This window comes from Corvus kubaryi, unplaced genomic scaffold, assembly GCF_017639235.1.
Source record: "Corvus kubaryi isolate FWS band 111438036 unplaced genomic scaffold, C.kubaryi_AGA036_p1.0 136, whole genome shotgun sequence".
NCBI lineage: Eukaryota > Metazoa > Chordata > Aves > Passeriformes > Corvidae > Corvus > Corvus kubaryi.
In genome coordinates, this window is record NW_024580670.1 from 9,851,143 (window position 1) to 9,922,817 (window position 71,675).

Genomic DNA, 71,675 nt, shown 5'->3' on the forward strand with positions numbered 1-71,675 from the left:
TTAGGAAGCCCAGTGCCAAGTAAACCTGAGTAAATAGGCACAAAAGCAGCAGAGATAAACTTTGGCACTTAGGCAGTTGGACCGTGCAAATGAAATCTTAGGCAATAGATAAACACTGGGCACCAAATTAAAAAAAAAAAAAATCACATGCACCCATGCTTTTGGTTGTTCAAATGGAAATCCAGTGCATTCTCTGTGAGGAAGCAAGAGCTGCTTGTGAAGGGGTGCTCTGTTCTAACAAGTTGCCTTCTTTTTTTTTTCTGTGCTTTTCTTTCCTACGTGGCCTCTGCACTCTAAAGGGTTGGGATTTATCCTCTGTATTTGTAGCATCTGTGTACAAAACATCAAATGTGAGAATCTTGGCCTACAGTAGGTAGGGACGTGCATCTAATACAGACAGAGGGAACCTGGAGCATAATCTGACGTGTTTGAAGGTGTGTTTAGGATGGATTTGCTTTTTTCTGACTGTTGTGGCTTGGTAACCTGTCATGCTACATCCAGTACAGATAGGAAGTATGCGTAAGGATCTTGCATCAGAAACTGAGAAGCACTGTGTAATATATTTGAAGTGTTTTGAGGAAGGAAGTCATAGCTTTATTCCTAAATAGTTCTTGTGGAAATTTTTTTTTGCTATAGAAATTCATTCAGTTGTGAATGCATAGATAATATAAGTCCTTGTTTCTGTTTCCCAGCATTGCTTCATTTGTGTGATTTTCCTCTTATGGTTACATGCCCCAATTTTAAATCTAAAATCAATCAGAGGTTATTTTAATGTATAATAAAGATGATAAAATGATCCTTGGCAATATGTGACAATCTTGTGAAATGAGCAGATGATAAGTTGCATTTTTATTGTGTGGATGCAAAACCTAGAGCTGCATATTTCAGTCCTGTTTTAATGTGTTCTTATTTTATATATATATTTTATAGATAATATCTTGGGTCTCTGTCTGCCATCATTGAGCTACTGATTCTTGGAGAGAGAATAGTATATTCAAATAGGTTTGAGTAATTGTGTTTATAGAGTCATTTCATAATGGGTTTATGTTATCAGGTGCTTTTGTCAAGTCATAGATGCTGCTATGTCAAGTCAAAAGTAGTCACTGGGGGGATAAAGCAAGCTTTCATTCTGAAATAATTACTCTTTAATTCTGTGCCTTTAGTTGATCTTTGTCCTGTAAAAGCTGATGTGCTGAGTGTGATTAAATGTTTACAAAAGTTTAGCTAAAAGAAACTTAACAATACGTGAAGCACTTGTATTAGAATGTTTCCAATACAAATTACTTAGCCCAAACAGTTGCATGTAGATAGAATTCCAGTTGAATCTTCTCTGTTTAGTTTTTAGAATAAAAAGACATGGCTTTAGCAGTATTCACCCTACAGATTTACCACTGCTCCCCAAATACTCCCTTGTACCATATTGCTGTGTAATACTTCAGATTTTCAGTTTTAACCATTCTTCAGTTTTTGCACACCCTTGTCCTTCTGGTGCAGTGGTGAAACAAGCTGTGCTTTTGAAAGCTGGATAGGACTGTTATCAGCTGGCTGCAATTCCTGCATGATGCAGGCCACAAATTCATATATAACTTGTGATAACGTGCTTGTTAGGAAGGGATTGTTTCTGCAGTCCACTTAAACTTGAATCAGTGGTGCATGTATCATAGACCCTGATGTGGATAAAGATTGCCTCTAAAACCTGTCTCTTTTAGATGATTCTTTAACATAAAATATATTCTAAAATGTAAAAAAGTACTGAAAAGTAGTTAAAATTAGACAAAATTGCGTTTTCAGAATTAAAAGTTACTCAGTAATTTTTTCTGCTGTTGTCTGCAGTACAGCCTGAGGGCATTGCAGAGATCTGACTTCAACTTGTGTGTAGTAACTTTCCTAGAGGTACGACCTTGCTTCAGGTGCAAAAAGAATCTTTTTGTTTTCCTTCCTCCCTGCAAAGGGAGTGATGAACAAAATGGTGGCTAGAAGGAGACGCTTATCTTGCAGGCCATTGTAGGGATCATTAGATCTGGGGATCTAGCAGGGCTGTTTTGGAAACAAGATCTATATCCTATGCAGTTCTGACTGAGAGTGTCCTTGTTGAACCTGACAGCAATGTCCCCTGTTTATCTGAGGCACTTATCTGATCACACGTCAATGAACCTACTTTCTTAGGAAAGTAAAAAAAGGAATTTATATGCTTCTAGACTCTTGTCTTACCTCATTAAAATTCTATCAGTGTTAGTGTGGGACAGTGTAGAGAAGCTACCAGCAGTTTGTCATTTATTCTTAGTCAGCGCTCTTCACTGGACATGATTTCATTTTGTTGAATAGCAGCCTGTCTGCAGTTGTTTTTCAACTGCTTTTAACCCCTCTGGAGCTAATGTTTTGTTGGTGATGGTGGAACTCAGGGAAGACACGCCCAACAAGAAGAGTAGAGAAGTGCAGCAATGATTATAGCACCAATGTGTTTGTTTTTTAAAATGGCTTATTACAAATTGATACTGATGATCTGTGAGCAGACAGCTCAGGAAGGCCAAAACAAAGAGCACAGGAGGATTTGTAGTGATTCCACAGTGCAAATTAACCCAGATGACATAATGATGTGAAGGGTAGGTGGACACAGGATTTGTTGTACCAGATCTGAATGGCAGGTCCAGTTGATTCATTTCTCAATGTTACAGGTTCCTTACACCTCCTAAGAAAGTTAAAGCATCCCCTCACAATGCACTCATTCCCTTCATAGGATGCTGTATGGGACATGGATGTTTGATTCCTAAATCTGTGGTTCCTGAACTTTTTCCTATTGAGTGTTGTTGCCTCCACCCTGTTTCTTTTGCTTTCTATTTTGTCCCCTTCTCATGCATCCCCTAAGACTTGCTTCCTTTTCCCCTACAGCCCATAACATTCCTCCTTACAGGTGTTGGCTCTGTTCCCTTACTTGGCTCAAGGAGCCATCTCTTCATTCTCCTTGCCCTCTCCTAAAGAACACAAACTGGTGAACTAGGTTGGATCCAGCTGATAGTGTTTGTGATTTTTCTCATAAAGGCCATGTTACAAAAGAATTGGAGTTAATGTTTTCAGAGCTAGACTTCTGATTTTTCAAATGCAGAAGAGCCAGAGAATGTGGGCTACCAGAACTGTGTCCTGTACATTGTCCCTAGTACCAATATACAGAGACAGACTCCTGGATCAGGATTCTCTTTGAAGACTCAGACCTGTGCATATGAAAGTGGGATATCAGAATGTTTCTCATCCCTAAGCCACAAGACAAAAGAATGATATTATTTATTATGTTGATATTGTGTGAAGAGTGAGGACTGCATCATAGAGGTAGAGCTTTCTCAGTAGAAGTACAGAGGTAAGGTGAGAACACACAGGTCCCTGAAGAGTACATGCAATTACAGTGAGAGTTGCAAGGGTGAGTCTCTGTAATAACTGGCCTGATTTTAGGTATGGAGACTGCCACTAGCAAACTTCTGTCTGTCTAAATTCTGAACACACCTGTCATGCAGTTCTGTTTCCTTGACTTGCATCCCACAAGTCAGCTCTGTGTAAAGGAGCAGCTTTAGGACCTGTTAAGTATTTTTTTAGATCTCATTAGATCTCAGACCAGTAAAAGTTCATGTGTGTATTTCTTAGGAGAATTAAGCACCTGTGATACCCACGTGAGAAATTTTGCAGGATTGTGGTTTGAATAGTTACTGAATTAACATGCAATTTACAAGAATTAACTGTACCTATTTGTGTTTCCCATCTGTGCATATTCTCATACCAAATATATGGTTTTTGGTAAGTTGCTTAGGGGAAAAATAATGTATCATTGTTGAGTTATTAGCAAAATGCTCGCCTCCATTTGCCTGGCACTGTGCTAACTCTTACCAAAGCAAGACCCTCAAGTTTGGAATATTTGTGGTTTATTAACTAAAAAAGAATTCATGTGCAGGTGGTTTGAGGCTTGCATGGTTTAAAATTTTAAAAATAGATCCCAAACCTCATATCAATAGAAGTATCTATATTTAATTGATGTTTTAATTAAAAAATAAAAAATGCTACAACACATAACAACACACTGCTTTTCCAGGTCTGGTGGACTGGAGAGAGCCCATCATGTGAATTATATCAATTCAAAAAAAGCTTACATCAAGCAGCATGGAAAAATTATGAGACATGGTAGATGCTACAGAGAAAACTTAGTCTTTATAGCATGAGCCCCTCTCAGAAGAGCAGTGTACAAAGTCTGTGTAGGTACATTTCCTTCTTCACTGCCTGCTGGGAGCAGAAGCTGGAGAAGCATTATTAGCAATATGTCAGTATATTGGAGTTAGGGCTCAGCACTCAATGACCATTTAATGAACTGTTCGGTGCTGTAAGGATCCACATTGCCAGAATGTGGATTGTATCCATTGCTCCTGGACACACAGGCTGCAGGGCTGTTAGCAAGAGCTGCAGTGACCTCCAGCAATCCAGAATTTGCTGCTTTTTGAAGAGTTGCATCTACTACTTCAAACTTTCACTTGCCCTGTTAGACATTTTTCACAGCTTTCCGGACTTCTTTTCTTGTGAGTAAAAGCTTTTATTTTACCTTTATTGAGGATTTCCCATTACATCATTGCTGCTCTTTGGTATGTGGTTGCTACTGCTTGTGAGCCACTTTGCCTATTTGGGTGCTGTAAAGTGTTTATATGGCCTTCCTAAAGACAGGCCCCAGTTTAAAGGTGCTAAAAGAAGCTTCCCAGCCACTTTGCATCGGGCAAATTCATCCTTTTTTCCATGCTGGTATTCTTTGTCTTACTGTGCCACCTAGACACACAGTCACAGGGAGGGTCACAAGGATATTGTACACAGGCCCAAAAAACCCAATTATTTTTTGGTACAGGAATACCATGCCTTCTATGGTAATTCTTTTATAATTTACTATGTATGACCTGCTTGCTGGTTCTGACAAATATGCAACAGCTTTTACTAGGAGGTCAGTTGTCATCTTGCACTGTTTCATGCTCATCTTCATTTCATGTACACTACACAAGAAAATAACTTTTTTCCTTTCCAAAGTCTCATAGTGATCCATTTAAACTCTCCCATCATCACTAGCTGTTCTAATGTGATTTGTGCAATTCATTGCTATTTAGATTCTTATTTCCAGACAGGCTACCGGATTGTAGCACTGCAGAACAAAGACTGCACAGGATAGCTCTGTGTGAGTTGAAACTTTTTTCTTTCATTTTTCTTTTCTGTGAATTCAGAGATGCCTGATTAGCAGAAGTTGTGATACCAATAGAAAGTCAAATTGCAGTCAATTTTAAAGAAAAGTATGTGTACATATCACATACTTTTGAGATACCTGAAATGTATGATGTATTGATTATCTTGTTTGCATACCACAGGGTTTCATTTGGTAGTGATTAATCACTATGTTAATTAATTACTTAATCATTTTCATAGGCCCCAAGAAAACACACCAGGATATCAATATTCTTGTTCCAACTTGTATTTCTACTAGAAGTAGCTAGTAATGCTTGTAAATGACTGTGTCAAAAAATAACTTTCATTCACATAAAAGAACTATGCAGATGTTTACGCTCCCCACAAAATCACCAGTCTGGCACAAAAAGTGGAATAGAAGTGTTTGCTTTAATATGGTGCTGACTATTAACCAACATGGAATATCCTCATTATCATTAAATAAGATCCCCTGCAGGTAAAATGGCCTCTGTTGAAAAGCATGTTCCGTAGTTTAATTCTAAACCTACACTTGAATTTAATTTCTTGTGAGAGGCCCTTTGAGATCAGACTGTAAATTCACATACAGGTCTTTATTGATATTTGAAAGAGAACTGGTTAATCTTTTTTGTTGTGAGACAATTTCTGGAGACAGTAAAGAAAGCAGTTGCTGTGCTCCTAATTTCATTAGGCTGACATTTCAAATTCTGCCAAATGCCTTGGTTAAAAAGTGTTTTATTGCATTAATTAAATTGCTTGTTGGAGATGCCACATTGTTGGATACCACTTTAGGTAACAACAAGTAAATAATGAAGTGAAAGAAGGAAAGCAATGGAGGAGGGGAAATTTCCTGAAAAGGAAGGAGGAAGAAACACTGTTTATACCCTGTTGGGAAAGAAATTGGGGTGGTTTTTTTTTTTAAAAGATCTGCCTGCCATCCAGTTCCAAATGAGCTAAAGATTTTTCTGCTGTTCAATCAATGTGAAATTAAAGGTAAAACAGCAGTAAATAGAATAAAAGAAGCTGAGTTTTTAGGTTGTCAGTGGTTAAGAGAACAAATTGATGGCCTAAGTTGTAGGCTGGGACTTCCATCATTCTGCATTAGTATTACGGTTTTCTAGGTAGCCCATTTACCAGTCAGTGCTAAATTAAAACATATCCTCTTCCCTAGGAGCATTAAAAATTAGACATTAAAAATGAGGAATTGAAATATGCAAAAGCAGCATGTGTGCTTGCTCTTTCTCTGTAACCCCCTGAAAGAATATAGATTGATTCATTGTAATTTCTGCTTTACTGGAAAAGAGAGTGCTCCAACCAGCTTCATTTTGTTGTGAGTCCTTAAACAGGGGACACAGGTCTCAAACTACAATTTCCTCAAAATTCTGTGTTAGGGAAGGCTTTAAGTAGCTACGTCTTGATTACTATAGGGTAAAATTGATTTAGAAAGAATGCTTTTGCAGGGCAGAACTAATTTTACCTGGAGTGCAGAGGTTACCACTCCTGTACTTTTGCAGAGGGAGAAATAATCCTCAGGCGCAATGGGAAGGAAGCAGAGCTTCAGCATCTTAGCCTGAAGTGTGACCAAGAGAAATAAAGCACAATGAAAGCACTAAGTGCAATCGAAGGCCCGTGGTCTTGAGCACAGTTGAAATAGCCAGGCTGCTCTCCCAGAACTACAGCTTACCTCATTTGATACATGCTCCAGCCCATCCATTTGCATCCTCTTTCTGCTTTGTAGCTTTTGTAGTGTCACAATCTCAACATTAGAGCAGCTGCTAGTTCCTCACGCTTTGGCTTTTTCTTATAATTAAGGCTTTTTTGTGGTTATTGCTGTGAAACCTTTGTGGTGTTACAGACTAAGTACTACAGCAAAGAGCTGGATTTGGAATGGAGTTTGAGCCAAGGTGGTTTCCTGCAGCAGAGCTCAGCACTAAGTGTTGATGACAGCAATGCACATCTGTAAAGGACACTGTCCCAAGATAAGCCACATATTTGTTTCTGGTCAGCAGTGGGATAATATTGTCTTCTAGAAAGCAGCCCATTATATTGGCCTAATTGCAGTCTGATGGTAAATCAGTCTGAGCTCTTTTATAGGCTTCTTTAATATTATGCCACTTGTAAAGCTGAAAGAAATTGCTGCCTTTTAGTGGTCACTTATAAAGAAAACTACACCCCAGTAATGAATGTATTATGAAAGCAGTTTATGCATATTAATATCAGACTCTGACCTGAAGTATGGAAATACTGATCCATATCTTTAGTTTTGCCTTGTAAAATGATTCTGGGTAGAATCAGGCTCAAGTGAAGAACTGACTTGTGATCTATACATGATGCACTAGATAATTTTGCATGATAAGACTGTGCATTTTTTAAAAAATGTAGTCATGTCCCGAGTTTCCTGTATAAGCACATGAAAGGAGGAATGGCAAGTCTGCTTTCCTCACTTCATCTAGGAGCATGTTGAATGGGAATGCATGAACTAACTACACCTTTCACTGCAGTGTTACTAAAAGGCAAAGTCCAGCACTGTAACTTCTGAAGCAGAAATTATTTGCATCCAGTTCGAAGAATATCTGATACTTGTTTTCCTAAATATGCCTTCCAGGGTTTCACCAGGCTGTTCATGTTCACAAGGAGTTTGCCAGTCCTAGAATCCTCCTGGCCTGCTATAAGATAGTCAGTACCTAAAGGGAAGGGAAGAAAAAAAAAAGGGAAAACCCTTAGTTGACAAATAGAATAAGAAAGAACCAAATGCAGAATTTCTCTGTTTCATATGGATCTGGCATACAGCACCTTTGCCAATTTCATCCAGCTTATGCACGTGCCATTTTATGTATATACATCCATGTGCATACTGTCACTGCTGGCTCCTGGGCACACAGCTTCTCTGGTGTCAGGACTGTGCTCAGGAATCACAACTACAAATTGATTTTGTTCCAGTGAGGTTCTGCACACAGATCTGCTGGGATGTGGCAGCTGCTGCTTATGCCTTTGCCCCCCTCCTGCCATTACCACCCTCCTTGAGAACTGTGAGCTGGAAAGCAAACGTACTTTGGTGGGGAAGAATCAAAGGATGCTGTCCCAGAAAGGCTGATCATGGCTGATGTTCATAAGCACTGTCTACATGGGAAGCAAAACCCCTGGTGAGTATTTTGTCCTTACCAGGATTGAGAATGGGACATGTACAGCCCCTGTTGGTCCAGGATTCTGGGTAAATGCTTCTATTGCTCCGAGCAATTTTCACTTTGCCTGATTTCAGGACCTTCTTCACTTTCACAACAACTTCTGCATGGGTCCCTTTGTCATGAGCAGATAGGATTCTTGCTTTTATTACTGCCAGAAAACATATCCAGGTAGAGACCAACAATGAATTTCTAAATGAATTTTGGTTTATGCTGTGAAAATGTAGAATTTTAACACCTTGAAAGAAGACACCAAAAAAACCCAAAGTGCAGTTGTACATGAAGTGCAGTGCTTGTCCACTTCACTGATGGATCTTTTAAATAAGTCTGGAGAAGAAAAATTGGATTTTTCTTTTGAAGTAGTTAACTCATGCTTTCACCATGTTTTGGCAACTATTTTTTAACGGGCTGATGTCAAACACTTGGAAATTCTAGGAAAGCACTTGTATGCATACATAAGGAAGGGTGAAAAACCCTGGTCAGCAGCTACCTGTCTGATTTCAAGTGCACTGATTCTATACTTTATATTTCCAGTTTGAAAACTTTAGTGTTTAGCTTTAACTCTGGCCTCTCAAAGATTCTGTCCTGTGAGAAGGAACTGTCTACAGGAAAGAAGTCAGGAAGTTTCCCATCAGGTGTGTCACATGACTAAAATTCCATGATTGCACAAAAAACCAGAAGAAGTATTTTTGTTTTGTCGTCCAACATCTGGTTGCCATGATAAATTTCTGTTCCTTTTAATTTAGTAGGATCCCATAACTTTTTGGCATGGCAGGTTCATGTAGATCAGCCCCTCAAGCAGGCTTTGTTGTGTCCTGGCACAAGCACATCAAACCTCTGGATCCCAGAGCTTTTCCTTTCTTGTTTCGTGTGATGGCATGAACCTGGTATTCATAAACAACAGTATTAAATGCATTCTTGGTAAATGACCTTGGCTATTTGAACCTGTATAATGACTGCAAAAGCAATGGTATTTTAGATGTGAGGTTTTTTTACCATTTTTCTTGATGTAAAGGCCAATTATTCCACTGAGTATTATTCTAGCATCCCTCCTGCTGTAAAGAGGAAAATGAACTGGGTGGGAAGGAGACACCACAGAGCCTTGCATGAAAAATGCTTTTAAGTTCTGATCAGAAGTTGGACATGTCACTAGACAAAAAAGGCAGAAGAAATCCTACCTCTCAGGACTTTACCAATCCTGTCATTTTTCATAACTATCAGCTAACAACATGCATAGAGGGAACATTGTGAAATTATCATACCTTGGGAGCATGTTACCCACTTACCATAGGCATATTTCATTTGGCAGAAGTCACTGACACTTCCAAGCACCTTTTCTTTGCACACACACTTTTCTAGCAGGGAAACCACAGAACACAGAAGGTTGGAGAAGAACCAGGACATGAGAGAGAAAAGAAGAGCAAATGATCATCGGTTATAAGGTTAGATATCTATAGCTCCCATAATCTATATGGACCTTAAGAATAAGTTTGAGAGTGAGCTCAGTTATTTGCAAATGTGTTTCTTCTTATATGATAAAATAATTACTCTGAAATCTGATCAGCACTGTCAAGTAAAATGCAGCCCACATGAGGTCTATTGTACAGTTAATAAACTGATCCTAATGAAGAGATTTGTAAGAATCAGATCCAGCTGGAAATCGTGTAAGTAATGAGACCTTTGTTTGATCCCATAACCTAAGAAATGCTGATCCTTCCTGGTGTTAAGGCAATATCCGTCTCAGAAAAGTCAAGCTATGCAGTAAATGGCACTGTTCCTTCTGCCAGGTCACTGGTGATGGTAAGTGCTGATCTTTACAGGGCAGGCAAGACTGAGAACTATTTAAATACTACAGACAAGCTGGAGATGAATGGGGCAGACCCAGTCAGGGTGGTGGGTTGAAAGAAGTGGCAATTAAACATTCCCAGACTCTGGGCTGTACCTGGGTGCCTCAGTGCAGAAAATCCCTGCTTGTGGTCATTCCATTTCCACTCCTCTTCGCTCTCGTTGGTCGGCGTTTGGACGAGGTCGGGGATTCGTCCCCCCATGGGGATGTTAAAGAAGGGCTCGCTGTCACAGTTGGGGGACACATAAACCACAGCACTTGGTTAGGGCATGACAGGGCTGGGAAGCAGCCGGCTTTGGCTGTACCCAGACTGATGAGCTTGCTTTCTTCACACTGGGAGTGCAAATATGAGCAAGACTTCATGCCAGATAGAGAGATCTATCTCTAGATCTGGTCTAGGTTTTTACTTAGGCCTCCCACTGCTGACTTAGCATTTTTTAAAGTACCTATAAATTGAGCCTTTTTTGCTTACATTTGTTTGTTTTTAGGGAATTATGTAACTTAGTGACCACTTTGTTGATGTCACTGGCACCTGAGGACAGCTGCAGGACTTGTAGAACTGCAATTGCTCAGCAAATCACAGGATTTCTGCACTGATTACCTGTCTGGGGTACAGATGCCTGGCCCTCTAGAAACAAGAGGGAGACTATTGTTCATTTGCCTGTGGAACAGATAAGAAGCAGGTTCTTCAGACTCTTCCATCTATTTCCAAAGCAAAGGTGTGTTTAAAGACCCTGCACATATTTCCATGGGGCTGTGGAAATGCCTATTATTACTGCAAAGAGTCATCTGTTCAAGATTGCCTTGGACAGTGCAGTGGACTTAAAGGTGTACCTGTAACCTAAGAAACCTTTTATGATTTACAGCCACCTTTTCAAATGATTCTGCACCCTCCAATTATTGTTCTTGCTGCAGTATTTGCTAGTCTTTGTTTCATTTCACAGAGTCCCATCTCAAAGGGAACCCAAAGCAGGGCTTCCTTACCCATTGAAACAGGTCCCAGTGTGCTGGTCGCAGTCTCTGGCGCAGTCACAGGGGCGGCAGCCGTTCTCTCCGAAGCCCCAGTAGCCCACGAGGCACCTATCGCAGCTGGGACCCGCCACTCCTGGTTTGCAGTAGCAGAATCCTGTCCGGGGGTGGCATCTCCAGCTGCTGCTGAACGTGGTGTTGACTGCACCCATGGGCTGGCAGGCACAGGCTGTGGAGACATGGCAAAGCACAATTCAAATTCTGTGCTGTGGGCTCAGCTGGTTAAGTGACATTTTTGCAAGGCTGATAAACTTGTACCCTCTTCCTCATGCTCTGTAGTTTTAAGTCAGAACTAGTAAACATTGCATTTCGGCCTACATTTACAATTTTTTTTTCTTTTTGTTAGACAAAGCAAAACAAGTACGACTGGGAGCATTTGTGCATGAAAGTCAGTTCTTCCCTACTACATAAATAGTGACCATACAGGGTTTTGAAGTGATACCAGGAAGCCTCCTCTGTGTGTTTATTTTTAAAGGGGCTTGAAGGTGATTCACTTCAAAAGTGTTTTGCAGAAAGTTTCACTAGCAAGGACAAGGTAAAGAATTATAGCTATTGCCTACATCGCCTTTCCTGTAAACACAGAGATCACAAAGCTACTGTTTCCTCTGGGGTAGATGCAATTTATACAGGTGGTTCAGATGACCTGAAATATATTTTCAATTTCTGCCTCCAAAGAGTGCACAAATTTCCTTCAGTTCCTTTCTAAAGTCCTAAACATCTCACCATGCAGTACTGTATGTGTGTAAAGAAGCTGATGAATTTTTTTTTTTACAAACACATGAGCAGATATTTTACAAGGAAGGCAAACAGGATGGGAGAAGACCCTAAAATCAAGTAGATGTATTCTACGTGTAGCTGAAGGTGAGCAAATAGGAGGAAAAGCCTCCAAATCTTTCTAATGCTGTTGCCAGTTTGACACCAGCCTGGCAACTCAAGGCAATTTGGCAGGAAAACAGATAGTTAAAACTCCTGTGAGCAACTCTTCCTGCACAGACAATAAATTGTCATAATCCCACACCACTGGTACACTCCTAATATGACAGCATCAGGGAGGGATACACAGAGAGGTGCAAACAGCACAGTTGACTCCTCTCCATCAGGGCAGAACCTGGCTGAGATGGTCAAACCTCATGCCAACAGCTCTACAGAAGTAAAGTACAAGCAGTAAACAAACCCCCTCATTTCTGATGTTCAGACAAGTTTGATCAAAATGAGAACTGAGCCGACCTCCAGGCCTTCATATTTCATCTCTTTTTTGTATTAAGAAAGCAGCATGCCCTGACTTTTACTTGTAACAGACTGAAAAGGTTATGCATCTCTACTTCATCCATCTGGAAGAGGGCAGAAATAAAAATCTTGTGGCTAAGGCCTGCTTTAACAGAGACTTTCAATTAAATGTTGGACACCCAAGGTGTTTAGATAGCTTGGATCAGAGGCTAGCCTTTTTGGATGCTCATTTGAACCAAACACGATCTCCAAAGCTTTTGAAGTTTGCCCATCATTGTTTCTGATCAAACTACTTTTCTTCATGAACTCACAGATAAGAGGCCAAATGAATACTCTGATCCAAGGGGAAAGGGGCAAATATATGACTTTAAAGTGTAGCAGGGACAGATTCACTTTCACCTGCAACCTCATATTTGAAACTCAGGAAAAGAAAATATCTTTTGAAAATAGTACAAGAAGAAGGGTGAGCAATTTTGTTTAAAGGGCATTTCTCTTATGATCTGCTTACCATATAGTTATTTTTTTATTCCCATGCCCTGTGTTCTTTATGCCAATAATTTTAATAATATTATTATACTTCTGTGGATGGATCTTGGCCCATTCAGGGACACTAGCACAACAGCCTAGGGACAGAAAAGCCACGTGCTGTCATGGGCAATGTGCTCGGCACAACGGGCGGGCTGGCAGAGGGCAGCAGCCTCTCCTGTTTGCCACAAAGCAGCCTCAACTTTGGGAGCAAACCCAGGGCTGGTGCTGTCAGTTCTAGACAGCAGGTATAACACTGAAGTGCTCATTAGCCCTGACAGGTTCAAAGGCAAGGTCTAATTTCTTGCTGCTAAACTTGATTTCGCCACCCACCCCATTTTTGCAGGGCTGACTGTATCACCCTGAAAAAGAGGCTCTTAGTTTGTCAGTCACTGAAAAAAATGGATGTCACAGATTTGGGGATAAGGAGGGGGAATACCCTTCCTTTACTGCAGACAGGTCTGAGACACAAGGAGTAAGAGTTTGCCAGCATTGGGGTTTACTTGAATCCAGGTTTGTTTTCACTGTAATATTACTGTATGTAGGATCTACCTGTGGAGTTTTTGTTTAAAATGCCTTAGATTTCTGCAACCTCTGGGTCTCTCTTTATCCCCCTTATTTCCAGTTTTCAGGTTTCATCAGTTAAAGTCATTTAACAGATGGGTAAATCACAAGACTACCTATCCCCAGCTGAGACTGGAACCTGATTCAGGAAGATGAGAGCTTCTCCCACCCTATCCCTAAGGGAAAATATTACAGCACAGTGACTGACAGCACTGGTGAAAGCTGATTAGGAAGCAGAAAAAAGAAGTGCCCTTTTTTTTTTTTTTTTTTCTTTTTTGAGGCTACAGTTCAGTAAAAATAATGTTCCCAGATGAACTGTGGGACATATTCTCCAGTTAGAAACTTGGACAGCTTCTGATGGATCAGAAAGCAAGCTGAATCAATACATGTACAACACTTTCAGATGAGTTATACAAGTGGCTTGCAAACGCTTTACTCAGTCTGTGTTTATTTAGCATTTCAGCTTGGGTGGGTACATTGTCTGGCTTCCAGAGTATTACGGCCAAAATCCCAGTTGTGCATCTAAGGTAACTGCTAAAATAAGAGCCCACATGTCACATGCTGAAGGGGCAGCTGTGGATGACTGGGTTTTTATCTGTTTAACAGTACCATGGATTTGCAAATAAACCTCACAATTAACGAAACATAAAAGCAAGTTTCCCAAACCTCACCCTTTAACATTTTCCAATATTTGACAACCCTTTCCCAATGATTTTTGCTTCTTTTCTCTTGGCAAACCCTCATTTTCTCTCCATCCACCTCCCTGTCTAACAAAACAGCAGCCAATGTGACAATGGCCTTGTTTGTCAAAGGCGTCATCAATTATGTTAGGGACGGTGTGCAGACAGTCCTGGCTCAGAGCTGGGCAGTTTATTTGGGTTCTCCCCTTGACAGCAGTGTAGTGAAAAACAGCATTTTACTTTAGAGTTGGCTATGGGCCACAGAGTATAACGAAGCATCCTCTTGCCTTTTAGTCTCACTCCCATACTAAGTTTGTTTTGTCAGACACTACTGTAAAAGGGAGGAGACAAGAAATAATGAAAAATGAATAATTCATACTGCAATCTCCACTCAAGTCCGTAATAAATCTGTCTGCCCTCAGCACAGCTGTCTCCCCCATGTAATTAGACACAGATGTAAAATATAATACTGGTTGTAACAATATGGTCCCAACTTACAGGAAAATACCAAATGCTCCAAGTCAATGGCCTTTGAGGTATATTGCCTTGAACTTTTGTCTAATAATACTGCATAAGAGATAGCTGTGAGCAGACTGGCTATTTGATAAAAAAGCACAGGCAAAATGAAAACTCGAAGTCTTTTGAGTCTGAAATATGTACATGTGCATCTTGGGAGTATATGATCAATCCAGTGTGATTTTTAAAGCATGTCAGGTGTGGGGATTGACACTGCCAATGATGTTTCTTAAATGAAGGAAATAAGATAGACAGCTCTGTGTGTGGTCAGGGCTGATTAAGACAGACTTTGAACCAAGATGTGATGGGGCCTTTGTGATATTAGAATTAAAAGTTCACTCCCTCTGCTCAGAAGTAAAAGGATGAGAAGCAGAGCCTTTCAGACCATGTGTATGTGCATGTGCATCTGGGCACATTTTAATTTTCTAGCCTCGTTCTTTGAGTAAAAAAGCTTGTTTTCCTGGAGACCCTTTTTAATGGGTCTACATGCCTGCATTATTTTTAAGCTAAGCAAAGGGTGAGTACAAAAGATGGTGCCATTTCAGAAGGATCCCTTAAGCCTTGGAATAAGCCACAGGAAAGAGCCAAGGATACAGCAGCTTTTCTAACCATTGGTTAGGAAACAATTAGGCTTTTGAGTCAAAGCTCCCATACAAGTCTATATCCAAACTACTTAATCCTGTGTTGTCACCCCCAATAACAGGCAGGTGTGTGCCTTGCTCTGGGACTCTTTTATGCCTTTTTTTCTTTTTAATATAGATCTAAGCAGTGTCAAAACAAGGCTCCGTCCATGACCCGGCTCTCATTCATCCCAGCTGGTAGGAACAGGAAAAGCAAAGGGATCAGAGGCAGGCTACCTCTGCAGACAAAAAGGAATAGCAGATTCACACTTACATATCAGATTTCAGCAGGTTTTTTTTTCCGAGGGAATGTCTTTGCAGTCTCGCATTGGAGGGTCAGCTAAGGGTGGTTTAGATAGTGCCAGGAGATCCAATTGTTATACAACATTTTTTTTCAGAGCAGATTAAGAGAGAATGCTATTCATTATTATGACTAATGCTTAAAGACTGTTTCTGGGCCTGAGCAGTGTCCTGTTAGCTTTCTGGGAGCCTGAGGGGGATGTCACAGCTGAACCTAGACTTTGCTCTGGATGGCAGAGCACTCTTCAAGCGTGCTTTCTCAAAGGGATTAGCACAGCATTTCATTCAGCTTTTCCATCAGACTTCCTTTCCCAGCTCAGTGTCTACTGTACACAAGGGTCAAGTTTTCATCTCCCATTGAAGGGTTTTTTTCCCTCTGAGTTCAAAATGGGAAGATGGGCACTAGGTTGCTCTCATCAAAAACATCCATTCAGTCTGCTGTTTGCAGTTTATTACTGCTTTTCAACACTTTTCAACACTTGCTCAGTGGGTGGGTTTTTCATTTACTGTTGTTAGTCTGGCACTGTTTGCATGAATTTCTCAAAGTGAGATGATGCCTTGGAATTGGTACACTTAAATCCTAAAAAACATGCTAATCCAGAAGTGGCAGCTCTTCAATTTATAATCACCAGGCTGAGGTATGACAAAAATGTATCTGGTGGCCTAATTGTCTAACATACAAGCAATGCTCAGAATAGAAACTTTTTTTACTGAGTAACCAGAGTTGGTTTTAGGATCACACAACCTGAACAACTTAGACCACACCAGATGAGGTTTACTAGCAATGCAGGTTTTCAACCTAAAGGATAGAGGAGAGGGACAATATCCTGCACATCCTGCAGGAGGCTTTTCAGTTTACTGTCAGCTGATGATGGTCCTGGAGGAGAAAGCTACCCTCTCTCTCAAAGTGAGTCTGCTCTAACCAAAGCCTGTCTCCATTTGTGTTTCTGGTTTTGCTGTCTCTGATAATAACCAAAGTAGTGAAGTGTTCCCTGAAAATTCTCTGCAGAGGTGCAGTGTAGCATGAAGTACACACTTACACACAGCCTGCAATCCACGTGGGGAAGTGTTTGGGGATCAGGCCTTCCATCATACAAAGCACCATCTATTAAAGCAATTTGTCAAATCTTTTTGAGGGAATTCTCTTCTTTGCCTTAAATAAAAGGGAAGAGGCACAGATTAATCACCTCCCTCCCAGTTTTCTCTGAGCTCTATAGTTATACCCAGAGTACCTTCTATTCCCAGAGAGGTACAAGCATCATGCACACAACTGCTATAAAAGCTAAGTGGGCTGCAATGCCTTTCCTTATATCTTGATATGGCAAGCATTCCTAATGCCTTTACACCCTTGGGAAAGGTCCCATTGACTTGAGTCACTCACAGATAGGGTTGTGCTTACCTTTACTGCTGAATCAAACCCATTAGATTCACCTCAGCTAAGAGAAACTCTGGTGCAGGCTAGTGATCCAGAGTACCTCTTAGGGAAATAGATATGCTTTAGAGGGCAATTCAGTCCGTCTGTTTCAGGCATCTACCTTAGACTGCAATAAATAATTCCCCAGAGGTCCCACTGTTTCTCCACTGACAGAAAAAGGAGCCTAGAAAATACATATAACTTTCAGTGACTAAAGCAGGATGGCAGCTCTCTAGGCCTGAGCATGCAACTCAGAGTGGAGACAATTGCATTTGGGGGCCTTCTGCTGGCAGCAGCACCTTCCCAGGTGAAAAGGACATTGTTATGCTTGACTGGCACAACAGGAATAAAGCTCTTTCAGCAAGGTAAATTTCTGAACAGTTTTTCTTTTGCTATGCAGAGTATTGGCAGGGGTTGCTGAGACACCTGTAACCAGACCAGACAAGAGAGGCAGAGGTAGAGTCAAGGTCTGATTTCATCTAGGCAAACTGTTCTAGGGTTTCCACACAGATAGGCTGTATTTTCAAACGTTTTTTCCTCTTTGCTGCTCTCCAGTGCTCCTTGACTTTTGCAGTTATCTAGTATTACACATGATGCTGGTTACTGCACCATCTCCCTGCTGCTCAGTACAAGTCTTCATACACAGATTCCTTCAGGTGCTATGAGACTGAAAGCTAATTTTCTGGCACAACAATTTGGGCTCATTACAATATTTCCCTGGAGCAAATCTGCTCAGAGTAGAAACAGAACTAGGAAGGGGCCACCGTAGAACACTACAGGATACAGGGTGAGCCAGATAAGCTCACCCTCTGCCCTGTCTGCTGATCCATGTTCTGTGATGAACATTGTGAAAATGAGAAGAAAAGGTGGTGTGGAAGCAGTCTGCTGTCACCAAGTTCCAGTGGGAAGAATGCAAAAGAACAGAAACATTGCACACGTTGGGCACAGAAAGTTTAAGCAATATCACAGGACACACAGTCCTAGGGAGAGGAGTAACCCGAGTGTTTAAGAGGAGCCATGTTGAAGAACCTTAAAAGGGTCAGAAAAGCTTCAAAAGCTTATGATGTCAGTGAGCAAGAGGTCAGATAACAGAGAATGAAGTTCTCTGTGCTGGCAACTAATATCTGACCTATGGGGAAGGAAAACTATCCGAAGGAAAAAATGAATATTTTCAGGTATAGTGCTGGAAATAACAACCTCTCAAATAGATGTGAGATAGAATCAGATGTGTGAAGCCTGGCAGGATACTCAAGAAATGTTTACTTTAAGTGAGGGAGATTTGGGCTGTTTGCCAGACTGGCTGGGTGCAAACTATCTCAATCCAGAGGTTGTACATCCTCTGTGTGCAGCCATTAGTGCCTCTGTGCCCAAGACACACCCTAACACATTCTGCTGAAGTGTTAATGATGCAATTAATTTGGGCAGAGCACCCCATAACACAGCTGTAGAGTCTGGAGATAAGTCTGACTGAGTTCCAATGTATTTTTTCCCAAGTGAATATGCACAGTCCCAGGCCTCCTGCATCTTCTGCATCCACTATATGTACTTACGTGCACAGATGTTGCACAATCGAATGGAATTTAACAGTGGCTTGCACATAGGCTCACACAGTCTTGAAAGGTACAGAAGAAACCCCCAGGTAAATAAAATGTGCCTCAAGAGAAAAGGAACCATATTAATTTAAAACCAAGCACAAGAAGAATGTACCTTTCCCCAGGAGGCAGTGCATTTGGAGAACTGAATCAGTTATCACAAAAATGTGTCATAACATGGGGACAAATAGACACCAAAAAATCAGGATGATCACCTTTGATCAAAACCCCTGTAGTTTAGGAAAAGAATACAAGGAAATTATAGTAATACTCATGAGTTACCTCTATAGGAGTCACTGATTCTATAGAAATTATTTTGTTCTTTTAATGATTCTTCCACCGTTCATTTTTCACCTCATCTAACACGGTCACTTACGTTTGCAGACCTCTGGAGAAGACATGGGTTTCCCTCTGTCTCGGTAAAAGCCTGGTTTGCACCTCTGGCACCGATGTCCCTCAGTGTTGTGCTTGCAGTTGTCACAGACTCCCCCACTGCGCTTCCCCGAGGCCAACCAAACGCTCAGATCGAAGTGGCAGCTCTCGGCGTGGTCGTGGCAGCGACACTCTGGTGAGGACAAGAGAATGGCCTTCAGGCTTTTATAACTGACACAGTAATCATGGCATCATTTTCCAAACCAATCTGGCAGTATTTTAAACCCTGCTAGGATTGGGAATGTGAGGGGATGTAGCTGCACAAAACCCAAATTTCTGGCTTGTAAATTCCACTCTCCAATAGCCCCAATGCAGAAAAACGACCTGCACACTGAAATTCTCTATCAATGACCAGAAATTTATCCCCAGTTTCTGTAATGGCATCATTACTCCAAATCACAGAAGTTGTGAGGGAGCTTTGCCTGCTGGCATGGTTAGTGCTCATCCTGAGAGCCTGGGTCAATAAATTCCCTTCCACTTACTTCTGCATTCATTTGGTGCCCCTGTTTTCCCATCTCCTGGCTTCCAAGGCTGGTCATTGTACAGCGGAGCACATTTCTCACAGTGGTCCCCTGCCGTGTTGTGTCTGCACACGCACTTCCCATGGACCTGTCAGGGAAAAGAGAGTACAGTCAAATAGCTACAGGACAGGTGGAGTCTCCAGCAGCCTCATGATGAGGTGGGACTTCTGCACAATTCCCACACAGCTGCCTGGCTCTCTTAGGAAACCCTCAGAGCCTGGAGCTAAAATGTGTAGCTCTCTCTTCTCACAGTTATTAATGATGTAGAATTTTTTCCTGTATCTTACAAAATGCACATAGCAACAATTTAACTCTCAGTTGACTATTTAACTACTGCATCGATGAACAACCTCTAGACCCTAAATTGGGTAAGCTAACAGGTCTTATTTTGATTTACAAGTTCAGGGCAAGAGCATGCAAAGAGTATCAAATACACTCTGGGCTAGCAGAGCCAAGTTACAGGAGAGCACAGGCTGACAGAGGATGCTGGGCTCTGTCTTATTTGACATTAACACTGATCTGGAAGAGAGTGTAAATATAGGGAAGTGAAATTACCATGAATTACTAAATTATAAATTGTTAGACGAATGAGCAAATAGTCCTGGACATCCTAGCACAGTTAAAAATGTAGCAAAAATACTAAAAATGGAAAAATACCAACCAGTACTCCCACAGAAAAGTAACCTAAAACCACACATTCTATGAGGAAAGCACTGATGTTTTAACTTAGGTACAATAGGTACCAGCCTGGCAACTTACATATGAATAAATATAAATTAGATTAGTAGAAAAGGCCCAGTAAAATTTTGGGCTATGGAAGTAAGAGCACTGTAACTCCACATGGACAGAAAATTGTACCTGCAATGCTGTGTTCAGTTTTGAACATCTTACTACCAGATAAATGAAGAGTTAGAAGATGTTCAACAAAAATGAGCAAAAGCTGGCTGAAGAATGGGGCTTAAGTATATAAACCCATCTAAGCTAGAAAACAATACATAATATTTGATGTGCAAACAAAGTGCAAAAGGTCTTGACTAAGACTGGCTGAATAATTCTCTCTGACTATTTGTGTGAAAAATTACGTGAAGAAAGAACTTGCTTCCTTTGTACTTACCTGCCGTCATTGGAACACAATAGTGATTTTAAGTCATGGAAATACTCAAATACATATCAGGTTTGGAAGAAGGTATTCACACCAGAAACCAGAACTTAGAAACTGAGCTAGTCCAGCCTTCAAAGAAAAAGTTACTGTTGAAACTACGTCTGCTCTCAAGTCATTTTACACACCAGGAATAAAGCAGACAGATTCTGTAATATCAAGCCACACCTAAGAAGGGCCTTACAGGACGGTTTTTATGTTGTTGCTTGTTTTTATTTGGGTTTCTTTTTAGTAAAGAAATAGTATTCCAATATCTGCTTGCAAAGCCTCAGAGAAAGGATTTCACAGACAAATTTTTTTGAGAAAATATCAAGTATAGGGTGTGAGAGAAAGGGAAGGGTAGTACCATAAGTCATGTTCTACATTTATCACAAGAGCAGCTGCTATTATGCCAGGAGACACTTGTCTAGAGCAGGAAATGCACAGAAATCAGGGATTAGAACCCTGTCCCTCCGTGGCCTGCTGAGGATCCTGAGCTCAGCACAGCTCTGCCCACTGCACATGAACACAAAAACCAAGACTGAAATTTCATTTTGACTGGGGTGTGAATTACCTTTAATCCTTTAATCTCACCATGAGCATGAGTTATGTTTTTCCATGGCCTTTCCTGAAAGTCAGGGTCTCCCTGCAGTCCCCCCTTTCCCCCATCTAACAGAGCAGGTTGCTCGGGATCAGGAGAGAGGCATCCAAAAGAGCGGTAGTGTGGACGTGCTCCCCTGCCCCCAAACTCATGTGCCTGCAGCAATTTGCTCTCTGCTGCCCTGGTTTCTAATCCTCCCCGAGCAGAAATGTGATGTAGCAAGCAGAGGGATCGGCTGCAGCTGATGCCATCGCCCTCCATGGCCAGCTGGCAGGGTCGCTGGCTCCTCACGGCACACTGAGCACAGAGCTCGGGCGGTGCGGCTCTGTCGGAGCCCACGCCAGCACCCCGGGGGACACGGCGCGTTGCACCTGCGTGGGGCCTCCCGGACCCTGCACAAGGAACCCACCCACCTTCAAGGCACTAAATGGGATGAGAAATTCAGAGACAAAGGCGGAAATACTAATACAACAGCATTGTGCTTTTCCCTGTTTGGGTGTGACATTTCAGGCTTTTAAGTTCTCCTCTGTGGTCATAGAGGCTGCTCTTCAGAAGCCAGAGAACAGAGAAAAGGTAAAAATGAACCTGACCCAGAACTATAGACTGGAACATCTCCAGACTCCACCTGAACTTTAAAGCTCATTCTAAAATAGAGCAGAACAAAATCCTGGCTCTCTTCGCTTCCTAGGAAATGCTTCTTGAAATGTATTTCTATGCAAAATCTGTAAGTTAGCCCATTTGATTTTTTAGAAATATATACAAAAGCTGTGTATTCACTATATTAAAAAATTATATGAAAAATGCTGAGACTGTGCAGTTGGGAAATGGCAGAATTAAACCATGTAATCTTGTTTTAGCCTTGAATGACATGATCAAATATTCATTATTCCACAGGACCCTGCGCTTACAGTGCGCAGCACAGATGGTGTGAACACTTATGAACAATTATTCAGAAAAATAAACAGGAAAATTCAGTGAGAGAGGAAAGGAAAGGTCGAGTTATTCTTTGGAAAGTAGATGTGTTAGTTTGCTCACTGCCCACTGGTTCATTGTGTACTGTAGTTTGTGGCATGTTGTGAGCAGGACAGAGAAGAAGTTTCCTACCTGTGATCCCTGCTATGGAACAGCTACCAAATACATGTGGAAGGATGACTGGCTTAGACAAAAGGGCTGAAAAGCCAAACAGACAGTCAGTAGGAGAGCCATCAAGCAGGCACAGGGAAACAGGGAAGCTGGCACGGAACTTCTTTTAGAAAGTGTTAGATTTGGGTACTAACCTTTTTTGTATAGGTTTAAGAACAAGGCAAAGAGAATTGATTGGTATTAGTACAGAGGTAAAGGAAAATGAAAGAGAAAGTAGTCTGCCATGGGTTGTCTGGGCATGGGAATCAAGGAATAGTTTTTTCCATGGAGAGTAACCTCATGTAGCATTCATAGGTGAAACAGCTGCAGAAGAGAGTACAATATGAGGTGACAAGGAATTACAGACAGGATTTGGACAGGAGAAGAGGGCAGAGATTAACAGCTCACACCAAACATGCAAGGAAAGTGATTAATGGATGTAAGTAGCCATCACAGAAAGACTGGTTAATGCAGAAAAAGCTGTGGAAGAGACCTGTTATGTTTAAGTGTGGGCTGAAATAAGGGTAGGTGATGTGGCTGTGAGTAAGGAGACAATTTGTTCTGTTAGAGAGGAAGAGATAGGAGAGGCAGCCAGAGACTAAAATCCAGGAAAGAACAAGAATGAAATACAGGAAACTGTGAGATAAAATAGGAAATGGGATATCTGCTTAGGGACAGGAGAATGTGAGAGTCACATTCAACACCAACACAAGGAGAGCAGGTGTGTCCCTGAGTTGTTAGTCACTGCTGAAACAAGTGTGCATTTCCCTCACCAAAGTGTGACCAAAAAACTAGAAAATTGCAATCTCTACCAAATGCAAGATCTCAGGATGGACTGGATCTCACTGGAAGACAAATATCATGCCAAGGAAGAGAAGATAATCAGACAAGTACAGATCCAGGGGAACTATGCTGACACTTTTCTATGCCCCAGAAAGCAGGGTCAGATTTACATGGCAATAATGATGATTAGTAAGTAGAGGATTGTCAGGAAGCAAAAAGGACCAGTTGCTCTTTAAGGCCCAAAGAGCTGCAAGTTGAGGTTTTCAACAACAAAGGCCGTGCCCTTACTGAGGGGGGAATCATCCCAAGCACTGTGGGAAGAGCAGGGAGCTGGCACCGCAGTCCACTGACAGCCCAGAAACAAAAAGGAAAGGGAGTGGGGTAATTCAGGAGCAGCAAGAGACAGTCCAAGAAAGACACAACATGGATACAAAGGCCATTCAGAGGGCAGGATGAGAGACAAGCTACAGCACATGCCAGGGGAGAGTGCAAAGGGGCTACCATGAGAGAAGGCACAAACCTAGAGCAGAGCCCCAGTGTCCCCCCAGGAAGCAGGGCCAGAGGCAGGGATGCAAACAGACACACCCAAAGCACAGCTCAAACACACAGTGAGAGAAAACCCAGGGCTGAGCTTAAATAGAATCCCCAAGCCAATGGACAGAGAGCACAGGTAAGAGTCCCAGGTGGGGCTGGTCAGGGCTGTTAAAGTTCTATTAGTGCCCTCAGGACACTAATAATAACACTTTGGTTGCCACTGGATTAATGTCATTGGAATCTTTAGGATATCTGGCTACAAGGAGGCACCAGAGGTAAAAAATACTTCAGCTTTCTGCATTTGGAGCTGGCAGTCCAGGTGGAGGAAGCTTGAAATCAAGGTGTGAGCAACAGAGGCAAGATCCATGCCGCCAGTTAGGAAACCAGCCAGTTTTTAGCTAAAGCCTGAGTAGTTTATGACGCTGATTTACATGAATGCATATAAATGTATTGGTACAGCAGCTGAAAAATTGAGATCCAGGGGATTTTTGTCTCACTATATTTCACTTTATCCTTTGTTCCATAGGTAACACTGCATCACTTGACATATCCTGATCCTTAGATACAAAAGTGTTTAGGCCTGTATGGACTTCTACACTGTGCTTATTTCTGCAATATTTGAGTACTTTGGATACATTATGAAATTTATTTCTATGATACCTCCTTTCAACTGCTTTTCCTTATTACTCTGATAACTGTATTGTCTCTGAGGCTCTTTCCCATTCATTGTATTGAGAGTTCAGTTGCTCTGACAAATTTTTTTGAAACTGGATGGTGTCTTCCAAAGTTATTGTGGGGAATGGATCTGAGAAAAAAGATGCAGGCAGGCAGATTGTATGATTGTGTAAACCTTCCTATTTCATAATACGAGTCTGAAGTCCCGTGTGCATCACCTGGGACAGTTTGTGTTCTTGCAGTCTTGCTCTCCAAGTGCATTCAGTTGGGGTTGCTCCTGTCACTAATGCAGGCTGTCAGCTCTGAAAAATGAAAACTGTTGCTTTAAATGCTGATATTCTAGCTTCATCATGCTTCAAGGTTTCTAATCAATTTTGCAAAGGGTAGAGGTTTATAAACTGACATACCTGAATTTAGAGGATATTATTAGTCCAGGAAAGGAACACAAATATTTTGCTGTACCCAATCACCATCATACTGGCTTTAATGGCCATGTGAAAGCAAGTTCTACTTTTGTATTTTGGTATAGCAGCTGTGTTCTTGGACTGTGGCTTCATGATGTAAACTTTTTTGGGGTAATCTCAATTTGAGACATTTCCTCACTACTTCTTTCTGTGCTATCACCTACATCATGCCCTGAGTTGTGTATAAATTGGGCTGTAAAACCAAACCATGTTTGGAAAAAAGCTAAACCAAGGGGTTTTTTCCCTTGGCACTAGTATTTTTAATCTGGATTAATTCCCTCATCTGTCTCACAGTACAGTCATGCTGTTACAAGTCTGGTGTTGTTGCCAAAGGCTTTGATTTATACATCAACCCCCTGAGCAGCTTTGAATCAGGACATAGAGGAGGTTACAGCTTTGTGGATTTTAATGTCAGGATGATCAGTTCCAATCATTTAGCTTGACCTGCTATACTAAGCCATGAATTTCATCCAGTAGTTCTTCCACAGAGCTCTGTAACTTCTGGTGGATTTATAGCACATAGTGTAGAACTATATCCTGTTTTCATGCAACATTCCAAGAAATTACATGGTACTTAGTCACCTTTGACTGCACAAAGCTGCTTCACCTGAATTCTGATCCACAGTTGAGAAAGTGAGTGAAAGTTTTCCACCTCTTTGTCCTGCAGTTTTTAAATTTTTCTAAACTCTGTTCAGCTTTGTATAAATACCTGAAGCCTCTCACTTTCTCTCTGCCCATTTAGTTTCTTTACCTATTGTCCTTTCAGTAAACGCTGTGGTTGTTGCTCCTCCTCCTGGGCTACTCTCAGTCTGTTTGGGGGCTTTTTTCCTAATGTATGAAGGTTAAATTTGGAAGCCTTCCAGGTCAGAGCAACTGCTGCTGATTTGGAAAAAATGTTTGCCTTTGGACTCTGTATTCACACTGCAATGTCATCAGAGAAGTTTGGGATACAGCAGTTTTCAATGACATCAGAGGCTATCCTTTACCTGCTTGTAGTAAAATGACTCTTCCTGGGTCATTTTGCTTGGGTAAATGAAAGAGTGTCTGCTATTCTGCTTTGTTTCTCTTACAGTTCAAATGGGCTCTGTGGTCTCTCCAATGAAAAGACATATCCATGCAGATTTATAAGAAATCCTTCAATATCAAGTCCTAAGGAGAGCACATACAACTTACAAGAGGCCAAACTAAAAATTTCCTTCAACTTTTTCAAAGTCGCAGAGAGAATCAGTGATTTGGGAGGAAGTCCCAGATTATAGTGCCTGCTGTGGGCAGATGGACAGCTCAAATTCCTGCTCTAATCAGGAATGAGAAAAGCCATTATTTTCCTCTCTCACTTGCTGTTTTGTGGGAAAAGGTCTAACACGTGTATATGTCTGAAAACTAGTACACATATGGGTGTTTTCTGAGGGAACTGAGTTTCTGGCTCATACTTGGTGATTTTGGCAAATTACATCTGCAGGAACTTGAAGGATAAGTAGAGCTGTAGACACTTGTGGCAGAGCCAACTGAGCCCATACAGGTTTTGATCTCCATAGCAGTGAGTGAGTGAATGAGCTGCTGCTGGTTCCAAATTCACTGAATTGGTAATGGTGGAGAAGAATCAGTGATAGTGTTTAGCTGAGTATTCAGACTGACATCCCTAAGAACTTTTTCAACAGTAACAAGAGATAAACAGGATAAATAGACAGGAAGGGGTACAAAATTCATGTTTTCATGTTTCATGTGAGGGGATATCACTCAGCCTGTGACAGTTTCAAGACACAGCTCCACCCTCTGCCTGAATTCACCTCCCTCAGGCTTTACACACACCTGGCTGTCCCTCAGTCCATATTTCATTCTGCTTTCTTATTGTTTTCTTTCTGAATTCTACCTTGATTATTACTGATTTTGGGGGCAAGCTTATTTTTGCCTGAGGTGCCAGTAACTCCATTATCAATCTGTAACAAATTGCACATGATAAACAGCTGTCAGGCTGAAATGCAGCATCTGAATTGCAGCAGGTCACCAGCTCTTGGTGAGTGTCTTAAGAATGGAGGAAGCAGAAAGGGAAAGAGACTCAGTATTTTAAGAAGTGAATGCCTGAATCACAGCATAATGAGTAAATACCACTGTTCAAACCTCCTGAAAGTGAATGGCATGTCTTGCATCTCTGAGTTCTGGGCACAGCTGGAATCAGATAATGTGAAAACTTAGCTGGGGCTTATGAATAGAACTGCACAAGATACCTGAAGAGGAGGTAGATAATATTTTCAAGGGTTACCATAGCCTGGTCACCTAGAAAATTGATGTGAAAAAGCAGGTTTTACCTTATGTAACCTTCATTATGCCAAACAAGGAATCCTACTTAGAACCAGATCCTGCTCCCTTTGAAGTAAGTGGAAAACTTTCCATTTGCTTCATTGTGGAGGATCAGGCCCACAGGGAGTCTAGTTTGTCTCTGTAAACAGGATAAAGAAGCAAAAGAAACATCCGAGGCCACTTGTAAGAATTTCCTGGCAGTGTAGGTACCAATAATTAACAAGTAAAAATAAAAACCCTAATGCTTTATACAAAAACATTTTAATCCACATTTGCTTTCCTCTTTCCATACTTACTTCTCACGGGCTAGAAAGAGCATTGTGAAATATTTGGCAAACAAGAAGGACTTTGGTCTAGATTCTATGTTCTGTCCATATGCACTTTCTGCTTTGTAAACTTTGTTCTGGAAGCGCCTCTGGACTCAGCTAAAATGGGTCATCAAAGCAGATCCTAAACCTGACAGCTCTGTGGAGACACACATAACTTTGTACATCCTGCAGTGTCAATACCTTGGACAGGATTATGTTCTGTTGCATCCAACCATAGAGCAAGACTAGATGCATTCAGCCGGCCGGGTCCTGGCAGTTATAACAGCATATTGATGCCCCCCATTTAAAAACAAAAAGCTTCTCTAGTTTCTCTGGCAAAATACTATCTCAATAATTTCCTTTATTGTCCGAGGAAGTATTTGTAAGAGTTTGAAAAATGCAAGCTGTTATATTCAGAAAAGAGAATACTGCCCTTAGCTACCTTAAGAAGCTATTGAAGTTGGGTGAGGAATGACATCTCTGTGTCTCCTTTCTTTTTGGTCTGAGGAAGCCAAGAAAACATCACTGTCAATAGCAACAAACCCCACATTCAAGATATGTTTGTCCTGAAATTTCTTGCCTATTTACAGCTCCCATCCTCATTTCTCAAAGTTTTCCTCCTATCCAACATGATATTCTCAGTAGTTCCTACAGGAAATGCCATCTAGATAAGTTGTGTTGAAGTGGGTGCATGGCTTGTTTAAAAAAAAAAGGCCCACAGAAAGAGTAATTATTACTGGTTTGCTGCCAAAATAAGAGGTCAGATAATTTTTTCACTGGATCCCATGAGCCTATTTTGAATCTCGCTGTATTTTCACAAACTTATGACTAGAAATATGCATGAAACAACGTAGGATTTCAAGCTATGAGGAATGATGCACCATTTGGACGTTTGGTTTACAATCTGCAGTTTTCTTGTATCCATTTGTTGCTATGACACTGTGGCATCTGTGACATTTTTTCTCCCAGAGCTGCAATTCTTATTGGCAGCCTCAGTGGAGAAGCCAGAAGCTGAGTAGGTTGCCATGACTGAAGTGACAGATAAACTCATCATTGATACCCATAGATCATCCAGTCCCTCCAAAATAGTGCTGAAAAGTATTGGTTCAAAAGCATCAAGAAATTTGCTTTAATTTTCTCCATTATTTAGCCTCCATGCAGTATCAATTTAGCAGTCTTAGTAGTATTAAAATGGAAGAGATTTCTCTCAGAGTAAGAAGAGCAGACTTACAACTTAATAAGACCCAAGTGCAGAATGAGCTCAGATTTTGGGCCTATCCCATGTCAAACAATTGCAGTTGTTTTCTACATGAAATTGGTTTTGTTTTTGTTAACTACAGAAGATAAACACATCATAGGAGGGCTATGATCAATTAAGAGGCTGAAACTCATATTACTTAAGACTTTCCGTGGAGGTCTTTATTTTTTGCAACATTTTATTTAATTACCTAACAGCAGCCCAGGAAACATAAAGCTGCTCTGCCTTCAATCTGTGACATCATCCACACCACTTACAATTAAAACTCGGTGTCTTGGGACTTGTTCTGCCTATGTGTACCTTTAGATGTGGCCTGTGGATTGAATCAGATTATTTCTGGATGTGCCTTGTTTGTAACATCTTTTCCACACCCTGTTTTGTGTGGGTCACCATTACCATGTGACTGAAAGCAGAGCACCGTTCCTCTGCCAAGAAATTGCAAAATGGCAAAGATTTTTTTGCAATGTAGTTTGGCTGATAGGAACTGTATCATTGGTATTCAACAGCAAAGGCTTTTTCCTCCTGCTTGTAGGCAAGGAGATTACTGTACTGCAAGCCAAGAAGTTACACACTTACATAAACTCCCTCATGCTGGCTGTGTAAACCTGAGATCTGGACCTATGTGAACTCTCCCATCACCACTGCAAGAGCATCATTGGTAAGTATTAGATAAAATATAAAAGGATCCAGGGAACTGGATCTTCCAGGAGTGGGTTTTCTTTTGTATTTGAGAAAGACTTAGGTTGTAATGTCTAAAGCACAGAAAAGATGAGCACAGTAACATGATCATCTTTACTCCAGGCTTGTGTGACCTGGGAGTAGAATTTTAAGTTTTTACCACCTAGGGTTTCACACTTCTCTGGTTAGTACAAAAAATAGAACCTAAAGAAGGATATGGTAAAAACCTTTCAATCATATCTGCAGAAGGAGGATCAACTGCTCACTTTGGTCATTGGGGAGGAGGGGACAAGAAGGAATCACCTTAATTTGCAGCAGAGATTATTTAGGTGGGCACTAAAGAAGAGCTTGAATGTACTTTGTCAGGAAAATCTCATTCCACAAGTGTTCACTAGTGAATGGTTTAGGTGTGCTTGATCATACATTTATGTGAGGACACAAACCAGCCCACTTGTGGTCTTTTCCGGGCCTCTTCTAGCATTCTAGAGGCAGTTAAAACTACAGAAGGCTTTTCTTATTTTTTGCACAGCTGTGTTTGAATCCTTGCTTAGTCAAAGACTTGATAATATCTGTGTGAATCATGTGCTGCATCCACCCTCTCTCTCCTGGGACATGAGTCACTCATGAAGTGAATTTCATCAAAACTATTTCACCTTCTGCCCCGTGAAGTCATTGATGGCACAAAAAGATTCTATTCCCTTGTGACCAGTGGGAAAAATATCCAGTCATAGTTTACAGTGGTTATGCTAGTAACATACACAATATTGTGTTTTCCTTTTCTGATGGGCAGAATGTTTATTTTTCTACCAGCTGCATTCACTTAGTGTGTTATTCATCTATTTGATTTCACTATGTGTATATTTAACAGTTTGCAGTAAGGATGATGCACTCTTTAAACAGCTTTTCTCCACACAGTTATGATTTAAGTGAGTCTATATTGTTTGAATCTGATAGTATCACATAGTGTAGCTGAATCTTGGATTTATATCACAGATGGTACAGATTCAGAAATTATTTGAAAGTCATACAGTCCTAATTATCTTACAATATCTACCTCTGGACCTAGAAAAGTTGAAAGGAAGACAATGAATGCACATTCCAAAATAACATAAGCCAAAATGTCAAGTGTACCATAATATCTAAAGGGACAGAAATTAGCTTAGGATGTTTTTCTTGAGTCTTTTATGTCAGAGTGTACCAGGGACTAGAATTCTAAGGGTTATTTGGGTTTTCAAAACCCAATACAGAGACAGAGACTTCTGGATCCAGGAGAGATATTTATTGACTAGTTTAAAGTGGCTTGAATTCCCTCTCTGATGTATGTGTCTAGATATTTGATTAGATTAAACCTCCCCATAACTGTTATTACACTTCTCTACACAGTGCTTGCAGCTAAATCAAAAAGGAGTCATCAGTCATTCCCTCTGAATTTCAATGTCTGAGTTTGCATTCACACTCAACTCCTCTTGTGCACATCCTGAGTCAAATGCAGATAAAAGTCTGAACAGGGTAGGGATACTCCAAGTATTACAGAACAATTTTACTACAAGGTTTGGCTTTTTTTTAAAAAAAAATTCTAACTCATTTAAAGATGCATGGATAAGAGAGTAGGGGAGTGGAAATTATTTTCACATCCTGAACACTGTTGTCTTTGTTATGAAAGTAACAAGAACACAGAAGGTTGAAAGCCTAAAAGTGACGGCTGAAACCCTAAGTATGACAGAACTGCTCATGTCTCACAAACTCAGAAAATCTGAGATCTGAGGCTGAAATTATGCTCAGGGCAGACTTTGCATCAAAGATATTAGTTCAGTTCTGTGCAGGCATAGGAGATTTCATTCACTATATTTGGGGTTGAATCTCTGTTCCAATGACAAAGGCCACTTTCAATTTATAGCTATCTTGAGGTCCAGAGTTTTTAGCAATGCAGTTATTATGCATGAAACTGTAGAAAGTAGTATAGAAAATATTTTCCCAGAGTGGTGTAGGTTTCACTAATGTGGATTGACTGTGCTGCCCTTTTTTTGGATAGGCTTAGGGAGGCTGAGACAGCATCACACACAAAATAAACATTTAGGCTGAGGCAACAGAAGCAAGTAGCAAGTCTAGGAAGCTGGTAAATGTCTGGAACTCACCATGTTCTCCATGACTCCCGTCCTGTTGGCAAGCTCACATTCCTCTGCATGCCCATTGCAAAAGCAGCTTCCCCGGATGATCAGGTCATAAATAGCATAGTGGGCGAATCTCTGGGGTTTCTCTACCACTCCTGAGCCATGGCATGGACATTCCTGTCTTTTTAACAGAAGCAGGCGGAGGTTGGTGAGCTTCAGGAGATCCTGAGCCTCAGGACTGTAAGGGTCTTCAATCTTGTTAGCCGGACTTAAGGCACGATAAATCACCTGAAAGAGACAAGGTTGACATCCCAGAACACATACAGGACTCTGCAAACACAGCAAATATCCCAAGATGATCTTCAGGAAAAAGCAGTAGTTCCTATTTAGAAGACTCTGCATAAGCAGTTGTGAGGCTGTGGCTGATCCCAGAGCATCACAGCTGAGTTACCACCATCTGGCCAAGCCTCAGCAAGTGACTGTGTCCCTGCTTTCATGCCATCTCCGGTGTGAGATGGGAGAAGCCTTCATTTAAACATCACTCCCTGGCGTTACTGAGCCCTGTTACTTCTTGCAGTTCAGCCAATATGTCAAGGGACAAGATAAGTCCACTTCATTGTGTTTCTGAGCCAAGTGACAACAGTGTCACTCAGAGAAATCCAAGGTTTATTGGCATAACTGCAGTGTTAATGGATCCCAATTTCTGAAACCATTTTAGCAGCATGGCTTTAGCATGAGTTCTAGAGTCAGGTAAACTAAGGCACTAATCTGTGAAAGAAGTGGAAACTGTGATCAGACTTTTTACTCGGTCACTTGAACTATGCTGGAAACACAACTCAGCTTAGGGCAAGTGAGCACTGAGAGAACCCTGTGTGCAAACAAAGCCAGGTGGTTTGCTCCTTAGAGGCAGCTACAGAGCAGTGAGTTCACAGCACCCAAGGTGCTTGGTGCCTGCTGGCTGTCTGTAGGTTGTTACACTTTTGTCACAGCATTTTTGCTGTTTGGTAGTTCTCCAGAGCAGCAACAGTTGGGTTTTGAGCATCACAGTTCTAATTTGGTGTTTAACAGTGACTGTTGTATTTTAGCTCATCACCACTCTATCCTTCTCTGTCTCTCAGAGTGTGCTTGTTTCTGTTGCTTTTGGGAAAGGTTGATAGTGGAGGGCTGCACCACAGTCCTTGCCAGCAAAACAGAGATCTGTTAGCACTGTTTCCAGGCTTAGATGTGCTAACTCCAATTTGACAGTTGTTTTCTCCTCTGCTTGAGCTTTTCCATCATGGCAGCGGGACTTGCCCTTGGGATTCTTTAGCCCTGCTTTATAAGTGGTCACAGTATCTGTCTGACTCACTCTCTTAGTATTAGCCATGTGAAATCTTTGTTTCCATAGGGATTCCCTCTTTCTTTCTCTCTCTCAGTTTTTCTTTTTCTTTTTCTTTCTTCCTGGTTAACTCCTCTGTTTAAATACTTCTAGCATTTTGTACTTTTGCTCCTTTTTGCTTGCAGAAGCCACAAAAGAGCTTGTGGTATATGCCTAGGAGATAGCTCTGTTGTATGTTGATGGCACATGGGAAGAGAAATCCCCTTAATTAACAGGATCAGCTGGCAGGCTTCACAGAGAACTCAGGTACCTCTCCCACCTGTCCACAGTGTTTTCTATTTGGTAAGCTCTATTCTTTTTTTTCTTTTAATTCTCTTCTCTTATATGGTCAGCTACTTACAAAGCTGCAGGCAGCCCTGCTTGGTGGGATCAGAGATGCCCACAGTTCCTTGTTTGATAGAGCTGTGGGCAGATTGCCCAGGCTATGCAATGCAGGTGCCTGCATTCCCCTGACCAATGAAGCCATGACAAAATAGCCCAAGCATTTCCACCCCTATGTCTACATTCCCCTGGTCAATGGAACCATAAGCAAATGGCTCATTCTGTTTTGCCCAGGTGACCAGCATTCCCCTTACTGATGGATTCACAGGACAAAGACCAAATCCCCATATCTGTCCAGTTCCCCTAATCCAGGATGATCTGAGATTTTAGTGGAAACCATTTCATGAACCCTCTCTCTTTCCCAGTCCTCCGTGGACCACACAGAGGTGGAGTGCCTTCTCAGAGTCCTGAGTGCCTGATTGTGTACTGACACACACATCTCCTTCCCATGTGGTCAGTTAAACTAAGACCAAGGCAGAGAACTGGGTGGAACAGTTCTGCAGAGCCTGCTGAGCTCAGAGATCTCAAAGAATGGTTAAAAGTCCCTGTGAAACTGTTTAAATTGGCATAAACCAGAGGAATCGAGGGTAAAGCAGTCTATTTAGTCACTGGCTTTTACAAGCTCTATTCTCACACTTAGCATTCTTGTCTATGGTTTCTCTAATATACATGCTTAGTAAAAATGGTGTCTCCTTTCAGATGGATCTCCAGAGGATAGCCACCAGATAAGTGGCTTGAGAACATAAATGCTAGAGGTACTTTGCTACAGAAAATAGACATCAGAAAGGTAATTGACATAGCACTGGTTTCTGCAGGATCTGCTCTGGTCCTGCCAGTGACCTCCTTATACAAGGCTGGGCAAGAGGCCTCGCATCTCTGTGCCAGAGATCCCAGCTGTGAACAGCTATGGGACTCCTCAAAGGAGACAGAGAGGAGGGGTGAATGAGGTGAAGAACAAGAGTTTTCACTGGATCTCTCTGAAAAAAATCAGCAGATAATGGCCAAAAGGTTTATTTTACTTTCTGGCACTATACATCTTCTTGATAGCAACAGTCTTGCACTGTATTATAGTAACTGTAAAGAAAATACTGTGCACTACTAGAAACCTATTTTGTACATGGCATGACAAGTTTAAACAGATGGATTCATATTTTGGGGTCTCCAGTCAATTATCCGTCCTCCCCATGTCTTAATTGGCATTCTGAGAGCACTGAGTTCTTTAGGCAAAGAGCAGCTGTCAGGGGCTCTTCTCTCAGCAAAGGGCCACTTGCTTTCACCAAGCTGTTTTGTTTCTTATTTCTTTGCTTGACAGCTTAGAAAAAGGTTTGGTTTCCTGTGGCTTTATTGTTTTGCAAATATTTTCATTTCTGGCCTTGCCTCTCTTGAGAGGAGTTGCTTTGGCATTTTCCATACACCATTAGAACACTGAACATCATTTGTGAGTAGAGACATCAATAGCTTGGAAGTCCCATAGGGATTGTGGCATCCTTTTAAGACAAAAACAGTATTCCATTCCAGCTGAGGTACAAGAGTTTGCTTGTATGATTAATTCATTAGACATTTCTGTCTGGAATAAGCTCACCGGTGAGACTAGATTTGCTTGTCCTTATTTCTCCCAAGGCAAGTCTTGTTAAGTGTTAAAGATCTGATTTGGGTGACATAACACTAGCGAGGTCTTCTGGGAGCTGCACTTAAATGTTCTTCATTGGGATAAATTTTTTTAAAGGAATTGGTATCTCGCCTTACATGCCAGGAATTACTTTTGCATAAATGCATAATTTAACTATAAATAAATAAATAAATAAATAACCCAACAAAACCAACTCCCTAAACTTTTTTTCTGTGTAATAAATGCATGATTATGTTTTAAATAAATGTGTTCGGGTTTATAGTTCCCTAAGGAAAAATAGATCCTAAATTAAGGGACAGATATGTATGGGTCGATAATTTTGCATGATTTAGGAAAGAATTTTATTTCTTTAAAAAAGGAAAAGGTGTCACTTCAATAAAAATACAGAGTTGGGAATGCAATTATTTGGTCATAGCCCCAGCACAATTGCTCAGCAAGTACGAGGGTCTAATGCTGTTCTGGACTGATTTCAGTAGAAACTCAGTTTTATGTATTGTTTTCTTTCCGTAAGAATGGGATATGGGTATTCAAGTACTTTGTGCAATGGGAGGAATATTAATAAACTTGTATCTGGAAAATTTCAATGAGAATTCCTGGAGATGGATGTTCATAGATGTAAGTTTAGTAATTACAGGCAAAAGATAAGAGTCTGGCCATCTCAGCCATTGATGCATGAATGTACTAAAGATTAGATTATAAATGGATCTAAGTATTAGTTAACTCCTAGAGTCATGAGCTGTAGGAAGAGACCTTTCCACTTTTTCCACCTTTTCCACCTTTTCACTGTGTTATTTGTTCCTTTTATTTCAGTTCACAAGGTTTGTAATTCGAAAGCCTATGAAGCAAATTCTGTCTATACAGATAGACATTTGACTTCTGCCTTTTGCAGAAAGGCAGAAATAATATTATTTTTTCATTTCCCAGAGATACTGTGTGAATTTTCAGTTTTCCATTACATTCATGTAAAAGACATAAAGAGAGTATAATGAAAAAGAAGCGTTTTCTTTTAATTAAGATGCAAGCTTTGAAAAGAGTTTCCCATGTTTTTCACTGTAAAGCTATTTCTCATCTGATGAAATCTCTATCTGGTAGCAAGCTCTGTTCTTTTTTTGCTGTATCAGACTGCCCTGAAATCTCCCAGTTGTTTCGCTAAACATCAGTATGCAGCTGTCATAAAAGTAGCATAGGCGCAGCTGCAGAAGAAAATCTGATGGTGATTGAGTCTGCTTAGGGACAGCCTAGAAATCTTTCCACTGAACTGGGTGGAAGTTGAGGGTGTTCAGCACCTCTGTAATTTAACCCTTTGTGGAAATACATCCTGGGTCACGAGTTTCTCTTATAATCGGGAGCTGGCACTGGAGCCGAATGCTGAGTAGGACATTCATGCTTATCTGCATATCTGCCATCGAGCGCATATTTGTCATTCTCATTCTCAAAAGTCAATCAGCTGTGCCTCAAAAAAATGGTCACTACCCTGTCCTCTCCTGACCTTCCTAAGAGCAAGGAAGTCTGGAAAATGCTGTAAGTGTGCAAAGCTAAAAAAGGCAGCCACTGTTAGATGACTGGTTTTGCTATACACAAGCTGACACAGCCTCACATTGTTTTATCACCAATCAAGAGATCATCTTCATTTCAGAGACAGTGTCTCAGATTTTTGATTTCTTGCCATAGGTTTTGCTTCTCCATTCCTGATGCATCTAATTCTGTTTTCTTAACCTGATCTTCCAGCCAGTATTAGCCAGAAAAGATGTGGACACAACAAATATTCCCCCTTGCAAACTCATAGCCTAAGGTCAAGGAATATGAATCATAAATGGAGGGCAGTGCCAATGCGTGGCCTCCTACAAAAGAAGATCCTCATGCAGAACAAGAATTTGATATTACAAATCATCCTTAAGCTGTGTTCATCATGTTGCACACAATCAGGTTAGTGAGGTCAGAAATGTCTGTGTGCTTATACTGGGTCCATCAGAAGGAAGCTGCAATAAAAGCTCTCATCACTCCTAAATGCTCTTCATTAAGAGATTTTCATGTGAGTTGACTTTGCTCTTAAAGGAACAGTAAACAATTGTCTCAGAATTTTTCCTACCCAGTGGCCTACATCCTCTGATTTATTTGATGGAATTCCATCTTGTGGTACAGTAGCCTTAACTAAGAAGTAGTCTTCTTTCTGATTTACCGTTTGGAGCACAAAGTCTAACTATTCTTCCAGACATTAGAAAGTCTATTCTGACAACTCATGGAATGGTGCTTTTTAGTCAAGATCCACTGCTTTTCGGTCCTTCCGGAGAACAAAGCTTAGAAACCAGTATAGAATATGGTAGCTTGTCAAAGAAGCAATTGTGCTTTTGATTTTTTGGATTTCTTTGATCTGGATGAACGCAGCTACCACCAAGACAGTGGCATCTTGAATTCATTCTGTATTCTCCAAATCAGAAAGGATTGATGTGCCTTCAGTTTGCATTTGCTTTGAGGTTATTCCAGTAATCCAGCTGGTGTGGCATTTTAATATTAATATTTAGGCATTTTTGCCAATATGATTATGGCATAATTGAAGTTAGGCAAATCTGAAGAGCTATGCAGACTTTTTCTCTTCCTCAAACAAATTGTATTCTGTAGGTTCAGGTTATCTGCAGATGTATATCCATGCAGAAAGGCAAGGGTTGTAGGGACAAGCAGTATCCTCTATGAGACAGGTGAAGTAGTTGGAACATAAAATCTAAATTATTTGACAGAAAACCCTTCAGCTTTCAGTCTGTATACAGGGGATGGGCAAAACTCCATCCATTCTACATAACAGCACCTTATGTGGGGGTGTGAGAACATTTCCAGGCTCCCACAAAGTGCAGTGTCCTTTTTCATTGCTAGGGATGGTACTTGCTGTGAAATGGCAAAGGGCAGCACAAAGAGTTCTGAGATGCAACAGCCTGACTGGGAACTGGATTGAGAACAGGGAGACTCATTTCACTGTTTGCTGGATTGTGAGGGAAAGCTAAAACAACCTGTCACCCTCATTGTCAACCCACATCAACCAAGTTGTGTTCTCTCGGGAGAACATCCATTTCTTATAAGTGGAGCCACTTATATCTCTAAGTCTTGGCTGAAATCTTACACATGAACAGGTTTAGCTAAATGTAAAATCTCACCGTGACAGTGATGTGTGGACAACTGTAGAGCAAACATTTAAGTGTTCTTTTGCCTGGAGTTTGGAAATTACAGTAATAAATTACTAAGTTTCATAGCATTTTAGGCAACCTTTTTTTTTTTCACACTTGAGACTTGGAAAAAAAAAGCAATGGCTGCAACTCCACTAAGGTTTTTATCAAACAAGGTGAGAAGAAAAAATAATTTGATATCCGCTGCCTTGTGTGTTCAGAAAATGCAGAAAATGCAGCAACAATGCTAAAAAACCCCACTGCTCTCTCTCTGGCTGGTTTATAATGTTCCAAACGTTTCTGAAATGGTTCATTGCAAACCAGGTCAGAGTAGGACACCTGATGCCCTCCTCAAGTTCACTTGCCAGGGACGGGATTGCTGGACTTGTCTCAGTCAGTTCAAATTCCCTTCAGAGACAAATCCTTGAGCCCCTTAATTCTTCCTCCAGGGAAGCAGGGCCTGGCAGTGCTATCAGCTTGTTTACACTGCTGGTGTTAACTGCTTCCTCTCAACTTGCTTCTGAATTCTATCTGCTCTGCAGTTCGGGTTAAATGAAACGCTGAACAGACAGCCCTAGTCATAACAATCAGGCACTTACCTACACTAGTGACTAATCCCTCCTGGAATCCTTTCCAGATGGAAGTTGGAATAACCCAGCTGGAAGCTGGAATAACCCGAGCATCATGTAACTTTCAGAGGCCAGTCCTGACGACTGTTGGATAATTCACTGAAGTGCAAGACCCTGTCTTTGAATCTCAGCTATTGGGAATTCAACCTTGTGATGGGCTGAGCAGGTTTCTTTCCAATGACCCCACTGCCATACGAGATCAGAACTCTAAGAAGTCACTGAAGCCCCAGTGACCTCTTGAATTATTGATGTTGCCACTTAATGAGGGATGTGGGGGTGTGTGTGTGCACAGGGGATACTTCTTTGTTTATCAAAAGGTTTGGCATGAATACAGTAAAAGAGAAGCTTGAGAAAAGGCAGCGAAAAGTGTAGGTCCTTGGAACAGGATCACAGGCCTGGGCTGGTGCTTGGGTGCAAATGGTCCCCCTGTGCCACAGCTGTTGCTCAGGAAGTCCATGTAGATGGAGAAAGGCAGCAGAGGCTTCAGTATCAGTGCAGAAGACCTTCCATAGGGTTGACTGTGGCTTCTCTCTGAACAACCTGGTGGCTTTTGAAGAGACAGAACTGCATCCAGCACAACCTGTCTTGGTCTGGCATTCACCGTGTGGAGTGTGTTTAGAAGAGTGATTAAATGTCTTTTAGCTACAAAGAGGGTCCACTCATCTTTGACAAAAGGCACTGCTGGGGACTTCTGTCCCTAAAGAGGTCACCACAGGATACAAAACAGAGAATGAACAGGTCTTCTGTGCAAGGCACACTTAACATGTTGCCATAGAAACCAGTTACTTAATTCAGGCATACACAATTCTTCCAGCCCCCAGTGAATTCCAGTAATGGGTTTATTATATCACACTTCACTGGTGTCATCTGTCACACAGACACTCACATAAATGAACCAGCCTTTGATTCAGAACTCCTTTCCACTAGCTAGACCCAGTAGGGGAAGGGTCTCCTTGTGGGCCTGGTGGTTACGAGCAGGTCAGTGTTCCACCCCACTTTGCATGCTAATGTCTTCCTTTCATGCAAACATCCTAGTCAATGGAGGAGAACATTTGTTTTCATTTCCTGATATTCCAGTTTATTAAAAACGTGCTCTTGGTCTCTCAGATCCTTGAGTGCACGTGCTGTCAGGATGCACGTTCAGACATTTCAGTCCCTTTTCCCCCACATGATGTTTGAACTGCAACTCACATTAATGTCTGATGCAATGTTAATTTCTATTTTTGTTTGGGCCAGAGTTTTGATTTTTATCAGCTGACCTGAAGGCTCATTTTAGGCTCCATGGCTATATAGTACAGTGTTTTTAAGTTAGAAGAGCAGAAGGATGGACAAGTGGGTAAAAAGGTCTCAGTTGATTCATAAGACTCCATGCCAGTATTCCCTGTAGATGCACTTACAGATGATGAACAGACCTTAAAAATGTGGTGTTGGTTTTAGTTTATGAACTAATGATGAGGATCCTAGGATTTCAGATAGATAGATGCTATCTACTAAATTACTCTGGATCTGAACAGGAGTAAGGGATTTAACTTATGCTTGAGTAAAGGAAAATGGAAAAGATATTTTAGAGAGTAATCTTCTTGCATTTCTATATGAGGTGTTCCCCAATGCCTTCTCTCTCCCACGTGTCATCTGAGATGGAATGGAGACATGTGACCATGTCAGAGGTGAAAAATAAGGAGCAATCGACCAGAGACAAGGGATATACCTTAACATTATGTTCTGCTGTGACATTGTCACATCACTCATCCAAATGTCTTTTACTCCATTCTAGTCTCCTAAAATTTTCTCTTCTGACAATTTTTTACCTTGCTCTCAGAAAGAAACTCTTTCTGTGGTCTTGGAGACTGGAATGTGCTGACTGTGATGCATCTCAGTTTACAGATGTGTGTAGGTTACTGCAGCTCTACCACCTTCTCCTTTCACACCTGCATTCTCAGTTCTGGAACCCAGTTGACCTGCAATCTTGTTTCATGATGTGTCCCAGCACGGGTTTTAAACCTAAGTGTTCTCAGTAAGCCATCTTTTTTTTTTTTTTTTTTTAAATTCCTTTTGTGCCCTGTTAAAAAAGGAATTTGTGTCTGTTCTCAAAATCAAAAGGACCCAAGAATAACCTGTCTCGTGTGGTGAAAATGACTTCAAACCCCTCAGTAAGGAAAACTGGCATTTATGTCAGAACATTAATTAGCACTTAAGTTGGAACAGTTTTGATCATTTCAGAAGTGCTGTCAGCTTGTGATGTGAGCCCCTCAGCAATCCAAGGCTTAGCCAGAATCAGTAACTGGGTAGGTCAGAGTGGAGGTGAAAAAGCAGCAGAGAACACTGAAGAAAGTACTGGTGGGGATTCAGTCAGCTGCCTTCAGAGTGGCTTGAGTCAGTGCTTGAGGGCATGCCCTGGTGACATTTGTGGCATCTTCAAAATAAGGTGTAGAATTGCAGTTCTGAGGTGTGTGGGCAAAGCTCCCATCAGACCTGTGGTAACAGTAGCAGTGTCAGTCAGGCAAATCTGATCAGGTATCACTTTAAATAGCTGCCCTCTGCCTTCCTTTATTTCAATTCACAAAAGAATCTGCTGTGTCATACTGCTGACCTGAAAAGCCTGGTGCTTCTGCACCCTTGCCATAGGGACATTTCATGGATTGATTAAGAGGTCTCTGTGAAGTCTGTCCAGAACCTGACAATCCTTTTGGGTTAATGTGCTGTGAAACAGTATTTGTCTTGTCCTCTGTTAAGTTGCCACAGATTCCTGTGGGCTGCTTTAAAGCTTCAGCATTTCTCCCATGGAGGAGGTGACCTCTGCATGTGTTCAATTCATGTTCATGAAAGTATTTGGGATCTGCAAGGGTAACCTGTAAATATAGGACTGTTCTTACTATTACTACTGTTTTCTGACATCTACTACCACGACATAGATTGATTAAGCACACACATACTCATTTCAGTGTAGCTGCTGCCCAAATTGACAGAACCACTTTGACACTTGTAATCACAAAGGCTTGAATTGGATGAATGTTTTATTATTTGATTTTCTGCCATCCACTTCTCAGATTTGTTGTAGCAGCAGCACATGGACTTAATGGTATTCCCCAAGGTTAAGTAAGCACAAAAGCCAACACAGTGCAGGGGGTACTCTACTAGAGAAGGAAGAGCTGTTTTGTATTTAAGGTCAAGGCATTTCCTTCAGACCCTGTATTTTGTCCTTCACTCAACCAGAATTGTCCTCTTTTACCACACAACACTTCACCTTTCTGTGCTGCTCTTTTCCCATCTGTGAAATGGCAGCAGAACCCTTGTATGTGTGCTGAAGATCATTAACTGGATCTTGCAAAGTACTTCCAGATTTTTGATTGGAAAAGCACACAAGAGTGGAAAAATACATTACTTGCCGAGATTCTTGACGTGGCAAACTGTAACCTCTCTACAGAAGACATTTGGATGTATTTGACTTGCATTTGACTTTGACATGAAATGAATCATAACTGACCAGCAGAATTACTACTCCAGAAGTAAGACTGTTTAGTAGTTTCAGATTTCTAATATGCAGAGATGTTTCTTAGCCTGTTACACATAGATGAATTCAGTCTCTCCCTACTGCTGTGTCCCTGCCTCAGGTGTAGTACCTGAGTTTCTTCTCATGTGCATTCCAAAGTGCACTGCTAAAACACTGGGTTTTTGGAAGCCTATCTGGACCATTCACCTCACACCTAAGCTTAACTTTCAGCAAAGTGTTACTGCTGAATCTGCTGACCACTTCCAGACATGGAAACCAAAAAGATTGTGACTTCTCTGAGGAAGAGAGAAGGAAGTGCAAGGAAATGAAAAGACTCAAGCCTCTGTTGTGACTATAGGAATATCTTATAATCTTGCTTTGTGCCTTTGCCTTCTCTGTAAAATGATACTGATGATGTTTATGGTCTTTCCCATCTGAACTGTTTCAAGATTGATGAATGAAAAGAGTCTAATCAGTAGTTAATGTTCTTGTCAGAGGAATTTATCAGAGTAATTGTACATTTATTTAAAAACCACTCTTTGGCATATGTTTAAAAACAAATCAGGATATTCATACCAAAGGAGGGCTTTTCCCACTGTTGAATAGTGAAGCCTGGCTGCTCGCTTCCTGATTCCAAGCAGTTTCGTTTCTGAAGCCTATGGCTTGATACAATCAGCCATAGTCACCACCAGCAAGAAAAGTGAAAGCAAGAAAACATTGAACTTAGAGGAATGATGTATTTAAGAGTCAGCCAATAATCTAAGACCTGCTATATGGAGAAGAAAAAGAAAGGTCATGCAGTTCATGTCATCCTAAAGTGAAAATGGTTTGGATAAATCAGACTCTACAGATGTGTATTTCCCTACATCTACTTTGTTAGAATTCTAGTTTAGCTTTGGGCATCTGCAGTGTAAAATTAGTGATGTTAATATTATCCTGTGAGCTCTCATAAAAGAAATTTGTTAAAACATTTCTATCATTGATATATAATTTCTCTTCTTCCCCTTTATTTGCTTAACACAAAGCCTTTAAGGATGGGCTACCTTTCTTAATTTATATGCACAGTATCTCTTTGAGCATACACTCTCTGGTTTCTGGTAGTCTTGAGCAGTTTGACATTAAACTTAGTCCAAACCTCAATTATTGCTTACCTCTCCTCTGGTGCAGGGCACTGCATCTGAATACCTGGAAGTGCACATGGAGCCTTCCTCAATGAGATCGTCCTGGAGCCCAAAAGTAGCTGTGCAGTTGACAGAGAAATACTTGTAGGGCCTCCAAGTCTGCCCATAATCCTGGGATCTTTCCAACACCATCGCAGCCGGGCGAGGTGACTTGAACACAGCAATGATGTGGGTCAGGTAGAATTCTGTTTCAAAGTCCAGTTGGATTTCTTCCCTGTGTACCCCTTGGGCAGACTGCCACCAGGAGATGGGGTTTGCAAAGAAATCATCTGTCATGTCAGCAGGGAGGTGAGAGTTATCGGGCTGGTTGGCATTGCATTTGGTGCAGCGGGGCTGCCCACAGCTGGGGGAGATATGGTGGAGGAGGTTCTGGTCTGGGTAGAAGCAGTACAGCTCTGTGCTGTTCTGACCACACGTGGTGGTGGTCACTGGTGTCCTTCCTGTGGCCAGGTTTCCCACGGGAGGGTTGCAGGCATGGCCATTGCAGCGGAAGGCTCGTGGCCTTGGGCGATCTGAAGGACAGGGAAAAGAAACACAGCAAGTAGAACTTCTCAAGTTGTTCTCAGGGTGTAACGCAGGTGACAGCACAAATGCTTGGAGCCCTCCTCTGGGGACTGACAACCAAGAGAACACATTTGAAGGAGAGCTGCTTCATCTTTTCACACCAAATTCTGGGGTAGTGTCTCAATAAATCTAGTCCTTGTGTTTGGTGCCTAACTCAGAAACTGATCTTTAGAAAAACTCATGCTTATGGTGCTTAACTTTGATTGCTGTTGAAAATGCAGTTGTGCCAGTCTATTGAATTTTATGGTTAACCAGAGAAATCTTGTGGTTTTTATTTTCACTCTAGTAAAGTTCCATATTGAAGGACTGAATCTATTCAATTTCTTTATTTTCATAGTTATCAGAGAACAAAGTCAAACTGGACTGGATGCTCTACATACATTAAGAAAAGAGATGATTCCTGCCCAACAGGTTACAGACACTAATTACGTGTATGAACACATAAAGAAAGCCTGTATTTCTATAGCTGAGTGTTGAGTTTATACTGCTTCTAATAAGATCAGGTGGAGTTATTAATTTGTAGGAGCTGAAAATCAAGTTTCTCTTTTGTTTAAATACCTTGATATGGAGGTAGGTGATTAAATTCTGTTTGCCGAGTTTGCAAATACTGAAAAATTTTTGGTATCTACAGTGTATATATTTACTTATTTCCAAATTAAGAAAAGGTAGGGATAACTACAAAGTCCTAATGTTCTTTGAAAATCAGTAGTGTCTTGTGAACTGGAATTAAAGGTCATTCCAAAACCTTATTACTGCGCTGGAGAAAACTACATTTCTAATGACATGCAATGTCCTCTTTGCAATTTAACACTCTAGAAGGAGTTAAAAACTAACCTTGCAAGGTCATAAATCTAATCCAAGAGGTCACAAGTCAGATGACTGGATTTAGGTCCTACAGGAAATGACCCTTCCAATGAAACATAGGGTGACCGTAAACCCTGGGTAATCTAGGAGCAGTTCAAAGGTCAGCCATAACTTCAACATTCTAGGACAATTTTTAAAATCCCTACTCCATTTATATTCAACCTTTCCTCAGGTAAAATTAGTTTAAAAATCAAGTTAGGTCAAAGAAAGGGGTCTCCAAATCAGCCTTATAAAAGTACTCAGATTATAAATGTTGTTGAATGAAATGGACATCCCTCCTTCCAAAAGGAAAGTTTAAAGTGAAAAAATGTGTCCAGCTTGCACGGTTTTGCTTCTGAGTTGGTTCTGTCCTTAGTTCCTCAGTGACATCTCTGCATAGGCCAGGAAAGAAAGGTCAGACATGAACATTGTTTTGGAAAACACCTCATGCATTTTGCATTCCAGGGGTAGGATGCAAAATAGTTATTGCATGTCCACTGAATCCCATTGACCAATGGTTTGTGCCATTTTAGCTTATGTACAGGGTAAGGTAGTCTAAAACTTCAGAAAGCAAGGAAGCAGATCATCCACAAATGCTCTTGTCTGCTCCTAGAAACAGGTGGAAGCCGCCTTCAAGGTGATTTGAAGTGTGTTGGCTGGCGATTTTCTTTTAGTACCGCAGTGAAGTCAGTTCCAGGAGCCTGGCAGAGCTCAGAGGGCAGCAGTGCCTGGACTACAAGTGCACCCAACAGCCCTGGCCTCACATCAAAGGAATGGAAGTGCCCCTCCCCGGTCCCACCACCACTCCCTGTGCCAGCACAGACATGAGGAGCTGCAGAACCATCTGGAGAGGAATGAAGGTGGGGATTTTTGGCTCTGTTGGTTCCATTCTGTGCTCCCCACCTTCAGCTGAGCAGGTGATTCTTAGCACCACCAGAAGTAAGCAAACATATAATGAGCTACAAGTGCACACCTCAAGAATGTCTTTTCAAGTGGCATTTAGGTTCATGCCCAAACTGCTTGGTAAAAACTCCTGGAAATAAGGCAGGCAATTTCTCTGTCTAAAGTAGATTCGGTATTAACTGATTTTGCTCAGTGCTGCACAAATGTGTCATCTTTGCCTCCAGAGAATTTCAGTGGGACTGGTCTTACAACTGAGCTTTGAACAAGCATTAGTTCTGACTAAGAGTCAGGTTACTTAGTTTTGATTATTAATGGATCCATGTTACAAATGCTATTGGATTATGGATGATTATGTATAAATATACCATGTAATTAAAAGAAAGTCCATCTCTATTGATGGATTACGCCAATAAAGCTTTCACAAAAGAAATGGGACGCTGGAGTTCTAAATTAAGGAAGTTGTATAAGGAGGAGCTTTGCAGACAAGAATGTGAGAAAGCAGAAAAGGAAACATTTTTTAAAGGGAATGGCTGCTTTTTGTATTTCCCATAAATGGGCTATTAGCTTTGTATTGAATTTTTAGCTGGTTTTTTTCCTGAACCTTGAAAAGAAAGATGTTTGTTCTCCTGGACAGCAGTCACAAGAAGGTTTGTCTGCTTTGCCTGCTAATGCAGCAACATCAATAAACAGTTCCTGTCTGAACTGCTGTGTCATTAGGAAAATGGGAGAAGAACAAAGTGCAAATTAACAGAAGGGAGTTTGAGAGAAGAGAGATTGGAAAACAAAATGTGCAGTCGATTAAAAGGTTTGTATTTAAAGAAATCAATTGGCAGAACATTGCTTGGCCACAAGGATAGTGCAGCCTGTCCATCAGTCACTGGTTCTGTGGAAACAACAAGAAATGTTGAGTCTGGACAGCAAGGGGAGACTGCTGCAGGAGAGAAACAGCAGCCAGGCGAACACACAACTTACCCCAAGTGCCAGGAGGACTCACTGAATAATTCATAGCGAATTAAACAGTTTGATTACGCATGGGCACTGCATGTTATTATGAAGTTGATTAGCTTTTACTCCATGGAGGGTGGCTTGGCTCCATAAATGGTATGATTAATTTATTTGTTTGTTTTCTGGTCCCTCAGAGCTGTGCCACAAAGTGGCAGGTCAATGGCACATGGTGTTATAACAATGGTGTTATCTGATGGTTAGGGAATCACACCATTCAAGGGAGGTCATACTATTGATATTCTTGGGACACCATTTCAAATGGAGAGCTCTTACTTCACAATCTTGTAATGCACTAAAACATTGTAGACATTAACTAAAAACAGGTTCCATTTTTTTTCCATTCTTTCTTCCACCCTCCATTGGATACTCAACAGAAGAAAGGTCATATGGCAACTCATCCAAAGCCTGCTGATGTAACTGGAAAGATGCCTAATATTTTCTGAATGATTTGAATTGGAATTTTTATTTCTTTTCCATATGCAGATTTATGATTTTGTGTGTTCAAATATCCTGCAGTGAGTCAGGACAGTAAATTTCATGTATCTCAGAAAGAGCAAAACCTTTGAGCATCTTCTGCTGTGTGTTTAATGGAGGAGTTTCACCATATATGTCCAACCTGGATTTCACTTTTTATATATCTATTTAACTTTTTTCTTAATAACCAAAACCTTGTAAGTGTTATTCTAAACTAAGCACCCTGGGGACTTAAGTTGCTCAAGTTTTTCTTAGTCAGACCTAGAAATTTTACCCTTTAACTCTGGTTTTAACAGCTGCACAACACTTTGGTTTTTCTGGGGCCAACATGCTGTAAGTCTGGCAGGTCTTTATCCCCTTATGAGAAGCCTGGTGTATTTCTGCACTAAAATAGTCCTGATAACTGGAGCTAATGAGCCAGCCACCAAAATACCTCAGAGGTGAAATTCAGAATTCAGTGCTGTGAAACCAAGCTGCCTCCACAGCTTGAGGCATGGACAGAAGAATAAGATCCCAAGCTGGGGCTCCCTTCCATCATGTCCAGTTGCAGTCTGCCTGTTCACATCCCTCTTGGAGCAGCAGTGGGCTCCAACACCTTCATTTGGAGATGAGCTGAGTAACCTCAGACCAGATGAAACGAAGCCCTGCTAATAGTCAGGTCTTGCAACTGATTTTAAGCTTGCTGGTAGAAATGGCCATTTTTGACCACATCACACCTTCTTTTTCAGGGCTCTCACTGGCATGAGAGCTGGCCCAGGTGCTGCTTGCATGGGGAGGTCTGGGGCTGAAGCAAGAGCCCAAGCTGTTGACAGTTTCACTAAGCGTCCCTCATGCAGGAGTTTTCAGATCACTGCAGAGTTTATTTGAGGGGAATAATGCCCTCCACCTGCGTCAGACAAGGGGAAGAAGAATTGTCCAAGTGTCACATCTTACAGTATAAACCCAAGCTGACTGCTCCAGCCTAATAAGTAAGGTGTTTGTTTGGTTTTTTGTTTGAGTTTTTTTACCCCATTATGTTTAAAGATCTAAGGAGTCAATCTTGACAACACAGACTGTCTTCTCTGCACAGAGATGGCAGGAGGCAAATGTTGCACTCCCCACAAATATGATGTGTCTTGTATTCCCCATAGGCTAATGAAGTATGCTAAAAACATACTTCTCTGTATGTGTCTCAGCTCTAAATAAAGAATCAAAAATTAACAGGTAACCCCTGTGCTTTCACAGGCTAATAGTTTGTGCAATCTTTTATTCAAGCACCAAATATTTATTTAAAGGGACATTGAATCCTTAGCAGCATCACCTTCAATATCCAATTATTTTGCTGCTATTCACTGTGTCCTACACTAGTATTCTGAGTGAGTTTAGCTCCAAACAGAACACACTCCCTCCCTGCAAATTCACTTTCCAAGCAGCCAGCTGGGAGCTTTGTTTCCTTGAAGATTAATTTTCACTTAGTGAATTGGATGCAGAGCAAATTTAGGCTGGTCTGTAACAGGCTGCCTTCTGCAACAGTGTCAGCAACTTTCCAAGAGATCTCTGTGACCTTTCTGTGCTGCGTGTAGACATATGTATCCTATAGGGAGCCTATATCCTAGCCTGGGGAATTGGTGAATGCCCAGAATAAGACACTAAGAGAATTAAGGCACATGCACTCCCTCCCCTCATTCCCTGTCACGTTGTGACAGACAGCCTTTTCCCCCAATGAGTTACTGGCTAATATGACAGGATGGTAAATTTGTGAGCTGTTTTCAGTTTTTAAGAAAATAACTCTTGCAGTTATGGAAATCTGCTGTCTGTTATCAGAGGGATTCTAGCTAGGGAATAATCTGAGCTCAATCCACTTGATCTGCCTCTGCCTTCACTGGAACTTGCAGGATAGCTGAGCCCTTCAATCACTTTCAAATCACTGCGTGAAGAGTGTTGTTCCTGTCCTAATGCTCTGAGCACACAGGTGAAATTTAAACCACTGATATACTTTCCTGTACAGGAAGAGAGATTCCAAGACAGTGTCTCAAAGGAAAAGTCACCAAGGGTGTACTATTGTTTCATCAATAATTATTTTTATTTTTATGACCTGATTCTTTTAATTCATCCTCTTTAAATTTAAGGAGTTATTAAACCACAACAGAAAGAAAAAAAATATAATGTTTTGCTTCCTTTCCTTTAAGGAATTTGTCTTCATCATAATCCAGGTATTTTCAGAACCCCATGTAAATGTCATTACAGCTGTATTATTTCTATATATGTTGAGTTGTACACCCACATATATACACACAACTAATCAGCTCCTCTTTCTGTTTTAATCCATTTTTCTTTAATGCTAATTTAATCCTGTCCTCTGCATGTTAACTATTGAGTTAAGATTTCCTAAACAGTGTCTCTGATTTTTAATGATGCAATATTAAGTTAACAGAGAATAATTCCGATTCCTACACTGATGCTTTCCAAGGATGTTTCATTTCACTCTTGTCCTGCCTGGGAAGGCAGTGTTTCAACCTCAAAACAAACATCCAGAATATCTCACTACATCTACTTCTTTCTTTCTCTCTTACTTTCCTTTTGTTTGCAAAAATGACATACTCCTTTCTTTTAAGGATGTATGAACCTGTACATCCTATGCTAAGTCTTTGGAACGAGACTGAGCTATAAAGCTGGGTATTGCAGGGAATGAGAAGCATTGGTATATATTGACTAATATAGATTCCTTGTAAAAATCAATCTAAAATAAATATGTTGACACAATTTTTTTTCCACAAACAAACCTGATTTCTATCCCCTTTCCCCTTGTTAAATTTAGGATAAATTGTTTCAGAATAGCAATATTGATTTATTTTGCTTACCTGCTTCCCCATGTCCAGAAATAAAATATTCGAAGAACACAATCAGCATGATGCCTTTATGCTGCATGGCTGTCAGTAAAATATTTGTCCTCAGTGAAGCAAAAAAGACCTGCAGTAATCTACAGGTTTGGTGCTTGCATGGCTTTTCTGTATTTTCTTTCTTTCTTTCTGCTCACCTTCCTCTCAGTGTAGGAGGTCAAGGCTGCTGTCTCATTCTTCTTATTCTCGTTTAGGTCCAGAGGTGGTTTGGTTTTTTTCAGTGCTCAGATGCCTTCTGGGTGTCACCCATACATTGCTTCCAATAAAAAAATAAATAACGAGGGGTTTCTGTGCCTTTACCCCTCTCCATGCAGCGGGCAGGGGACGTTCACATCTCTGACGCAGCCCCTCGGATGCACCATCGGGGGCTGATGCGAGGCGGGGAGCTCTGCTCGGTCCGGTCCTTGGCGCTTGTTTGGATGCTATTTCGAAACTTTCATTTCTGCTCCTTGCTTTTGGTGGAGCTTCGGCTCTGCTGTGCCCGGGTTCGCCCTGGCAGCCTTCTCCACCCCGTCGCACCTCCCGCAGCCTCCTGCTCCCCGCGGTGGTGAGGGGGTCCGGGCAGCCTGAACCCTGCTTTGTTAGGAGGTGCCCCCCAGTACCTTCTCTCCCTTTGCTCCCTGCAGCATGGGGTCATAAGAAGAACAGAGCTGGCTTTGGTCCCTGAGAGATGATGAGAAGCAAGTGCTTTCTTGGCTCTTCTCTCTTTTTATTTTGGTTTGTTTTATTTTATTTAATTTCCCTCCTCCCTCCGCTGTCACGGAAGCCGCTTCTCCCCCACCTCCAAGGGATTTGCTTCACACAGCGAGCGCCAGGGGAGCGGAAAACAAACCCAGCGCCAGCTCTCCGGGGCCGGTGCCCGGGCAATCCCCGGTGTGTGCTGCCGGACCGGCTCCTGCCGCCACACGGGGCTGCGGCTCCCGGCAGGGGCAGGCGCGGCCAGGGCTGCGCTCCCGGGATGGAGGCGCAGTGCCCAGCGCCCAGAGCAGAGCGGGGAAAGGGAGAGGGGGCTGGAGAACCCTTCCTCCCTCCTGCTACAGCAGGGCTCAGGGCGGGGGGTCCTGCCCTCCCGAGGGTGGGTTATCTGCAAGTTTTGTCTCTGCTCCCTTCAGCCTCTAGCACATCTCTCCGTCCTAACCGGCCACTTCTCCTCAGTTCGCCTCCTCTCTGGTCCCGTTTGGCTGCAAAGGGGATTATTAAAACATGTGATCTTTTCCCTGGATTTTATATGTGCCTTTTTTTTTTTTAAATCTTTTTTTCTGCCTTTATTTATTTATTTTTTTTTAAGGTCGGTTCCGCACCTCCTCTCGGCTGGGCTGGTCCTGGCTGGGCTCAGCTGCGCGCGTTGTTTTCCAGCCGCATCCTCTCCTCCCGCAGCCGGGCTGGGTGTGCGTGCGTGTGTCCCTGCGCGTGTCCGTGTGTGCGCGCAGGCGGGGGCGCGCCCGCGTCCGTCTGTCCCTGCAGCACCCTCTGCCAGCCCGGCCGGCACACGACACCTGCCCCGGCACCCCGGGCACCGCGGGCTGCCCGAGGCTCGCTCGGTGCCGGCGGCCTCTCGCTCCGGTGTCACTCCACAGCCACGCCAGGAGCTGGGACAAGCCGGGCAGCGAGGGGACTGGTGGCTGCCCCGAGCTGGGCTGTCTGCGCTGGCAGAATCCCTGAACCGCGTTCGGTAACTCAAACACAAACACAGGGACACGGAGAGAATCCAGCATGCAGCAATCACGGGGTGAAAGGGTCCAGCCCTAGAAAAAAACCTAATTCAGGGTGTGAGTTCCCCACATTTTCATTCTCTCTTTCTTCAGGTTTTTCACCAGTATAACGCCATTAACTTCTGCTGATGTCATGGGGGAAGCAGGTCTGATGGGAGTGCAAATGCAGACAAGGTTATCCTTGTGCCCCTGTGTGTGCAGGGTCAGACCTTAAAGGGATTTGAAGACTGTAGATCACACAAAGAAGAATAAGGAAAGGTTTATTTCCCTTTGGGGTGGGAATGTTTATGTAAGGCAGGGTTATCTAGCCAGATTTTGGGGTAGAATTTTCTCACTTTACCCTTCCTTTTTTTTTTTTTTTTGTATGTTTTTAATAGGAAAACTCAATAGAAAACTTTAAAATATAGAGGCTTTTCTGTCTCCTTTCTGTCTTTGCCTTTTGTTTGAAAGCAGCTAAAATACTGTATAATTACAAAACAAAATTCTCCTGCTGTAAATGACATTATCCTTCAGATGGTCTGAGTCTACTGTGTGCTCAGCTCCCCTGGGATGCTCAGAGTTCTTTCAACTTGAGCATCTTCACTGGGAGCTTGGGATATGCAGGATGTCCTAGAGCTACAGCAGATCTGACATTAATGAGAGGCTGTCATTTAATAATTGTGCTTTGTTGTCACTGCTTGTTGATTGCTGCCTTTGTGGGGAAATGCTGTATTTTTTCATTCATAGGTTTTAGGCTCATTTCTAACTGAAATGCTTTGTCCAGTTAATTTCACCAGGCTTAAAATGTGGCACTTGTAGTTCAGTGGATGTAATAAAGGTCAAGAAGCTTCTGTATAATTTAAGCAACAAGCCAGAATGGAGAGCAAAGTTCATGTTGCACTGTTGAGCGGAAAATCAAAGTTAAGTTCATTTATTTACCTGTGATGCCTGGATGGCAGTACCTCAAGACTTTCTAGTTGTTGTTGGCTGTAGGGTATAAAAGTGACACAGGACTGAAAGCCTTCATTATTCCTCCCAATTATTGCCTGTCTTGAGAAATCCACTACCAGTGCTAATGAGTACATTTCCAGTTCAACGCTGTGAAAATCCATTCATGCCTGTGAGCTGAGAGGAGCTAACACCTAAGGGGGGAATTTTGCTGTTGTGATGGCCACTGCTGTTGTCTAGAAGATGAATTGGTGAGATCTGAGGAACTGCCCATACCAGGGGGTGTCAAACAGAGAACGCCCATCTTAACTGAACAGCGTGTATGAACAGTGATGTGAGTGATTCTTAACTTTCATTAGTTCCTGAACTACAGTAACATAAATGTACAGTTCTTGAGGTCTCAGTCAATGTCCCTGCTCCAGACCATGACTCTCACTCGGACCTTGGGGGAATCAGGTGATTTGGAAAATGACTGAATTTTCTCTAGTGGCTTAACACGGCACCAGTTGACAAAGCACCCAGAGAATAATCGGCCAAACTGTGAATCATTCATTTTGGGGGAGGAACGAAGAGCCAATGGCATGGCACAGAGTGGGGAGGTGTGTCACCTGTACCACCTGCCTTCTCTGCCTGACAGCCCTGGTTGCAAAAGCCAGAGGACAATCTGTCCTCTTGGAGATCACCCTGGAGTGGTGGCGCATTTGAATCGTGCAGCATCTTGCTTTCCTGCACCCTTCCTTGTACCTCCCTTTCCTCTTATTCTCCAGTTTGCCTTGCCTTTCCTCCTCCTATTTCCTCAGCAGCTATGACCAGCCTGAAGGAAATCTGTCGTGGCCTTCCTCTAAACCCTCTGCCTGAAAACAAAGGTCGGAGAAAAGGAATACCCCATGCACCCGTGAGAACACCCAATCTCACTGCTCAGGAGAAAAAGGTAACATGGGGTTTCACAGGGCCTCATTTCTCTTCCTTTCAGATAAAGGCAGCTTGCAGCAGCAAACCTGATTGCCTCAAATGCTTTTCTGAATGGGAAGCTAAACTTTGTGTCAAATGTATTTCCTTGGTGTTATAATTCACTGTGTAGTGGGACAAAGGACTGGAAACTCTTCTGCTCACTTCCGTTCTTCCTCCTCCAGAATAATTGGGTTGATATGAGGGAGATTTGCTGCACACCACCTTCCATGGCTGTTGTCCACACCTTTAAATGGCTAAACCAGAGGCATTAGACTTCAATGCTGTCAATCCAGCATTGTTCCTTGAAGATGAAATTCAGAATGCTGTTGCAAAACCATTGCATATGTATGGGAGTGAAAGCTAGCACCTCCAATACAATAAACATCAAAGGTGATGAATCGGCATCATGGCAGCAGCTACACATCTGTACATTTGCATAAAAATCCAAAGATGATTTATTTTAGCCAGTAGTCCGGGCATCCTGCAATTTAGGCGAGTTTGTAGGGAGTTAAGTTAATTATTTGTCTTTAGTTGCGTAATTATTTTCCTGTCTCTTTTTGTTTAAATAGTCTTCGTGCACACCAAAGTAATCATTGCATTATTTCATGTTCAAGACTAAAAAAATCAGCAGCAGAAAATATTGGTCAACGGGTGGAGATCTGTAGGAATTTGTGTGGGAGAGGATAAGGTGGGTTCCTTAGTTTGGAAGTCTGTGTTTCATCACATGTAACACCACTTACACTGAGACATTCTGGTCAGAACACAGAAGTTCCTTCCCCAATAACAACTTGCACACAACTTCCTTGCCTTCGTGGGAGTTCCCCACTGGCATCAGCAGTCAAATTCTTTCAAAGTCCACTTCCACAAACAGAGGAGAGTCTAGTCAAAGGGTAGAAAGAGGAACAGCTGTGAGATATCCAAAGAGGATTTACTTCAATGTCAGGAGCATTCATGGCTGAGGCATCCTGTCTGTGCCTGGGAAAGCTCAGACCCGTGGAAATGCGGTTACTAAGTGTGCAGAAGGGCTGTGGTGGTGGCTGTGAAGATAACAGAGTGGGGAGTGAGTTCCACTGCATGTCAGACCATTGCCAATCATCTCTGTTTTATTCCTTGCCTTTGCTAAATCACTTTTCCCCAGAAGTCTGATATAGCGGGAGGGAGTCCATGTTGCAGGAGAGGAGATGGTATCTCCCAAAAGGATGCCAAACCTTGCTCTCTAACCTGGAGGGGGGAAGGCAATGATAAGGTCTTCACTCCCTATATAGAAACTGGGATACTTTCCTGCCTTCTTTGGAGCAGTAGACTGGTTTTCTGCCACCAGTTGACTGTGTAACATCCGTCTCTCTGTCTCTCATCTCTCCATTTTACCTACTACATGTGATAAGTGGTCATGCTAGTTGGTATTTCATTAGACTGTTAAAGATTTTAAGGCTTCCTTTATGATTAATCCTTCACCCTAAACTGTTAACAGAATTAGAGGCTCAGCTTGTGTTTGTTTCATATCTGAAAGGTCAAATCTCTTTTTTTAAGAGGTGCTCCATGCTTAGAAAAGCATGTAGATGGAAGGTTGTCTGTCTACAAGGGTTTTTTAAGTCTTGAGACAGGCTTCCAGATTTTGTTGACACTGTGTAATGCTGAGCATATTATGAGACTTGCCTTTATGTATGACTTTGTATTCACTTTCTAATTGAAATATTCCGAGGAAACTTTGACAGAAGTGAAGTTAATAGTGCTCTGCTGATTTCCTCTGTGTTTTTCTCTCTTTTCATATGCTGTGATTCCCCTTTTAGTTCTTGTTACAATAACAAACCTTACCACTGCCTATGTTTTATTTTCCTGGGCCTCCTTTTGTGGTTATAATAGAAATCCTATAAGTGAGATGTATAAAGATCTGTGTGTTTTGGGACTTGCTGAAGAGGTATCTAACTCTTCCTATCATACCAACTTTAATCTTCTTGGATAAATTGAGCCATATCTCAGAACTGATTCTGATTATATGTTTCCTGAGTTCTATTCCTTCAGCATTCTTTGCCTGAGGCCTGAAACAGCCACATCCTCTCTCTTTCCCTCCCTCCACAGCTCAGGAAACCCTAGCTTTCTGTTTCTCAGCATCTGTATCTTAATGTAAATATGTTTCAAAGAAACTACCCTTAAAATCTAGGTGTGGTGTGTGCTTTGCAGAACAAGGATGTTGCATGCTCTGTACTCAGTGACATACCAATAAAGCTGGAGCAACTTGGGAAGAATGGGCACTTCTCGGTGTTGCTCAGGATCAGAAAAAATGGCATGGCTTCATCCATGCAGCAATGCCCTTATGGATCTTAGAGCCAAGTCATGCTACAGTCCCCCTGCTACCCAGCAGGATCCTCTCTCACCCGACTACAGTCTCTTGTGTTTCTAGGGGGGGCACTGAGGTCAGTAATGGGCCTTGATGACCCTGATGAGCCTCTCCTGAGGTCTCCTCCCACACCCTCTGCCCATAGACTTAGGGGCTCCATTTAAGCTGAGGCCTGGGGTTTCAATCTCAGCTGTGTTGGAGATGTCTTTGTTTCTGTTTAGGGTATCCCTGTACTCAGCCATGGGCCTCTTGGGTCTGCTCTCCCACCTGTGGGCTGACATCCCCATCTGAACCTCCCTGGGGATCTCTGTGCCTCATCTCTTCATGGTAACTATCACCAGACCTGGTCTTGACTTGCATTTCCTGCTTGGTCCTGGACCTGCACAGCAGCCTGGTCTTGCCAGATGACCAGGACTCCTGGTGGAACCTGTCTGCCATGCCTGGGCTGCCCTGTTCTCCTCCCTCAGGTAGCACAAGGCTGGGCCCTGGCTGGTGAGGTGCCTGCCCTGGCTGTGTTGGCTCTGCTTGGCTCCCTATTCCTTAGGGTGCAGCTGTGACCCCCTGCTTGGGGACATCCTAGGTTGAAGAGCTGAAAACCAGAGCCTGGGAGCTCATTCAGCACCTGAAGCTGTTCTTCAACCTTCTGGGGAAGAAAAGGAGCTTCCAACTTCTATGATTTCTTTGCACATCCAGAAATGAGGCTACTTTAACAAGTTTATATGGTTGGGAAGGTTGACTTATTAGCTCCTTGTTCCGGTTTGAGAAAGGGAAAGTGAAAAAAACCCCTGTATTAATTACATTTTGGTTTGGGTTTAATTACTTTGTATTGGGGTAAAGTAGTCACCATGTTGGTTGAGTTCATACTGCCTCTCTAGTTTGAGGTATTACTGTCTTTCTGGCCCCAAGGCCTGTTTGCCTATCCACAGATTGCTCAGATTTTGTCCCTGGTACATAACTTTTACAGAGCAGGGGCACGAATCCGGATTTCTATTTTTCTGTGCTTGGTGATGATGATTTATAAAAAGTCAACAGAGGTATTGGCAGTTGTTCAAAGTGTGTATGATATGTGGTTTCTCTATCCTAACTCCAGTCCTAGTTTCACTAGCCTGTTTTGGGAATTTATTAGTAATTATTAGTAATTGCACCCAGTTTGTTAGAAGACAAGGAGACGAGGTTTCCCAGCCTTTCATCTCTCTCCCCTTTAATTTTGGTACGTTATCTTTTGAGAATGTTCGGTTTCCCCTGGGTGTTAAAGAGACCATCCTCCTGGTACTTTATCTGGTAAGTGTCCTCTATACGGTCTGCAGCTCGTCTAGAATCAGGGCTGAGGTTTCCAGGGTGGCTGATGCCACACCTGACCCAGGTGTGGAAAAGCAGGAAGCTGCTTGCCTCAGCTCTTGCTGCTGCAGAAGCACGCAGAGAAGGTAGAGCGACCTTGGAGCACAAATTGCTCTGAAAAGTTCATCTGGCTTTTTTTCTTTCTCTCGCAGTGTTAAAGGCACAGGAATCACGTCTGGGCACAGAGCAGCAATAGGGGATACACATCATAAAGTCACCCCAAGACACTCCTGTTTTGGGACATTGGATGACAAAGAACTTGGTTAAACTGTCACAGCTCATAACCCATTTAAGGCAATGGCCAGTCAGAAATCTCCATGCTTACTTCCCAGCTGAGCTGATTGAACTGGGACCTATCAGGCAGAATAAAAAATGATACTATCTTGCTTGCTGCTTGGAGAATAGTGCCACCAAAGAGCCCGGGTCTGGCTGTCATCAGGCAGAAGATGGCAAGTGGGAGGGAAGCATCATCTCCACTGGAAAAGGGGCAAAACTAAGAATGAAATCATAGAATTAAGCCAGTCAGTTCCTCTCCTTCTGCTTCGCTCTCCCTCAGCAAACAGGGAGACTGTAAACCTTAATGGTCTCGGCGGTCTTAAATCGAAGTCCTGGTGATCCATTTCAGAAAATGGAAATGAATGCCATTCCTTGTGAAGAGGTTTCCTTCTGGCTCTTCAACAAACACCAATTAGCAAACAGGCTGCTTTACTTGATTTCTCAAGAGAATCTTCCAGCAAAGAAAATTAGCTGATTGATTGGAGCAGGATTTCATGGGCTCTCTTGACTATATTTTAGCATTGAGAGGTCTAAATCTTGATTAAATAGCAGCAGAATCCTGTTAAAATATATAAAGTCTAGGGAGTATAAAAAAAAGACACCCTACTAGTGATTAGAGCTTAAACACAAGAACCTAATGTCAGATCCAGCTGGGAGACTTGAGGCAGACTTTGCGTTTGCCTACATTGCACAGAGTTGAATTAAATCAGTAACTCACCAAATTCAGGGCAATTTTTTTTTAAATAGCCTTTCAAACTCAGGATTATAACCGCAAATAATATTTTTAAGACAACAGCAAACCTACTTTTTCAGAGGTACTGAGCATATGCAGCTTATTTTTCTGTCACTGGAAGTTATGAAGAGGAAGGACGCCTAAATAGCAAATACAGAAAAATATTGAGAATACAATGTGTCAGAGGCAAATCCCTCCTTCTAAAAGCCTAGGATAATGATTTTTATGGTGCTTTAATGAAATGTATCATCTTCCCACAAAAGCATAATGATCAGCCTATTTGAATTTGCTCCTTGAGTGTCTTTCTCAGGTTATTCAGTTTATGATTCAGTAATGAATGTATAAAATTCTTCCTGATGCACATGGCCATTGCCCTTCCATAAAGCAGTCAGGCTTCATCTAAGCAATTTTGAGCACCCCAGCTCTTTTATTGAAACATTGTTTCACAATCTCTTACATTTAAATTCTTCTAATTTCAAGACTATGATTTTTTTACAGGTAATTCACAGCTATTTATTCCTTTTCCAGCATTTCCCTGAAGCTTCTTCCTGCTTTGACATTTATCCTGCAGTGAGACAGCAATCAAATGTCACCTTTATTCAGTTAAGCTAAAAAAGCCATAGTCTTAGTCCCCTTTATAAGATCTCTATTGTCTGTTCAAGGTGCCCTTCCCACATTCCATGTAACATTCAAGTTCATGTTTCATTAATGTTTGCATCATCAAAATTCAGGCTTCTGCTAATGTGTAACATTAATAGGATAGAGGCTCAGTCTAAGTGAATTTATTTGAAAATCAAACCAGATTTTTCTTGCTTGAATTTAATGGTGAAGAAAAATATCTGCCATTCAGTTTCATTTTAATATAAATGATATATTGATCGAAGACTGTGGGTGATCCTTGCCACAATGGAAGCCTTACAGTTCCCTGTAGTTCTCAAAGGCACCCAAATAACCAATGTTTGCCTCATGATTTTATTTTTGCTTTAGAAATTTCTTATATCTAGAACCTGCTCTGATGGCTGCTCACCTCTGAGAGTGACTTCGGAAATCCCCATGTATTTGTCATTGTGTGGGTATAGCTGGGATTTTTGTGTTTATTAATAACATGCCCTTGAAAAATGACTGCTTATCTAACTGGAGGAGAATGAAGTGGTATTAGAAAATAGAATTTGCGTTTTCTCATCTGGTAAATAGGTTTTTCCCACTTGCCATTCTCTGTGTGGAATGGCAAATCTAATTTGTAGGATTTTACTGGTCTGGTCCTCAGGTGGTGTCAATCAGCACAGCCTCACTGAACTTGAAGCTGAATGCCTGCTCAGGAGCAAGAGTGCCAGCAAAAACCTTTCAGTATTAGGCATTTTAGATTTAGAGGTATCGTTCCTTTGGTGTGTTCCAAGGGATGTGAGACCAGAGTGCTCAGATGAAGGGGCTGGAGAGCCCTAACCATCAGAGCCAGACCTTGGACAGGTTGAATGAGGAGTTTTGTTGCTGAGCTGACAGTTTTGTGCAGCTTTTCAGCACCGCTCACCAGGGTGGCTGGGGATGATAATTACACTGGATGGTTCTAGATGCCTTTTCTCTGGATATCTGCACTACAGCCCACCCTTCACCCCCTCAGCAGGTGCTTGTATCCACAACTGAACTGCTCATGGCAGGTGTCACAAACTCTCTGCTCAGCCCTCTCAAAAACTGAGCTGTTATCAGATTCGGAAGCAAACTTGATCCCTTTCTATCCTTTCCAGAGCCATTAAAAATCAACCAAAGGAAGATATGGAATTCTGTATGATTTGTGAATCTTTTCAACTGAAACTCCTTTGGATGGTGTTGCCACTTGCCAGGGAACTTATAAGATCTTTGCATGAAACTGGCTATTTAAAGATGACAAAATCTTTGTTCTCATTGTGGTTTTAATCAAATGAAACACAGACTACAGAGACATGACTTAACAGGCTGTTACTAAAGATAGTGATTTATTTATGGATTCTTTCATCCAAAAGGACATACTGTACTTTGCAAACCATGGCTAATGTCTTTCAAGGCAATAGGGGGTGTAAACCACGTAGAATCATCTGCAGAATTTAGCTGAGTGCCTAATAATCACTTTAGCTAATTTGGAAGTGATACATGTAGCATCAATAAAATAATGTAACCCAACACCCTCTGCAATACATTAGGATGCTAAATGGAGTGAATCTTCAATAAAACTTAGCCCAGGAACATCTTCATCTGGGAGTATGTCACATAACCATGGGCTAGGATCCTTTTTTGAATGGAAAGTACAGTAGGATCTTCAGTGTCTTGGAATTTAGTGACTTAAAAGGATTTCTGAACAAGGTTTATTTGGGTGAAATGATGGGGAGGAGACGGAGAGCCAAAGATCTGAGGGTGTCCAGGGATTTTTATAGTGGGGATGGAAAGGCGGGGATAAGGGGTATACAGCCAATGGGATACTTGACAGGAGGAGGGTTTGAGGGTGTGAAAAACGAGGTTTGCTCTCCTGTGAGAGTTTAAAAGTTTAATAAAAAGACAGTAAGAGACACATAAAATAAAGCACAGAGGTAATGGCCAGGTGCCCGGTGATAGTCCTTTTTATACCATTTTTACTGTCTGTTCTTTATGCATATTCAAACTTTTCCAGGAGCTGTTCTGCATGGCCGATCCTTGGCTCTGCCTTTTTAGAGCATGCACATTTTTCTGCCTTGCGGTTTTATTTCTTTTGATTCTTGGGCCTGGGCTCGCTAGGTGAGAGTTGATAGTAGAGTGGGCCTCTTAGTTCCCCAGACAGTCAGGGTTGATAGCAGCTTTGGGCCTCTTTGCCCCCTGGGCAGAGCGGTGATAGCTGCTTTGGGCCCCTTTGTTCTCCGGGCAGTGTTGATACCAGCTTTGGGCCTCATCCTCTGTTCGCTTGGAAGTTATCTTACTCGCTCACACTTGCTAAATTCTTGCTAAAAAGAAAGAAATCTACATCCACACAGCAAAAGCATTTCTAACATTATATAATATTCACCTTAATACTTGCGAGAAGCCAATATTACGATATGCGTTTATAACAAGGGCAAGGGAACCAATGGGATTAACACAAAGGAGGGTTTTAGGGAAGGAACCAATGGGATGTAGAGTACTACAGAACTTTCTAGAATTAATACATATTAATTTAGAGGAAATGAATATTAACAAGCTTATACATAAAGCAGGGCGGGGAAAATACTAACCAGTGATACAGAAGTATGCCGATAACCGAACTGGGGGATTATGGCTCTCACCCTAACTACAGAGTGAGGCATTAAACCTCGGTGACTGTTGGATCCTCAGGGGTCACCGTGGCTGCAGCCACTTGTACTGCCACACTGTGTGATATTGATAATATTGAGCACCACTTACCAAATCTCCAAGGTTTCTCCATGCAGATTTGGGGACATTGGTGGGAAGGGGCTTGTTACAGGTTTACTGCAATTGAACCTACAAGAAAAGATCCAGATAGAAATGCTTCAGTAGGGAAGCAGAAATGAAGTTTCTCTGGTATGAGCTTGTTCTTTTGAATTGCACTGTCCTTGTAACGGCTTAGGCAGGCTTCCAGGTGAGTCTGGTTAAAGTTCAAGGCGACCCACCTACCTCCATTTCTCTCATACCTAGTTTTTTTCTCTCGTTTATTTTTTGTGTGTTTGTTTTTTGGCAGCTGGCTCTGTGCAATGCCTTGCGCTATTTCCCACCTGAAATCCAAAAGAAGCTGGCACTGGAATTTGCTGAAGAACTCAGGCTGTATGGCCACATCTATATGTACAGATTCTGCCCAGATATTGAGATGAGGTAAGGACTGGATGGTTCATGTTGTATTTGGCTGCCATTTGCTTGCCAGCTCTCACCCGTGGAACTGACCTTTAAATAGTGGCCTTACTGCGTCCTAACTTACCTCTTGTAGAAGTTGTCATAACATATTAATGAAGCTCATCATCTGATAATTTGGATGTTCTGTGTATTGCAGTGATTTCATTTCCATGGAGGGCCACTCCATGTTTTGGGATGCTCCATGGGATTGGGAGGGAAGCAGTGTGTTCCTTTCTGGATAGGCTGTGGTGGGCCTGGGCAGTCTCACTGCTGGAAAGCTCAGTCAGCACAGGGAAAGGACTGAGCCAGGCTGTGTGTGTGGCAATGCCAGCTCTGCCCCACACAGGGATCTCAAAAACTCTGTCCCATGGCAGGGCTTAGTTTCTAGGGGCCAGTCATTACTCAGACAGCTCCAATGACAACCTTGACAGAAAACTTGCAGTAGTTCTGAGCTGCTGCCAGTCAAGTCCCAGCTGAACCAAGAAGTAAGACCAGGTGAGTTGCTGGTTGGGTTATCCCAACTCTCCTAGTGCTCTCGGAGCAGAGGAAGCCTTCTGGGCTTTAAAGGAAAGGCAGTACATTTTTTCCATTGGAACCTTTATGTGACCCTGGTGTGTAATAGTCTGTGCCTGTTGGTCTTGGACCATCACTTCATTCTAGGGCTGCTGGGGCTAATGTTTGTGAAGCAGAACTGATTTAGTGAGGGCTGCCAGGGACTAGCTGCTTTTTTTAGACTGATTCCTTTTTGCATCAGCAGGGGCCTGGTTAATGTCCATACAGAAATCTGAATAAAGCAAATAGAAAGCACTCTGATTTCCACAGACAACTATGCTGTTCATATATTAGCCTGAGGTCAGATCTCACAAAATTCAGCTAAGGAGTGGACAAGTGGAAGACTATCTGAAAGATTTTGCAGAGCTGGACTTCAGAGGGCCCTGTACTAAACTGCAGATGATGACACCTTCTAAGTAGGCTTGGATGAGACAGTCCAGCAGCTTGTTTCCATCACTGGCATCCGTGACTCTTTGATAGCTTCAAGTTTTTTTTATTTTGTTACCATTTCACTGATTACTTGCTAATAGATTATTGCAGTCTCAGAATGAGAAAACACCTTTTGATCTCTGTAGTCTGAGAGTATTTGATTTTTGTTTTGTGTGTCCCAGGGACCACAGCTCCATTTAACAGTCATGTTCCTATGCCAGAGCACTCAGCTGATACCTGAAAGTTGGGTTTCTTATCTTCTGAGCAATATTATGTGTAAATATATCCTCTTGATGAATCACATCATTCCACAGAAATCCTCTTTTATCAAGTTTAGAAAAGCAGAAATCCCTAATAAAAAAAGCATTGCGGAAAAACTCAAAGGTTTTCTCTCCTGGTTTGGCAATGACTACAAGGCGTTTGTTTTAGTACACTGATGTAAAAAGCCAGAATAAAGTGCATGGGATCGTGGGAGGAGCTCTTTTTCTCAATCTGTAGAATATTCATTCCAGATCTTGGCTCATGAGCTGGACAGGGGATGTCCAAATTTTTTTTTTTTTTTTGTAGGTGGCACTCTTTAGCCTGACCTTTTCAGTGTAACTTTCCCTGCACAAAGCAAGTGTCCAGCCATTGAAGGTCTGTGGTCCAATAAAAGGAAGATCATTTAGAAACCATGCCAAAAGATCCCATCCCTCTTTAGGAATCTTCAGCATTGGTAATAGTGGTGTTGCTTACAGAAAAGGAAGGAGTAAAACTCTTGATCAGTGGTTCTACTTCCTTTAGGTGTCATACCTTGGAGGCCTCAGCACAACTGTACTAAAACCTGTGCAAACACAGCAAAGGAACTGTCCCTGCCCTGAACAGCTACAGTATAAATCCAAGAGTAGAAGTTTTACAGCAATTTGATACACAAGCAGATGGTGGAGGAGAAGATAACAATGAGATGATCACAGCAGGTGACATTAAGGACATTAGTGCCAGGCAACCTGAGCTGGGCTAACTTTGTGGGTGTTTCCCACACTTCACCTCTCGGCTTGTGGATGAAGTGCGTCTTCGTAAAAAGGCCCATATTTCTCCTAACTAGTTCAGTTTTTGAGAGTTTCTTGGAGTCTGAAACTCAAGCCAAGTGTTTTTTCCTTAGATACTATCTTAAATAACAAGGGTGGGTGAGCCTGAAGGCAACTTCCAGCGATGCTGTTTTCCTTGGCATTGCAGCACTTGGCTGCTTGGCCTGGCAGCTGTGTTGCAGAGGCCACTTCCACCATCTCCCCCCCAAAAAAATGCGTCTGAAAACCAGTGAGCCATCGTATTGATCAATTGTGATTAAATAATTCAGCAAATGATAAGTCAAATGCAATTTCTTGGTTTTGCTTCATTCTGATAATAGTTAAAACCTGATTTTCCTGTTAATGTACATATATAACTTCATATCTGTACATTTTTTTCTTTACTCTTCCCTCTTGAATAAAAGCCTGCAACTCAGACAAGTTTGAGTATCCCTGGCAAGCAGAGATATTCCTGTGGGGTGTGTTGTTCTTGTTCCTCCTGTGAGCTAGAGTGTTTCTTTTAAATTTTTGTGCCTCTGCTTTCAGAGCGTTCCCCATAGGAGAATACCCTTGCAAGACCAAATCAGCTGCTGCCATCATGCTGATGATCATGAATAATCTGGATCCCTCTGTGGCTCAGGTAAGGTACAGTAAAAGGAACCTGGATTCATAGGCAGCAGCAAATTGGCAAGATACTTCCTGCATGTGTTCTCACATAAATACTGACAAATTTAGACATACAGGTACTGTATGCAGGAGCTTGGTCACTGCCTGAAACACAGAGCTCAGCTCTTGGTACATTGCTTCTACAACTTATGTTGAAAAATTAGTGCTGCTGCTTCCTGTGTCTTTGGAAGCTCATCCCAGTGACAGTGTTATAGTAACAAGCACTTAATTTTGAAAAATAATATTAATTTTTGTTCTTATTGCTTTTACAATGTTACTTTCTGATTTTAAGAACATAGAGAGTTTTGATGCAATAAGCTCTAGAAAAGATTTATTACGGAGATGGCAAAAGTAGCTCAGAGATACAGTAAAAGGTTTGAGAAAAGTGCTTGCCTTAATATTAAATTGCCTTTTTTAGTTTCCTCAGGAGCTTGTCACTTACGGAGGAAATGGGCAGGTCTTCAGCAACTGGGCACAGGTAGGACATTGCTGGGTTTACAACTTGTTTCACAGAGCCAGTTTCACCCTCCCCCATGCACATTCTGCTTAGGCAGTTTGGGATAATTCTTGGCAGTCATTGCCTTAAAATACTCCAAAACATCCTGTTTGGATAGGGGAATGCTCAGTTATGAACTGCGTAGATGGAGAGAGCTTTATTTAGTAGGGAGAGCACAGACAGAAATACTAAACCTGATACCATAAACACACCAAGCTGTGTAGGATGATATAAAGACCTTTCTTTGTCTTTCTCTGATGCATATGTATGTGCCTGTGTATTTGGCACAGATAATTTTAGAGTCTAAATCCAGGAAACAAAAAAGTGTATCCTCTGTTTGTTTGTGTACTTTTGTAATATTTTTCACAAGTAGTGGAATAAAAAAAGGGCTTTGGTTGAAGAATATGCAATTCTGAGTCATTTTCCAAGTAAATCAGAGTAGCTGTTAATATTTGGGCTAGCTGGCCAGTTCATGGTGCACTTTACTATGAACATCAGCCCTTATCTTCTAAGAATAATGGCAGATGGTTAAAAGCCTCTCTAAAATCAGAGAATGTTTTAAATTGTGTTTGTATAATCTCTGTTCTCTTATATAAAAATAAAGGTCAATAAATATACTCCGTTTATTCTAAGTGCTGCAAAATGCATGTGGGAAACATTTTCAGGAGATCTTTGGAACCAGCAACATCTTTAGAATTCTGTTTGCAGTGCAGGACAGAATCAACACAGGTAGGAAGGTACATCCCCCTGGAGAGCAGCATCACTCCTGAAGGCTAGGAAGGTCTTGATTGCTGATTCTGTAGCTGGAATTAGCAAAAGCTGACTTAAGAAGCCAGCTTCTGTCATAATGAATCACATATGCACCTTGTTGTGGCTTTACCTGAATCTGGCCTCTTGTTTTTTAAAGAATCCAAGCAAAACTAATGTGTGAATGAAGTTCCTGATTAGGGGAAAGGAGTGGATTCCTCCCTCTAGCATGACCCAGGGTTCCTTCCCAGTTTGGGATTTCTCATTGGTGGTTAAAAGAAAACTTGTGTTTCAGTTTCCTAATCTGGTGCATTTAATCTAGAAGTTAAATGGAAGCCTTAGGCAGATTTTGAGGCAAAACTGTTCTGACTTTTTTTCAAAGAGAGGTACCATGGCAGTGCTCACCATTTCTTTATTCTGTATATTAATTAATAAGTGCCAGTTAACTGTTGTCTGTTAGCTATGAGTGTTACAGCATTTGAGGTGAGCAGTGCCAGTAGTTTATGTAGTGGCCTTTATTGGTCTGAGATTCCTTAGGCAGATGCTGGGCTGCAAGGTGAGGTAGAAGTGCTGCCAAAGTCAGAAATATTCTTTTCTCTTATTCTCATCCAAGCCAGTCCTATGACCTGCAGAACAAACAAAACCTTTTTATTTCTGTTTACTTAGAGTAGTAATCACATGAATGATTCAGTTACCACAGAACATTTTATTCCTTTTGTAGCTTGAAAACAACTTTTTTTAAAAAAAAGAATCTAGCATTGCAAAACTCATAGTGAAAAGGTTCTGTTTGGTTTATATCATCCATGCAGACCTGTGCTTTCTTCTGGATAATTTCAAATGAAAGAACTATGTCCAGAGCTAACTTTACAGATCTGCAGACACTGTAAAGACACTGCTTTTTAAGCTAGGAAAGGCTTTTCCTTCCTCCTTGCTAGTTATGCCTTTCAATGCAAAAAGATCTATTTATCTTACGGCTTCTACTTTCATTAGGATGTTTTTCCCAGACTGCTATGGAGTTGAGAGTTCAGTTAGTTACCTGTTCTGTCCTATGACATTACTTCCATTATTCAACATTTTTCATAAACCAAATTGTAAAAAGCAAGACAGTAACTTGACTAACTCTCTCCTGTTCAGCTGAACTTGCACCTTGGGGAATTGGCTGGGTTAGAAGGGACTGGCTTCAAATCTGTACCATTTTTAATTCAGATCAAAGCCACAACCACAGAAATTAAGTGCCTATGTGTATTTGTCCCTGATACTTCTGCCTCTTTGGTCAGCAATTCTGGTTGATTTTTTTCCCCCTCAAAATTCTGTTTGTGTCTGTACAGAAACTGTAGTTTCAAGCAATTGTTGAATTCCAATTTTGTACAGGGAAGTTTCTCACAGGCCTAGTTGACACATACTAAAAATTCTGTGAAGTATAATGAGCTTTGTCATAGACAGTGATGGATTAAAGTTAAATTTAAAGTCAGCTCAAATGGTCAAAGTGTACTTTTTGGCATTAATCAAGAGTAATTATTGAATTATGCAGACAAAGCTGAGATATATTTGTGTACTCCAGGGTACATCAAGGATTTCCTTCAGTGTCCACAATGAAAGCTGATTTTTTTTTTTCCTGGAGAAGAAAACCTTTTTCATTTTACAGTGCACATTTTCAAAACCATTTATTGCACTAGAAGATACTGAATTTCAGGTTAGGATCAACAATAAGCATGAGTATTTAATCACTTCTATAGGGAAAATTTTGCAGTTTGGCTTTGGAAGGATTGTCAGAAAAGTGCCAAATCCAAGTGGTTAATCTCAAGATAAAATTAGAATGGCTTTAAAAGTGAAGGATATCTGGGGTTTGTACTGGAGAAATGGTTCTGGAACTTATTCAGACTTTTGTTAGTTGTTGGTTTGTTTCCTGGTGATATTTCTTAAAGGACTTTATTAAAAGCAAGAATGTGTTGAGAGCTCTGTTATTCCATATGTGAATGCACCTCGTTATCTCTATAGCTGCCTTCATTCTCCAAGTTTGGCAGCTTCATAAAAAACCATAAATGCAAGATGCAAACAAAGTCCCTCTCTTCCTTGCTTTTCCTTTCAGTTCTGGTTGGTAATGCACTATTTATCAGAGATGACAGAAGAGCAAACACTGGTGATGTACAGTGGGCATCCCCTGGGACTCTTCCCCAGCCCCCAGCATGCTCCTCGTTTAATCATTACCAATGGCATGGTAGGTATTAGCATCTTGTTTTCTTTTTCCTCCTATTCTGTTTCATTTTCATGTGGTGGCTGAGTTAAAATATGATTTATACTGTCTGAATTTACAACACCACACAGGAGAATCTGGGATCCAAATTCTGCAGCATTCATTCCAGTACAGCTGCTGTCACCTCACGTGTGCTGATCAGCAGTGATGGAGGAAACAACCTTCTCCTTATTAGAAAACTTCTGTTCTGACTGAGTCTGAGACACTTTCTTGCCCAAAACAGTTCAGCTAGGCTCAGTCTGGAAGATTTAAAAGCCCCCAGTAAGCAAACACGATTATTAATCAGAGGCTCAGATATCTGGGCTGCTTTGCTCAGAAGGTAAAGTGGACAAGTGAAAATACTGGTTCATTGCCAGTCTTCTGAGCCATTCAATATCTATTCCCCTGCAGGTTAGTGTTGTGGCTGGGGAACTGCTCTCCTTAAAACCTGTGTGGCAGTCACAGTGCCAGGAAGACCAGACATCATTTTTTCTAATACTAGAATACATGAACTAAAACACCTGGAATACTCCCCCAGTTTCTACTGTTTTTCTGTGTGTAACCATAGCTAAAGAAATTTAGGATGTTAAAAAGACCTGCTTAAATCTGTAATTTGCTTATGTGGATTTTATTTTGGTTGTTTTCTTAGGTTGTTCCCAACTATTCCTCCAGAGATGAATATGAGAAGATGTTTGCTTTGGGTGTAACAATGTAAGAAGATAGCTCACTATTAAAACATATCAAATATTTGACTAAAATATAATTCAGACATCAAGCAGTGACTGGTTAAAATTTCTAATGCAGATGGATTTCAACTGTGCTGCATAAAGTCCTGATGCTGCAAAGCATTAATGCACACTTAGATGGAATTACTTTGGAGTTTGAGTTATGTTCAGCCACATATATAAGGATGTAATTGAGGTCTGTTAGGAATTAATATGAGGTTTATGTGTGAGGCTTGGCTGAACAATAGCCTAAAGCCTTAATCATAACCCACTTAAAGCACTTGCTAGTTCTAATTTTCAGGGGTTGTTTTGCAGTCTATGGAAAACACAAGTTATAAAACATTCTTTCACGCTAAGAGAAACTTTGAAGTAGAAAGTGATCTTTTTTTAATGATTTTTACATACTCTCCTACTGTTGATGAGCACAAGATTATGATTCTTTTGTGTAGCATGGAGAGAATAAATTAAAACAGTCAGAGAGCTGTCCCACTTCTCTGGGAATTTAATATGAACATGGTCAACCATTTTGGGCTAAAAGCTTCCAGAGTGGCTATATGTCTAAGAAGCACAAGTGCCGCAGAAAACCAATGACACAGAGATTGCAATGAGGTGAAAAAGAGTGTCCTTTTTTTCCAGTCACTGTGCTAAGTGCCAAGACAAGTTTACACTTGGGTTTTGATCCATGCATTTTTGAACTCAATTTAATGAGCTAAACACTCCTCTGAAAATATGTTGGTGCATTGCTAATGATAAAACTCTGAGTTGAGAATTAGATAACAGCAGACCTTTAACAACAAATTGAAGCACAGAGGGTTTTTTTGTTGTACTGGAAGCACAAGTGGACAAGTGGAAGTGCCACTCCAGCCTGAGCAATGTGTGGTCTCACTGTGTTGCTTGCTGTCCCCAGGTATGGTCAGATGACTGCAGGGAGCTACTGCTACATTGGGCCTCAGGGAATAGTCCATGGGACCGTGGTAAGGAACTGGGGAAAGGTCTCTGTCAGTACCTTTTGGAGGAGGCTTTCTCCCGCAGTGGCTGGTGATGGGAGTGGTGTGGATGGCTGTGAGAGGATCTTTTGGCTACCAAAGAAATTCTCATTGCCTGCTCCATAAAAAAATTAATGTCTTTTCACTTAGATATGTCTTATCCAGAACCCAGACTTGAAGGGATTTGCAATCAAGGTCTCAATCTGAGCTCATATTTAGCTACAATATGTGAAGTATGAATTGACCAAAAGTGTTATATAAAAACATTTTCTTGGCTGTTTTCCTTAGCTGTCCTTTGCAGCCACCCTTAAGCCTCTATACCACAAGAGCAGCATGTTGGGAACCACTGATTATTCTATTTCATGGTGAGAGAAATAAGCATAATGACGACAGATGGTTTCACAACATCATTTTGTAACATATTTCCTTCTTAAAGGATTAAAGTGTTTAATGGTGCTGATGACCCCAGAGTTTCAAAGTCTGTTTGCTACAGGGACAGAAGATCTTTAAATTTAAGGGAGTCCAGTGAAAATGGCTCCTGGTGATGGCTGTGTTTGTTGTGTGCAGCTCACAGTGCTCAATGCAGGCCGTCGGTACCTGAAGGCAGAGGACCTGTCTGGGAAGGTGTTTGTCACTTCTGGCCTCGGAGGGATGAGCGGGGCTCAGGCGAAGGCTGCAGTCATTGCTGGGTGTGTGGGGATCATTGCAGAGGTGAGAGCAGTGCTGCTGTCATTCTGCCTTCTCTCCTCCTTTTGCTGAGTCAGAACCCTCATTCTTCTGATCTGACAGGTTCCTGAAGTAACCCTGAAAAACCAAACTCAGAAAAGATACTATTTTCTAAGATCTGTCCCTTTTTTCTCTGTTGCTGAGCATTTTTCACTGCTATTCCACTCTGTTCATTCACTCAACAGATCAGACTGCAAAAATATGGACTTAAAATTGCTTCAAAAATGATGCAGTACGATACTGTCAGATGAGCCATTCCCAGTGTTTGAACTACCCTCATTTCATGTGTGGAAAAAGTGTAACCTCCACAGGCAATTCCCATGAGAACTGTGTTCTCTTATGCCAAAAATAGCCCATGTTGAGAAGGTGTTAGTTATGTTATTTAACTTTGATTAACCTTTAAAGCCTCCAGTATCCTTATCAGATGCAATAGGAAGTACTCGTTAAAAATGTTGGCGTGGTTCACTCATCAAGATTTGTACTAATGATGTTGAGGTTGCGATTCCTTGAAGTCAATGGGACTTTTAAAGTTGACTTCTGAGGTTAATCACAAGCACTTATGAGAACCCCAGTTTTTAGGCAATGAAGGTAAGTTCTGCTGAGAGAAGATGCTGATGGGGGAGAAGTTCTGTAGTGCCATTTTTCCCCGTTCCCGAAGCTCTCCCACAGAATATCTTTGTAGAGAGTCTTTCATCCTGTGGAAAGTTTCTCTGTTCCAAATATGCTAAAATAGCCCAGTTATTTCTTCCCCTAAACTAAGATAATCTAATAATAATTTGTGATTCTGTGATTGCTAATGCCCATGCAATTAGAATAGTGGATGATAGGATCCACTGGATCCACAGATATCCTTAAGTATCATCTAATGAAGCATCCGAAACATCA

The 71,675-nt window shown here is 41.6% G+C and overlaps 2 protein-coding genes across 2 annotated transcripts in view; one reads left to right on the top strand and one right to left on the bottom strand.

The window, feature by feature from the left end:
• Positions 1–5,466: 5,466 nt before the first annotated feature.
• Positions 5,467–51,473, bottom strand: LOC121658962 (netrin-4-like). Its single transcript, XM_042016606.1, has 11 exons — positions 51,386–51,473; positions 50,046–51,265; positions 43,387–43,928; positions 31,657–31,920; positions 19,624–19,750; positions 19,086–19,274; positions 11,227–11,440; positions 10,339–10,466; positions 9,683–9,751; positions 8,377–8,547; positions 5,467–7,898 (listed from the first exon to the last, which is right to left on the bottom strand). The coding sequence occupies exons 2-11, from the start codon at positions 50,110–50,112 to the stop codon at positions 7,762–7,764; spliced, it is 1,908 nt and encodes a 635-aa protein (XP_041872540.1). The 5' UTR covers positions 50,113–51,265; positions 51,386–51,473; the 3' UTR covers positions 5,467–7,761.
• Positions 51,474–53,361: 1,888 nt separating this feature from the next.
• The window catches only part of UROC1 (urocanate hydratase 1), a 39,188-nt gene continuing 20,874 nt past the window's right edge, over positions 53,362–71,675 (top strand). The window contains exons 1-8 of the mRNA XM_042016671.1: positions 53,362–53,654; positions 62,036–62,166; positions 64,758–64,851; positions 65,296–65,355; positions 68,210–68,338; positions 69,003–69,064; positions 69,986–70,052; positions 70,632–70,775. Of these exons, the coding sequence (XP_041872605.1) occupies positions 53,529–53,654; positions 62,036–62,166; positions 64,758–64,851; positions 65,296–65,355; positions 68,210–68,338; positions 69,003–69,064; positions 69,986–70,052; positions 70,632–70,775 (813 nt within the window). The 5' untranslated portion in view covers positions 53,362–53,528. The remainder of the gene's footprint in view (positions 53,655–62,035; positions 62,167–64,757; positions 64,852–65,295; positions 65,356–68,209; positions 68,339–69,002; positions 69,065–69,985; positions 70,053–70,631; positions 70,776–71,675) is intronic.

Excerpts from the sequence above, each read along its gene's own strand:
- LOC121658962 (XM_042016606.1), bottom strand. The coding sequence starts at position 50,112 with ATGCAGCATAAAGGCATCATGCTGATTGTGTTCTTCGAATATTTTATT. Across the intron at positions 31,921-43,386 it reads TGCCCTGCACCAGAGGAGAG|GTGATTTATCGTGCCTTAAG; the intron begins GTAAGCAATAAT and ends TGTCTCTTTCAG. Across the intron at positions 8,548-9,682 it reads CCAAATGAAATATGCCTATG|TAATAAAAGCAAGAATCCTA; the intron begins GTAAGTGGGTAA and ends GTTTTCTGGCAG.